Raw genomic sequence first — 72,089 nt, 5'->3', positions numbered from 1 at the left:
TGCCTCTGCCCTTGGAGATAAATTGGATTACTTCCCAATTGTCTCCAGGACAGAAGACATTGTGAAAAACTGTGTATTCTCATGTCTGTGATAAGTACATTAACCCATTGTGTAAGGTAATTGTATCACAGGCAGAGGGGAGGATTTTGTGTGGGAGTGTCTGAGTGTATTGTACAGGGTTACTGGTTGTTTTACAAAACCCTGTGGGTGGTACTAATGTGTAAGAATGTGTATATAAGAACAATAAACACAAAGCTCTGGCTGACCACTGACCACTGCTTGACCCTCAACACAGAGCATAGTCTCGTTCTTGGGGGGATTCACTGTATGCTGTTAGAGACTGATTGCTAGGAGTGTATGCCGCTTGGGTGCATTTCCTATTCGTCTGCTAGCAGCTATTCGTGAGGTTCCATTCGGGAGTTTGGAGTGCTATGCTGTATTCCGTTCGGGAGTTTGGGGCATTCCCTTGTATGCCGTTCGGGAGTTTGGTGTTCTGTAAGTAGCTGTGCCTATAGCTCTGGAAGGGGAAGATCTCATAAAACGGTTTTAACCCCTTTTATGCCCGGGGTGCCGTTACACATAGGCATTAATATGTAGTTGCCAGCCCAACTTTTGCAGCTAAAACAGCTTCCACTCTTCTAGGAAGGCTTTCTACAGGAGTTTGGAGAGTGTCTGTGGGAGGTCAGACACTGAAGTTGGATGAGAGTACCTGGCTCATTATGTCCATTCTGATTCATCCCAAAAGTGTTTGATGGGTTTGAGGTCACGGCTCTGTGTGGGACAGTCAAGTTCTTTCACACCAGACTCGCCCAACCATGCCTTTATGGACCTGGCTTTGTGCAGATGGGGCACAGTAATGCTGGAACAGAAAAGTGCCTTCTCCATAATGTTCCCATAAAATGGGAAACATATAATTGTCCAAAAAGCCTTGGCATGTTGAAAAATTTAAATTTTCCTATGCTGGAAATAAGGGGCCTAGGACAATCCCTGAAAAATAACCCCATAGCATTATCCCTCCTCCACCACCTGGATCAACTTGCAGGATAACAGGCTGAACTGGATGGACAGAGGTCTTTTTTTCAGCCTTATAAACTAGGTTACTATGTATAGTACAATATAGTCAGGCAGATAACGTTCTCCTGGCATTCACCAAGCCCAGACTCATCCATCAGAGAGAAGTGTGAATTCTCACTCCACAGAACAAGATTTCACTGCTCCAGAGTCGAATGGTGCTATGCTTTACACCACTCCATCTGACGCTTGGCATTGTGCCTGGTGACGTAAGGCTTGCACACAGCTGCTTGGCCATGGAAACCCATGCCATGAAGGTTTCAGTTTTTTCTGATGTTAATGCTAAAGGAGATTTGGAACTCTGCAGTTATTGAGGCAGCAGAGCATTGGTGCTCTTCTGCACTCTGTAACCCTGCTCTTTATCTTTACGTGGTCTCCACTTTGTCGCTGCAGGTGCTGTGGTTCCTAAACGCTTCTACTTTACAATAATACTACTCACAGTTGATGGTGGAATATATGAGGGAAGAAATTTCGTGAACTGACAATAATGGCATCCTATTACAGTACTACTCTGGAATTCAGTGAGCTCTTTAGAGCAATTCTTTCACAAATATTTATAAAGGCAGACTGCATGGCTAGGGGCTGGATTTTATACACCTGTGGCAATGGGACTGAATTAAACATACAAAATCAATTATTAAGATGTGTGTCTCAATACTTTTCTCCACATAGTGTATATTCAGGAGGATTTCTGTGTGTAGCGCTTTTTATAATGTATGGTTTGCACTTTGAGCTGAACAATAAACAGCACTGTCCTCAATAGGAAGGACATTAGCGTGATTCATGTGACACAGTGGAAACTCAGTTGACAGTAAATGGAGCAGCCTTGAAATAAACTAGTGCACCTCCTACTCCAGTTGTCAGCAAACAGACGTAACGTAAATGCCATGGTTTCCTTTAGCTTTATGAGGTTTCTTTGCGAGAGAAGATGGCTAAATCTATAGCTAATTAGCCAGAATCCCTCTGAGCTCATTATGTCTACTCCAGAGAATCTGGTTTGCACTGACATTTTAAAGCCTCCCTCCCAGTGTGTAAGTGTATAACTTTGACCCACATGACTATGCCCTCCCCATCCTAATAGTGCTGGCACAGAGACTGAAAATAGAAGCTCCATTTTTCTAGTGACACCTAGTGATAGATATCCGCTCCAGAGCAGGGGAAGCGGGACACAAGTCACATTGTGTAGAGCATTAGAGGTGACAGGCTGTGTGTCATTGGAGACAGGAATAAATTGCATCGCTCCACGTGTATGTGTTACAAAGGGTTTCAATGCTTCCAGGGCCTGCATTCCTCTTGAGCTCTGAATAAAAGTCAATACAATGGTGTTTTTTTCCCTCTAAATAAAATAAGCCCTAAAAATCAATGATTTATCTGCTTTGGTCAGTGAATGCACATGACATGAAGTAGAACACAGGTCTTCAGCTCCTTGTTATGTCAGAGAAACTTTCTCATCTCTGTCATACACATTCATTATATATCCCCGGTACTCAACCGCAGCACAGCCACATCACAACCACGAAATCATGCCATCAAGAGTTCAGTGATTAGCCCCAACTCCCCACTTTGTGCATGTTACTTCAATAGGTCACATATCTCCTGGGAAAACAATAAAAGGTAATGGTAAAATCCAACCTGTCCAATCTAGGTTCCCTTCATTGCAACAAATGTCCCAGAACGTTGCATCACATCACCTAAACATTATTTACTACATTTTAATTTTTCAGGACAATATGAACAATCATCCATGGTACTCCAGGGTAATTCACTTTCATATGCTATATATTATCATGCTTAACGTGGCCTCGTTTGGATGCCCTATTTAACTTGCAGACAGTTTAAAACCTCATTACCACCAAGTACACCCCCTTATCTTCTGCTGTTGAAATTTCACTCATATTTCAAGGTGGATGCAGTTACATTTCCATTTGCTTGGATCAAGATAAGCGACTGAAGGATAAAACTGACAGCTCATCTTAATCATTTTCTAATATCTGAGCAAATACTGTCAGACGTATGGTGCTTTAGATAAATGCCTTAATACAGCTAAGTGTTGGCTTTATTTTCAAGTCAATATATTGTATTTTATGTATCTATACGGTATTTGTCAGTGTTACAAAGTAGCGACAATATCAGATGATGCATTGACCAAGCCTAAATGAGCCTGTACTACATTAGTCCAGCATAAACATATGGAGTCCAGTATCCTTGAGTAAGTCTGTATCAGAGTTCAAGTGACAGCAATTATATTCTTATATAAAATCCATTCATTTCACTACTCATGCTACAGACTTGAAATATACAGTTGCAAGAAAAAGTATGTGAACCCTTTGGAATGATATGGATTTCTGCACAAATTTGTCATAAAATGTGATCTGATCTTCATCTAAGTCACAACAATAGACAATCATAGTCTGCTTAAACGAACACACAAAGAATTAAATGTTACCACGTTTTTATTGAACACACCATGTAAACATTCACAGTGCAGGTGGAAAAAGTATGTGAACCCCTAGACTAAGGACATCTCCAAGACCAAATTGGAGTGAGGTGTCAGCCAACTGGAGTCCAATCAATGAGATGAGATTGGAGGTGTTTGTTACAGCTGCCCTGCCCTATAAAAAAAAAAACCACAAACCAGTTCTGGGTTTGCTTTTCACAAGAAGCATTGCCTGATGTGAATGATGCCTCGCACCAAAGAGCTCTCAGAAGACCTACGATTAAGAATTGTTGACTTGCATAAAGCTGGAAAGGGTTATAAAAGTATCTCCAAAAGCCTTGCTGTTCATCAGTCCATGGTAAGACAAATTGTCTATAAATGGAGAAAGTTCAGCACTGCTGCTACTCTCCCTAGGAGTGGCCATCCTGTAAAGATGACTGCAAGAGCACAGCGCAGACTGCTCAATGAGGTGAAGAAGAATCCTAGTGTCAGCTAAAGACTTACAAAAGTCTCTGGCATATGCTAACATCCCTCTTAGCGAATCTACGATACGTAAAACACTAAACAAGAATTGATTTCATGGGAAGATACCACAGAGGAAGCCACCGCTGTCCAAAAAAAACATTGCTGCACGTTTACAGTTTGAACAAGAGCACCTGGATGTTCCACAGCAGTACTGGCAAAATATTCTGTGGACAGATGAAACCAAAGTTGAGTTGTTTGGAAGAAACACACAACACTATGTGTGGAGAAAAAGAGGAACAGCACACCAACATCAAAACCTCATCCCAACTGTGAAGTATGGTGGTGGGCATCGTGGTTTGGGGCTGCTTTGCTGCCTCAGGGCCTGGACAGATTGCTATCATCGAAGGAAAAATTAATTCCCAACTTTATTAAGACAACTTAAGGCCATCTGTCCACCAGCTGAAGCTCAACAGAAGATGGGTGTTGCAACAGGACAACGACCCAAAGCATAGAAGTAAATCAACAGAATGGCTTAAACGGAAGAAAATACGCCTTCTGGAGGGGCCCAGTCAGAGTCCTGACCTCAACACGATTGAGATGCTGTGGCATGACCTCAAGAAAGCGATTCACACCAGACATCCCAAGAATATTGCTGAACGGAAACAGTTCTGTAAAGAGGAATGGTTAAGAGTTACTCCTGACCGTTGTGCATGTCTGACCTGCAACTACAGGAAACGTTTGGTTGAAGTTATTGCTGCCAAAGGAGGTTCAACCAGTTATTAAATCCAAGGGTTCACATACTTTTTTCCCCCTGCACTGTAAATGTTTACATGGTGTGTTCAATAAAAACATGGTAACATTTAATTCTTTGTGTGTTATTAGTTTAAGCAGACTGTGATCGTCTATTGTTGTGACTTAGATGAAGATCAGATCATATTTTATGACCAATTTGTGCAGAAATCCATATCATTCCAAAGGGTTCACATACTTTTTCTTGCAACTGTAACTTGTACTTGGAGGCTATTTTAATGTGGTCAGTGATTTCCTTCAGTGATTGTGAGCCAAAACCAGGATTGGAGCCTCCACAGACATAAGATAAGAGAAAGATCAGCTCCTGTTCTGTGTTTAGATCACACCTGGTTTTAGCTCGAAATCACTGACTGTGAATAAGGCCTCTGCACATGACCGTGTGCCGACCATGCAAATTGTGGTCTGCAATGCACGGGCACCGACCGTGTGCCCTAGTCTGTGGACGCGGACCAATTTACTTGAATGGGGTCCATGATCTGCACCAGACGCTCCACAAAGCAAAAATTTAGTGCATGCACTACCTTTTTGCGATGTGATTGACATGCGATTTGCTCTGATTGACATGCCTCCAGCTTGGCCATGCGTGAGATTTCAAATGTGCAAACAATGACATGGCCAAGCTGGAGGCATGTCAATCAAAGCTTGATGGGCAGGTTTACAACAGCAGTTCCATGACTCTGTTAGTGCTCATCTGATGACAGGTTCCCTTAAAACATGGGTTTAAAGGGAGCTTGTCACCATGAAAATGAAATGAAAGGAGCGGCATTGATGGAAAAATTTAGACTGTCAGGAACCCCTTTTTTTCTATTGGATGCGTCTAAATCAAAATCCATATCCACCTGAGTTTCGGTATTAGATCTGGATGTAGAGGGTTTTTGCGGAATTAAAGCCATCTTTGCATCAATAGCAGAGCTTACTACCTCTTATGATGGATTTCAGACTCTCAACCAAAGATGGAGCTTCATCTGACATGACTGACTATACATTTTTGACAAAGAGGCTTTTTAATATGGGCGGCTAACTGCTTGCAAATAGCACATTTCTTTAGTGAACGTTCCCTACTTTTACTAGCATCTCTGCCCTGAAATGTAAAAAACAATCCCTTAGAAGGGAGCTTTTATTTAAACATGGGAACCTCCACCGTAAACAAAGCTGAAAATACAGAACATCCCCACACAAAAAAGGTGCTATATAAGGAATTTCACCCAGGAGGCGGCTTAACAGGCTGAGGGCCTTGGGAGGATCGGCAGACTTATCTGCTGGAAGGGACATGACCCCTTTCCTGGACAGGCTGTGCTCCGACTGAGGAACGCCATACTGCCGTACATGCCGGCCTTTTACAGCCCGAACTTCGAGGTCACGTGGTACACAGCCGCACACCGACGCGTGTCATCCAGTTCCCCAGCCGCGCCCATGTGACGACCTCTCGCGAGACTCCGGCCCTCCTGGAGAATCGCAACTGCTGGCCGCCGTTCTCCCACCGCTGACATTCTTTAATCTCTGCCCGATTTCTTCACATAAAATGTATTCACTGCACCGTGACAGTACACCATTACACAACACAACAACATCTCATTAGGGTCCCTATCACTCCCATTCTCTGCACTGGCTCCTCGGGGGCTCACTGCACATATAGACAAAATTGATCGACCCGCAAAAAATACTTGATCGACCCGCAAAAAATTAGCTCCCACACAGCTCCTTAGATATAAATATAATGTCTAATATATAGTCTATAACGAAAAAAAAAAAAAAAAAAAAATATATATATATATACTAATATTTATGGGGGTAAGAATATAGTGATGGAGAAAAAGTATTAAAACACGAGAAACTACAAATGTGGTATTACTGTAATTGTACTGACCCAGAGAATTAAGGTAACAGGTCAGTTTTATCACATAGGGAATGCCATAAAAATAAAACTCATAAAACCGTGGCGGAATTGTGTTTATCCCTGCAGCTCCGATAAAATGTTCAACGTGACCGATTCCCTTTATACAGGTTTTAGCTTTAGTCGTTTAAAGGTAACGTGTATTTAATTTTTGTTTAAAATTCAATATCTAGATTTAAGTAAGCATTACAGAAATAATGGGTTTGCCATTTTTGAAATTTAGCCTTTTTTAATTTTAACAAATTCCCTGGGGCAGTCCTGTTTGAACATCCTTTTGTATTGTCTGCAATAACACCGCAGCGAGGTGTCCTTTATTGCAGCTGAAATATGTATGTCTCTAGTAGTTTTATAGAGCTGTCTTTAGCTCCCCTAATGATTAGTTGACTCTCTGAATGCTTTTGTTTACTAAAACTGAAATGCATGTATTTTTGGCTAAAAATCATTTTTGGCACTGGTTTATTAAACATTTTGCTTCATTTGTCTACGACAATCTACCTGTATTCTCATACATTGCAGGCTGCTCAGTCCTATTCAGTGTGAAATCTGTCAGATGAGATGATGGCTCAGTCAGTAGCCCATCTCTGCTCTTCTGAACCTCATTAAGATGAGATCCCTTTTCAGTTCAGTTTATTCAGCTGTAAATCTGTCAGCTTAAGATAAGTGTTTGTAATGGGACAATCAATTAGAGCAGCCATGATCCTTTACAAACAGCTTGTAATTTCTAATGGAATCAATAGAAGTGGGAAGAATGTTAGGCCTCGTTCACATTTGAGTCCGCTTGACTTCTGTGGAAAATCAGTTCGCGTTTCGTTTGTGAAGAATCTGTGTTTGGTCCGTGTGTCTGTTTTTTGCCTATTGTGTGCCATATGTATTCCAGACACCACCTCACTGAAAATTAGTTTCAAGACTATCTCCTACCATTGGTCCATGAAGCACTGACAGAACATGGATGCCATCTAGACCCATAGTCTTCAATGGGCATGTTTGCTCCGCATCAAAGTAGTACATGTCTGATTTTTCCACTGACCCAGTGTCATAGGAAAACCACTGATGTGTGAACAAACATTAAAATCATTGGGTCTGTGGAAAATGCTGACCGCACACGTCCGTTAAAAATGTGAACAAGGTCTAAAATAGGACATTATCTAGACTAAAAAAAAATTGGTACCTTCATAAATTATATAAGAGTGAGGAATTGTAGTTCTCCACTTAAAAAGACTTTTCTAAAATTCTAAAAACCATCAAAGGGATGTGTAAGCATGTAGTAATTTAGGCTTGTTTCTCCTTGACTTCAACCTCTTCAGAAGGGTGGGCAGATGTCTACGTTCTCTACATACAAAGTAGTCAATAACCATAGGTTGGCTCAATCAAACAGCCTTTTGTAGGCTGTGGTCTATGCCTGCAAAGACAAGCGGAAAACGAACTGGCTTTCCACATCCATGTGTGAAACCATGTCTGAGCAGCATGTTCCCCCAGTCTTTACGTGTACCAACATTTGTCTTTAATAAACACATGCAAATGAGCTGCTAAACCAAAGTCCCCCACTGTGCATGAAAGAAATGCTCTACAGTAAAGGGCACGCAACACAAAGACCACAGGAGAAGTCACTTCCTACAAACATTACATGCATTCATGTCATTAAAATCTGTTGCCAACCAAAATAAAAAGCACAGAGGGTGATGTTAAATATAGTAAAACCATTGAATTGCCTCCACTGTGGACCTCTGCCTTGTTTTCTAAAAGGGGCCTCAAAAACGAAGAACCTGAAAGAAAAGGTTGGGTGGAATTACCCTTCAATTTTAAAGCCCGGGAAAACTACCCATTTATTTTCACTGCAGAGGCCCGGGTGGTATTAGCAATTGGCATATATCACAAGCATGTGCCAAACAGTAAATACATACTTTTAGGTGGACACATGCTGAGATGTTGAGTTCAGTTTTAACCACCTCAGCCCCCAGTGCTTAAACACCCTGAAAGACCAGGCCACTTTTTACACTTCTGACCTACACTACTTTCACCGTTTATTGCTCGGTCATGCAACTTACCACCCAAATGAATTTTACCTCCTTTTCTTCTCACTAATAGAGCTTTCATTTGGTGGTATTTCATTGCTGCTGACATTTTTACTTTTTTTGTTATTAATCGAAATTTAACGATTTTTTTGCAAAAAAATTAAATTTTTCACTTTCAGTTGTAAAATTTTGCAACAAAAACGACATCCATATATAAATTTTGCTCTAAATTTATTGTTCTACATGTCTTTGATAAAAAAAAAATGTTTGGGTAAAAAAAAAAATGGTTTGGGTAAAAGTTATAGCGTTTACAAACTATGGTACAAAAATGTGAATTTCCGCTTTTTGAAGCAGCTCTGACTTTCTGAGCACCTGTCATGTTTCCTGAGGTTCTACAATGCCCAGACAGTACAAACACCCCACAAATGACCCCATTTCTGAAAGTAGACACCCTAAGGTATTCGCTGATGGGCATAGTGAGTTCATAGAACTTTTTATTTTTTGTCACAAGTTAGCGGAAAATTATGATTTTATATATTTTTTATATATTTATTTTTTTAGTCTCATATTCCACTAACTTGTGACAAAAAATAAAAAACATCCATGAACTCACTATGCCCATCAGCGAATACCTTGGGGTGTCTTCTTTCCAAAATGGGGTCACTTGTGGGGTAGTTATACTGCCCTGGCATTCTAGGGGCCCAAATGTGTGGTAAGGAGTTTGAAATCAAATTCTGTAAAAAATGACGAGTGAAATCCGAAAGGTGCTCTTTGGAATATGGGCCCCTTTGCCCACCTAGGCTGCAAAAAAGTGTCACACATGTGGTATCTCCGTATTCAGGAGAAGTTGGGGAATGTGTTTTGGGGTGTCATTTTACATATACCCATGCTGGGTGAGATAAATATCTTGGTCAAATGCCAACTTTGTATAAAAAAATGGGAAAAGTTGTCTTTTGCCAAGATATTTCTCTCACCCAGCATGGGTATATGTAAAATGACACCCCAAAACACATTCCCCAACTTCTCCTGAATACGGCGATACCACATGTGTGACACTTTTTTGCAGCCTAGGTGGGCAAAGGTGCCCAAATTCCTTTTAGGAGGGCATTTTTAGACATTTGGATACCAGACTTCTCACGCTTTGGGGCCCCTAAAATGCCAGGGCAGTATAAATACCCCACATGTGACCCCATTTTGGAAAGAAGACACCCCAAGGTATTCAATGAGGGGCATGGCGAGTTCATAGAAAAAAAAAAATTTGGCACAAGTTAGCGGAAATTGATTTTTTTGATTTTTTTCTCACAAAGTCTCCCTTTCCGCTAACTTGGGACAAAAATTTCAATCTTTCATGGACTCAATATGCCCCTTAGCGAATACCTTGGGGTGTCTTCTTTCCAAAATGGTGTTATTTGTGGGGTGTTTGTACTGCCCTGGCATTTGAGGGTCTCCGCAATCATTACATGTATGCCCAGCATTAGGAGTTTCTGCTATTCTCCTTATATTGAGCATACGGATAATGAGATTTTTTTTTTCCGTTCAGCCTCTGGGCTGAAAGAAAAAAATGAACGGCACAGATTTCTTCATTCGCATTGATCAATGTGGATGAAAAAATCTCTGCCAAAAAAAGAAAAAGGAGGGGAAAGGCGTCTGCCAGGACATAGGAGCTCCGCCCAACATCCATACCCACTTAGCTCTTATGCCCTGGCAAACCAGATTTCTCCATTCACATCAATCGATGTGGATGAATAAATCATTGCCGGGATTTTTTTTTTTATATATACAAAGTGTTTGCCAAAGTATATGAACACCGCCACCTCCTCAGCTCATATGCCTCGGCAAACGTATCTTTTACTGCAGAGGAGAAATCTCGTCTTGCAGCGCCGCATACACCGACTTTTGTGTAATCTGACAGCAGCGCAATGCTTCTGTCAGAATGCACATCAGTGCTGCAGCTAGTCGATCGGTTGGTCCACCTGGAAGGTAAAAAAAAAAAAAAAACAATAAACCAGGCCGCAACGCAATAAATTTATTAACTTTTGAACAGAACATATAAACTTTTTTTAACTGAACGTTAACTTTTTTACTTACCGGTATTTTTTTTTTTGTTTCGTTTTTTTTACCTTTATAGAACAAACCTCTCCTTCCCCATGGGACAATGTGCAAAGCGCAAATCGCCCAAAGATGTGGCGAAGTACGTTATGCACTTTATCCCAGGTGAAAGGAGAGGTTTGCAGCAGCTGTGAGTAAAAGGGCCCTAATAGCCCTGTGTGCCTGTCCTGGTGAGATGCGATCCCTATGCTAGGTGTACCTGTGTGTGGTACTTCCGGAAACACTCTCCATAGCATAGGGCAGGGTGGTCAGGACAGTCAGGACAGAAATAGCGGGTGTCACGCCTTATTCCACTCCTGCTACAGACACGACATCTTTTTCGGGGTGACGGTTGGGTTGAGGTACCAGGAACGACACTGGGGAAATGTCGCTCGTGTAGACGGCTAACTACACTGGTGGATGGGGCCACGGAACCTCCTGGATAAAGGAGGTTCTCGATGATCTCTTCCTGGAATTTGAGGAAGGATCGTGTTCTCCCAGCCTTACTGTGGAGAACAAAACTATTATACAGCGCCAATTAAATTAAATATACAGACACCTTCTTATACCAGCGTCTGGTTCTGCGGGAAACTAAATACGGAGACAACATCTGGTCATTGAAGTCCACCCCTCCCATGAGCGCATTATAGTTGTGGACACAGAGGGGCTTTTCAATGACACGGGTTGCTCGCTCAATTTGTATTGTCGTGTCTGCGTGAATGGAGGAGAGCATGTAAACGTCACGCTTGTCTCTCCATTTCACCGCGAGCAGTTCTTCGTTACACAAGGCAGCCCTCTGCCCCCTTGCAAGACGGGTGGTTACAAGCCGTTGGGGGAAGCCCACGCGACTAGTTCGCGCGGTGCCACAGGCGCAAATCCGTTCTAGAAACAAATGCCTAAAGAGGGCCACACTTGTGTAGAAATTGTCCACATAAAGATGGTACCCCTTGACGAATAAGGGTGACACCAAGTCCCAGACTGTCTTCCCACTGCTCCCCAGGTAGTCAGGGCAACCGACCGGCTCCAGGGTCTGATCTTTTCCCTCATAGATCCGAAATTTGTGGGTATAGCCTGTGGCCCTTTCACAGAGCTTATACAATTTGACCCCATACCGGGCACGCTTGCTTGGGATGTATTGTTTGAAGCCAAGGCGCCCGGTAAAATGTATTAGGGACTCGTCTACGCAGATGTTTTGCTCGGGGGTATACAAATCTGCAAATTTCTGGTTGAAGTGGTCTATGAGGGGCCGAATTTTGTGGAGCCGGTCAAAAGCTGGGTGGCCTCTGGGACGGGAGGTGGTGTTGTCGCTAAAATGCAGGAAACGGAGGATGGCCTCAAATCGTGCCCTGGACATAGCAGCAGAGAACATGGGCATGTGATGAATCGGGTTCGTGGACCAATATGACCGCAATTCATGCTTTTTAGTTAGACCCATGTTGAGGAGAAGGCCCAAAAAAAAAATTAATTTCGGAAACTTGGACTGGTTTCCACCGGAAAGGCTGGGCATAAAAGCTTCCCGGGTTGGCGGATATAAATTGTGTGGCATACCGGTTTGTCTCTGCCACGACTAAGTCCAAGAGCTCCGCAGTCAAGAACAGCTCAAAAAATCCCAGGGCCGAGCCGATTTGAGCCGTCTCAACCCGAACTCCAGACTGGGCGGTGAAAGGGGGAACTAATGGTGCGGCTGAAGTTGGTGACTGCCAATCAGGGTTTGCCAGCACCTCAGGGATTCTAGGGGCTCTACGGTGGCTGCGACGGGGTAACTACTGCACGTGCCACCGTACCAGCTTCAACTGCCCTTCTGGTGCTCGCCACGTCACCATGTTGTACGGCAGTGCTGGTACTAGGTCCAGGGAGGGCTGCACTGCTGGTGTATGCCTCACCACGTGATCCGGCAGCGACAGCCCCACTCTGCTGCTCTTGAAGCGGATCCTGCACAACCTGTGGTCTAGCGACACGGGGCCGGGTACGCCTGGTGCTGTCAGGGACCTCCACCTCCTCGTCCGAACTTTGGGTCAGAGAGCCACTGCTTTCTACAGGTTCATATTCTGACCCGCTAGATTCGTCAGATGAGGGTTCCCATTCCTCATCCGACTGGGTCAGAATCCTGTAGGCCTCTTCAGAAGAATACCCCCTGTTTGACATTTTGGACTACTAAATTTAGGGGTATTCCCTGAGACTACCCAAGAAAAAAAGCAAGCCTGTCTTACAAAGGGGAGGCTAGCGAAGTACCGGAGGCCGCTGCGGTTGATAAAAAATATCAAAACTGATTTTTTTTATCGCCGCAGTGCGTGTAAAATGAATGTGCAGTGATCAAAAAAATATATATTTTTTGTCACTGCGGTGGGGCGGGCGTGAGTGAACGCACGTGTGGGCGACCGATCAGGCCTGACCGGGCAAACACTGCGTTTTGGGTGGAGGGCGAGCTAAGGTGACACTAATACAATTATAGATCTGACCGTGATCAGTTTTGATCACTTACAGATACTATAAAAGTACAAATGCTGATTAGCGATACGCTAAACAGCGAATAAGTGACTGCGGTGCGGTGGGCTGGGCGCTAACTCACGCTAAACTACCTAACCAAGGGGCCTAAACTATCCCTAAAACCTAACAGTCAATACCAGTGAAAAAAAAAAAGTGACAGTTTACACTGATCACTTTTTTTCCTTTCACTAGTAATTGACAGGGGCGATCAAAGGGGTGATCAAAGGATTAATTGGGGTGCAGGGGGGTGATCTGGGGCTACAGTGAAGTGTTTGGTGCTACTCACAGTTCAGTCTGCTCCTCTGCTGGATCCAACCGACGAAAAGGACCAGCAGAGGAGCAGAGAAGCCATATAACAGATCATATTTACTAATATGATCTGTTATATGACTTGTGATTGGATTTTTTGAAAATCGCCAGCCTGCCAGCCAATGATCGTTGCTGGCAGGCTGGTGACGAACTTCTTCTTTAACTTTTGCCAGCCCGCGATGCGCATGCGCGGGCCGGCGTTGAGCGAAATATCGCGTCTCGCGAGATGACGCGTATATGCGTGACTGTGCGCAGCGCTGCCACCTCCGGAACGCGAATCTGCGTTAGGCGGTCCGGAGGTGGTTAAAAATGGAAAATTGTCACAAAATCATGAACTGTGCTTTTGTTTTTAAATAAAGAGCTTTAGGTCCTACAAAACGTGTTTGTGGTTTGTTTTTGTCATTTTTCTCATCAAAGTCCACTTATACAGTCCGCTTGTTCCCCTCCATGTGTCATCTGTATTCCACTGCTAGGCTGCAAACGGTTTTCCAGAAAACTTACCAATGGTCCGTGAAAACCAGCGACTGAACATGGATGGCATCCATGGTTTGTCAGTGGTTTTCACATATCCATAAGTCTTGCATTGGCGTGTTTGGTCACATGATGGACCAAAGTAGTGGATGGTTCAGTTTTTCTTTTTCAACTGAAAAAACAGGTGTGGATAAAACACACTAAAGAAAAGGATATAGTGCATTTGGAAGGTCATCAGACCCCTTCACTTTTTCACATTTTGTTATGTTACACCTTGTGCCAAAATAAAGGTTTTTCCTCATCATTCTGTACTCAATACACCATAAGGACACAAGAAAAACAATGTTCAACATCTTTGCTAATTTAACCTCACTGGCGGTATGATTATGTCAGGAATTTTGTACCAAAAGTGGTAATTCTTTTTTGCATAAATGACAGTAAAATGGCAGGCAAGGGGCACTGTACAGTCATCAAATGTCAGATCTGAGGTTATACAGTGTAATCCTCTCAGATTACAATGTATAACCTCTTATGTGTTTGTCACTTTTTATGTTTATATTTATTAGAATTTCCCACCCAGTTCCGCTCCCATGCGCAGCTGCTGCTCGCAGGGAACGGAACCAGGAAGTCAAATGCCGGCCGGTGTTCTGCCAGATCTCTATACCTTGCGAAAAGTCTATACTGGAAGTGACACTGCCGCACAGGAATCAGCTGGAGGAGGATGTGCGCGGTGCTGCGCAAGCGCACATCCACTGGCTTAGGAAAGAATCGTTGCAGCGCCGCGATAGAAGTACTTTGTGCACCGCGCGTGCGCAACTTAGGGGTATAGAGATTTTGCAGTGCAAAATGTTGCATCAGATCTCTCTACCCCTGGTGCGCACACGCGCACAAATCAGATAAATCAGGATGAACTGCAACTGATGATTTGTGCACGCATGCGTACTCCGAGGTAGGGAGATCTGATGCAACATTGTGCACTGCAAAATCTCTATACCCCTAAGTGCGCACGTGCGGTGCACAAAGTGCTTCTATCTCGGCGCTGCAACGATTCTTTCCTAAGCCAGTGGATGTGCGCTTGAGCAGCTCCACGCACACCCTCCTCCAGCTGATTCCTGTGCGGCCGCGTCACTTCCGGTATAGACTTTTCGCAAGGTATAGAGATCTGGCAGAACACAAGCGGAGGACATCGTCTGATCGCTAGCAGAAGGTGAAGGGACACTGCAATGTTACCCCGAGCGTGACTCGGGGTTACCGCTCCTGGCAGCGAAAATTAACACTGAGTCACGCTCGGGAATAACGTCAGGGAGGTTAATAAAAAAGAAAAACTAAAATATTGCACATAAGTATTCAGACCCTTTACTCAGTACTTCGTTGAAGCACCTTTGGCAGCGACTACAGCATCCATTCTTCTTGGATATGTCAAAGGTTTGCACACCTGGATTTGGGGATGTTCTGCTATTCTTCTCTGATGATCCTCCCAAGCTCGGTCAGGTTGGAAGGGGACCATCGGTGAACAAATATTTTCTGTAGTGTTGAGTGAAGCATCCGAAGCAGGATTCGGTCTGAAGTTTAGGAAAACTAGAAAGTGAAAGTAAGAGTAGAGGAGACAAGCCAGGGAACACGAGATCACACATAATGCCGTGCAGCCAGCCAATCTGCTGGTAGTCATCCCCTGTCATCTCACAGCTAGGCAGAGCCTATAAAACCCTGATCCCATGTGGTCACAGCCATTTTCCTGTGAGCTGAGCATAAGGAGAGATGCGACAAGACACTCATGCACGTGTTGCTGCAAACTCTTAGGCCCCTTTCACACGGGCGAGTATTCCGCGCGGATGCGATGCGTGAGTTGAACGCATTGCACCCGCACTGAATACCGACCCATTCATTTCTATGGGGCTGTGCACATGAGTGGTGATTTTCACGCATCACTTGTGCGTTGTGTGAAAATCGCAGCATGCTCTATATTCTGCGTTTTTCACGCAACGCAGGCCCCATAGAAGTGAATGGGGTTGCGTGAAAATCGCAAGCAAGTGCGGATGCGGTGCGATTTTCACGCACGGTTGCTAGGAGCCGATCGGGATGGAGACCCGATCATTATTATTTTCCCTTATAACATGGTTATAAGGGAAAATAATAGCATTCTGAATACAGAATGCATAGTAAAACAGCGCTGGAGGGGTTAAAAAAAAAAATAATACAAACCGGATTCCAAAAAAGTTGGGACACTAAACAAATTGTGAATAAAAACTGAATGCAATGATGTGGAGATGGCAAATGTCAATATTTTATTTGTAATAGAACGTAGATGACAGATCAAAGGTTTAATCCGAGTAAATGTATCATTTTAAAGGAAAAATACGTTTATTCCAATTTTCACAGTGTCAACAAATCCCCAAAAAGTTGGGACAAGTAGCAATAAGAGGCTGGAAAAAGTAAATTTGAGCATAACGAAGAGCTGGAAGACCAATTAACACTAATTAGGTCAATTGGCAACATGATTGGGTATAAAAAGAGCTTCTCAGAGTGGCAGTGTCTCTCAGAAGCAAAGATGGGTAGAGGATCACCAATTCCCACAATGTTGCGCAGAAAGATAGTGGAGCAATATCAGAAAGGTGTTACCCAGCGAAAAATTGCAAAGACTTTGCATCTATCATCATCAACTGTGCATAACATCATGCGAAGATTCAGAGAATCTGGAACAATTTCTGTGCGTAAGGGTCAAGGCCGTAAAACCATACTGGATGCCCGTGATCTCCGGGCCCCTTAAACAACACTGCACCACAAACAGGAATGCTACTGTAAAGGAAATCACAGAATGGGCTCAGGAATACTTCCAGAAACCATTGTCAGTGAACACAATCCACCGTGCCATCCGCCGTTGCCAGCTGAAACTCTACAGTGCAAAGAAGAAGCCATTTCTAAGCAAGATCCACAAGCTCAGGCGTTTTTACTGGGCCAGGGATCATTTAAAATGGAGTGTGGCAAAATGGAAGACTGTTCTGTGGTCAGACGAGTCACGATTCGAAGTTCTTTTTGGAAATCTGGGACGCCATGTCATCCGGACCAAAGAGGACAAGGACAACCCAAGTTGTTATCAACGCTCAGTTCAGAAGCCTGCATCTCTGATGGTATGGGGTTGCATGAGTGCGTATGGTATGGGGTTGCATGAGTGCGTATGGCATGGGCAGCTTGCATGTCTGGAAAGGCACCATCAATGCAGAAAAATATATTCAGGTTCTAGAACAACATATGCTCCCATCCAGACGTCATCTCTTTCAGGGAAGACCCTGCATTTTTCAACAAGATAATGCCAGACCACATTCTGCATCAATCACAACATCATGGCTGCGTAGGAGAAGGATCCGGGTACTGAAATCGCCAGTCTGCAGTCCAGATCTTTCACCTATAGAGAACATTTGGTGCATCATAAAGAGGAAGGTGCAACAAAGAAGGCCCAAGATGATTGAACAGTTAGAGGCCTGTATTAGACAAGAATGGGAAAGCATTCCTATTTCTAAACTTGAGAAACTGGTCTCCTCGGTCCCCAGACGTCTGTTGAGTGTTTTAAGAAGGGGAGATGCCACACAGTGGTGAAAATGGCCTTGTCCCAACTTTTTGGGGATTTGTTGACACCATGAAATTCTGATTCAACATATTTTTCCCTTAAAATGGTACATTTTCTCAGTTTAAACTTTTGTTCCGTGATTTATGTTCTATTCTAAATAAAATATTAGAAGTTGGCACCTTCACATCATTGCATTCAGTTTTTATTCACAATTTGTATAGTGTCCCAACTTTTTTGGAATCCGGTTTGTAATTTAACTCACCTTAGTCCACTTGATCGCGTAGCTCGGCATCTCCTTCTGTCTCCTTTGTTGAATAGGACCTGTGGTGAGCAATAATTACAGGAACAGGACCTTTGATGACATCAATCCGGTCATCACATGGTACGTCACATGATCTTTTACTATGGTGATGGATCGGAGTGACGTCATCAAAGGTCCTGTTCCTGTAATTAATGCTCACCACAGGTCCTGTTCAACAAATGAGACAGAAGGAGATGCCGGGCTACGCGATCAAGTGGACTAAGGAGAGTTAAATTATTTTTTTTTAACCTCTCCAGCGCTGTTTTACTATGTTTACTATTATTTACCATGTTTTACTATGCATTCTGTATTCAGAATGCTATTTATTTTCAATTATAACCATGTTATAAGGGAAAATAATACAATCTACAGAACACCGATCCCAAGCCCGAACTTCTGTGAAGAAGTTCGGGTACCAAACATGTGCGATTTTTCTCACGCGAGTGCAAAACGCATTACAATGTTTTGCACTCGCGCTGAAAAATCGCGGGTGTTCCTGCAACGCACCCGCACATTTTCCCGCAACGCCCGTGTGAAAGAGGCCTTAGAGTGTAGAACAATATTTGAGAGGGAGAGTGTAGGAGACTGCTGAACTAGACTCTGCTACAACTTATTTCCGTGTACATAATTGTGCAGTGCACCAAGAGTCATATCTAAGCCATTCTGTTAGGTGTAGAGTTAGTGCCGTCAGTATTACAGGCAGATCTAATTTATCGCTGTGTACACAAGTGTGCAGTGCACCAATGTGCATAACTAATCCGTTCTTATAGCTATAGAGTTACTGTTCCTCAGTATTACAGGTCACTGCTACCGGCAAGCCTAATTTAATCGCCATGTACATAACTGTGCAGTGCACAAATATTCATAGCTAATCTGTTCTTTTAGCGATACAGCTGTTATTCACTATGGCCACTAGACAGTTGCATACACCCTCCAAAGGAACAGGCAGTGGCAAAAATTATGCTGTTGCTGGCACAAGTAGCATTGTAAATCCACCTTTAAGGTAAGGCCTCATTCATGCATCAATGTTTGACTCAAAAAAAAAATTTAAAAAAAAAAAAAATCACAGAACTGATCCAAGATTATATCTTCTCTATGTAGGCTCCACTCCTGGCTCACAATCACCGACGTGAATTAGGCATATGATGCGACCAGAACCTTCCCTTCTGGACCAGTCTGCATATTTACTAGATGCTGAACCTTAAAAAGTTTATGCATGAGATGCTGTCTGCTCCTGGGGACCAAAAGGTACAGTGCTCGTGTTAGGTGCAGCAGCGCTGTTTTGCCAACTATTGGTGCTGTGCCAACATTTGGATTCTGAGAGTGATGCACCAGTGCCTCATGGGGCAGGAGGAGCAGCTGCATAAAAAAAGCCAGATAGTGTGAACGACAACGTTGTGACATGCGCCACTGCACCCCAGTGGGGGAGTGGATGCAAGTCAGGCCCATTGCTGAGGTCACTAGGTAGGGATTAGTGGTGGCTACTGAGGCTGTGCTAGCCTGGAGATGGCAGCTGCATACACTGGAAGAAGCCAATAGTTTGGAATCCAGGGGATTTTTATTTTTCATTATACATTCAGAAGCTTTAATGCTTCTGACTAGAGCAGCATCTTAACATGTTTAAACATGAATTTAGTGGATTAACACCAGTTCCCTTTGAGGAAAGGCATGCTTCACCTAAACTGAACACCGTGGAATGACAGCCAGTACTGGGAGTTGGAGAGAAACCGCAGCACAGCAAGTATCGTATTTTTATTTGACAAGTTTATTAATACTAAATCCAGAAAATGCCTAACAAGGTATGGTTCATGAGATGGCAAACAGCACAGAATATCAACAAAGGTTATGGGCACCTGCCATATAATCATCTTACATACACTTCGGTCACAAGTAGTCATAAAGTGGCCAACCCATTTAATAAATGTGGGCCACTGTGATCTCTCTGGAATTATGGCATTAGAATCAGGCTCCTATGGTCATTGGATCCCGGAGGGAAACCTCTGGGAGAGATCCCTCCGTTACACAATAAAAGGCCACAAGTGTTGAAGCACAGCTTAAAAATACTCCATCCTGTGGTCCACAGGAAGCTTCATGGATTGCGCTTTCCATGGCAAAAGCAGGATTGAGAAGTACATTGCAAACTCCCATCAGACAATTTCAAAGGAGTCTTTTCCCTTCAGTGTCTGATGGGAGTTAAACTATATTTCTCAATCCTACTTTTGCCATTGGTTTGTGTGTAGCTGCGAGTGGAGGACTTTTTCCTATTCAGAGAAACACTTCATGCTTAACCCCTTAGGGACTTAGGACGTACCGGTACGCCACGTTTGCAGAGTCCTTAAGGACTCAGGACGTACCGGTACGTCCTAAGTTCAAAAGTAGATTGCGGCGCGGCCGGGGTTAATAGGAACAGGATGCCTACTGAAATCATTCAGCGGGCATCCTGCCACAACGCCGGGGGGGGGGGGGGGGGGGGGGGCGGTGCCATCGGGTCCCCATGGGGCGGTGGGGAGACCCGATGGCATGGAAGGCAGCGCGATGTCTAAGGAAGGCATCGCGCTGCCTTCCGGTGATGAGCCTGTGAGATCCAGCGCCCTGGATCTCACAGGCCGGAAGCTGTATGAGTAATACACACAGTATTACGCATACAGCCAATGCATTCCAATACAGAAGTATTGGAATGCATTGTAAAGGATTAGACCCCCAAAAGTTCAAGTCCCAAAGTGGGCCAAAAAATAAAGTGAAAAAAAAAAGTTGAAAAAATTACGTTTTCCCCCCAAAAAAATTACGTTTCAAGTAAAAACAAACAAAAACGTAATTTTTCCCAAATAAAAGTAAAAAAAAAAAATTGGGAATAAAATAGGAAAAAATAAATAAAAGTATACCATATTAGGTATCGCTGCGTCTGTATCGACCGGCTCTATAAACATATCACATAACCTAACCCCTCAGATGAACACCGTAAAATAACTAAAAACTGTGCTAAATAAACCAAGCAAGCGATCAAAAAGGCGTTTGCCCACCAAAATAGTACCAGTCACCTCATCCCGCAAAAAATTAGCCCCTACCTGAGACAATCACCCAAAAAATAAAAATATGCCTCAGAATATGGAGACACTAAAACATTTGTTTTAAAAAAAGCTGTTAGTGTAAAACTTACATAAATAAATTATACATATTTGGTATCGCCGCGTTCGTATCGACCGGCTCTATAAAAATTTCACATGACCTAACCCCTCAGATGAACACCGTAAAAAATAAAAACTGTGCTAAATAAACAATTTTTTGTCACCTTACATCACAAAAAGTGTAATAGCAAGCGATCAAAAAGTCATATGCACCCCAAAATAGTGCCAGTCATCTCATCCCGCAAAAAATGTCCCTACCTAAGATAATCACCCAAAAACTGAAAAAACTATGGCTCTCAGAATATGTAGACACTAAAACCTGATTTTTTTTGTTTCAAAAAAGAAATCATTGTGTAAAACTTACATAAATAATTTTTTTTATACATATTAGGTATTGCCGCATCTGTGACAAATTGGTCTATAAAAATATCACATGATCTAACCTGTCAGATGAATGTTGTAAATAACAAAATAAAAAAACTGTGCCAAAACAGCTATTTCTTGTTATCTTGCCTCACAAAAAGTGTAATAGAGAAACCAAAAATCATATGTACCCTAAACTAGTACCAACAATACTGCCACCCTATCCCGTAGTTTCTAAAATGGGGCCACTTTTTTGGAGTTTCTACTCTAGGGGTGCATCAGGGGGGCTTCAAATGGGACATGGTGTCAAAAAAAAAACAAAAAAAAAAAACAAAAAAAAAAAACAGTCCAGCAAAATCTGCCTTCCAAAAACCGTATGGCATTCCTTTCCTTCTGCGCCCTGCCGTGTGGCCGTACAGTAGTTTACGACCACATATGGGATGTTTCTGTAAACTACAGAATCAGGGCCATAAATATTGAGTTTGGTTTGGCTGTTAACCCTTGCTTTGTAACTGGAAAAAAATGTAAATTGAAAATCTGCCAAAAAAGTGAAATTTTGAAATTGTATCTCTATTTTCCATTAATTCTTGTGGAACACCTAAAGGGTTAACAAAGTTTGTAAAATCAGTTTTGAATACATTGAAGGGGGTAGTTTATAGAATGGGGTCATTTTTGGGTGGTTTCTATTATGTAAGCCTCGCAAAGTGACTTCAGACCTGAACTGGTCCCTAAAAATTGGGTTTTTGCTTCTAAACTTCTAAGCCTTGTTAGGCTACTTTCACACTAGCGTTCGGAGCGGATCCGTCTGATGTTTCATAATGCAGACGTTCGCATCCGTTCAGAACGGATGCGTCTGCATTAAAACCTTTTTTCTAAGTGTGAAAGTTGTCTGAGCGGATCCGTTCAGACTTTACATTGTAAGGCAATGGGGAACGGATCCGCTTGAAGATTGAGCCATATGGTGTCATCTTCAAGCGGATCCGCCCCCATTGACTTACATTGTAAGTCTGGACGGATCCGCTCGCCTCCGCACGGCCAGGCGGACACCCGAACGCTGCAAGCAGCGTTCAGGTGTCCGCTCACTGAGCGGAGCGGAGGCTGAGCGCTGGCAGGCGGATGCATTCTCAGTGGATCCGCCTCCACTGAGAATGTTTGGGGCCAGACGGATGCGTTCGGGACCGCTCGTGAGCCCCTTCAAACGGAGCGCACGAGCGGACACCCGAACGCTAGTGTGAAAGTAGCCTAACATCCCCAAAAAATAAAATATCATTCCCAAATTGATCCAAACATGAAGTAGACATATGGGGAATGTAAAGTAATAACTATTTTTGGAGGTATTACTATTATAGAAGTAGAGAAATTGAAACTTGGAAATTTGCAATTTACTAATTTTTGGTAAATTTGGTATGTTTTTTATAAATAAAAATGAATTTTTTTTTTACTTCATTTTACCAGTGTCATGAAGTACAATATGTGACGAAAAAACTATCTCAGAATGGCCTGGATAAGTCAAAGCATTTAAAGTTATCAGCACTTAAAGTGACACTGGTCAGATTAGCAAAAAATGGCCAAGTCCGTAAGGTGAAATAGGGCCGAGTCCTTAAGGGGTTAAATAAATATGAAGGAATGACTGGGCACACCTAAGATATTGGGAGCTGATATTTATTGTAATAAAATAATAACACAAGTCCAATGAACGTATAATTCTTTATAGTCTAAAACTTAGAAGTGCTGCCTGGATTGGGCAGTAATCGATATAAATTGATCCACGTACTAATGGTTGGAATGGAGCTAAGTCGGTTCCTCATAGGAGGTATTGAGGCCCGACAGCCTCACTCCGAACACATCACACGCGGACACCTGAAGCTAGTGAAATGTGGCCACAAGCAATGGAATAATATAAAAGCAATAAATATACAGTATTAATAGCGCTAATATAACTAATATATAACATATAAAATCAGGTAACAGTAAGATCAAATATAAACATATGAATGGGTGGATAAATATATCATTGCATGAATCCGTTGCCCTAAAAATGTCCAAATGTAGCAAATGGAGTCCCACAGTTGGTAGATTTTGGTTTGGAATAACGGAATGATAGTTATGTGCAGTGATTTGTCCCGTCACTGACTTAGCGGCGTCCCGCTTGCAGTCAGGAATGGATCCAAGAAAGGAGCAATAGTTATAGTTAGTACAGGAACACTCTTACCAGTGTTGGAGGGTTCTCAAATGGAAGAGACACCTCTGCCGTCTATCGGAACTTAATCCCGGGTATTTCGTAGCGGTCTGGTGAATCCCGTATTACGTGGTGTGGATCACCTGTTTGCAGTAAGATTCCTGCACGAGGTCCCGCTCGATTAAATCAGCTGTGCTGGATCGGCTTTTCGGGTAGAGGTTTCAGACCGGCTGTTCTTCGTGAGTGGGTTCAGAGTTGTTCCTTAAAAAATATTAATGCGGTGCACTCGCATAAGATGTATACTTGGGGGGTCAGACCAGACGCGTTTCAGGGTTAGAGTGTCCCCTTCCTCAGTGGCTTATCCGACCTCCCCAAACGACCGTTCTTTTATGCTCATACAAAGAGCCTTGCAAAACCTGGATCGGATTCTGGTTCCAGAAGTCCTAAATGAAGTCATTAACCCAATGAGGGAATATTTCCTTATTTACTATAGTATAGCGACTTTATTTGTTCTATTTGTTTAAACCATTGTTAGTATAAAACCGCTTCTATGAAGAAGTAATGTATTGTCGGCTTATTTTGCAAAATATATAATTGCTTTATACTATCGGTGCGGTTCATTTGTGTTTTTTGCGGTCACGGCAAAAGATTGCATATTAATAAATGATACAGCATACATAAGGAACATTTTAAGGTTTATTATCAGCATATATATGTGTATTCCACCGATACATTCACAAATTATTGTTTTTGTTATCCCAAATTTTTTTTTATACAAAAAACTTTTTTTGTAGGATCAGGAATAGAAAGTAGGAGATTAAAAAATTAAGAAGTGGAAGGTATTAAAAAGGTAAAAAGGTTTAAAAACGGAGGGAGAGAACTTCCCAATCAGCTAAATATTGAGCAAACTTGCATAGTTCAGTGTTTATAATATATATCTATTCTAATCCACTGGTTATAATACATAGATAAATAAATATATATCCGTAGCCATATATCCCATAAATTTCCATATTTGTATAAATAGGTAAATAAATAAAGCCACTGATATATATTCACATGTTGATCCATGTATCATTTTTTCAAGGTTCCAGAGAACATTGTGTGTCTAAGTGGTCTATACATTCAACAGTGTTCCAAAATATATAAGATTTGAATTGCACATAGACATGTTATGTTGAATGTTAAATAAATATGCCAGATGTTTAGTATAATCAGCTGGACCCAAGCTTAAAAAGGGATGTGTCCTCTAATTTTGGCTAGTTAAAACCAGATAATGATGATTACACTTACCGGTAATCTGATTTTCCTGACCCCACGACAGCACCTTAGAGAGATGGCTCCGCCCCCAGGACAGGAAACCTGCAGCATAAAAAGGTGTAGCCACTCTCCCACCTCAGTGAGTTTCCAGAGCTTGAGAGGGACTCCCCTTTATGTTAGTTTAGTTCTTACACATACATTTATTTTTTTTGCGACACCCGTGAACACACAGCCCTACACCAAGAGGGAGGGAATAAAGAGGAGCTGTCGTGGGGTCAGGAAAATCCGATTACCGGTAAGTGTAATCATCATTTTTCCCCTCCCCCACGACAGCACCTTAGAGAGATTTCAGAGATCATCCTCAGGGTGGGTGACAGTACTCAAGACCTTTGTGCCAAAGAGGTGGTCAGAAATAGAGTCAAGCTGAAGCCTATAGTGCTTATAGAAAGTGGACGGAGAAGACCAGGTGGCAGCCCGACAAAACTGTTCAATGGATACACTGGCCCTCTCTGCCCAAGAAGTAGACACCGCCCTTGTGGAGTGAGCCCTCACAGAAACAGGAGGAGAAACACCAGACACTGAATACGCCAGGGATATAGCTTCTCTGATCCAGCGGGCAATAGATGCCTTAGAGGCTGTATTACCTGTCCTAGCCCCACCGAATAGTACAAATAAGGCGGAAGATTTTCTCCAATCTTTAGTTACTTCCAGATACTGCAAAATACACCTCTTGACATCAAGGGAATGCAGCTCCTGTGTCATCTTTTGGTTCTGAAAAGAAAGCTGGAAGAACTACCTCTTGAGCTCTATTTGACCTAGAAGGGACCTTTGGCATAAAACCGGGATCTGGTCTGAGAACTACCCTGTCCTCTCTGATGGACATAAAAGGGGGTTAATGGAGAGGGCCTGAATCTCCCCAACCATCCTGGCCGACGTTAATGCTACCAACAAAACTAGCTTAAGGGTAAGCAATTTAACTGAGCAAGAATCTAGTGGCTCAAAAGGATGTTTGGTTAAGGCATTTAACGCTAAGTTAAGATCCCAGGGAGGAAATCTAGAGCCTTTCACTGGCGTAATTCTGTCAACTGCCTTAAAAAACCTAACGACCCAAGGGTCCAAGGCTAAACTTCTCCCTAAGACTGATAAAGCTGACACCTGTACTTTCAATGTACTTTTTGCCAACCCGAGGGACAACCCTCTCTGTAAAAAAAATCTAACACCTGAACCACCGAAAACTAACGGCCAAGAAACCCTTTCTACGCCTAAAAAGGACAGGAACCTTTTCCAGACTCGCACATAGATAACGTTCGTCACCTCTTTCCTACTTTTCATTAGAGTGGAAATTACCTCCTCTGAGAATCCCTGACTGGCTAAAAATGACCTTTCAATTCCACGCCGAAAGATGTAGAGACTCTACTTCCGGGTGGAACACTGGACCCTGTGACAACAGGTCCGGAATCCCTGGCAGGATCCATGGGTCCGAAACTGACATGGCTCTCAAGAGGGAAAACCATGCCCTCTTCGGCCAGAAGGGAGCTATCAGGATCACTTTTGCTCCCTCGTACATGATCTTCCTTATCACAACGGAATCAACTGTAGAGGGGGAAAGGCATAACCTAGAGGGAAGTCCCATCTCTGGAGCAAGGCGTCCACCCCAGATGGGCACCACTCTGGACTGAGGGAAAAGAATTTCTCTACCTGTTTTCCCTTGTGGCGAACATGTCTACTGATGGCAGACCCCATAATGACCTGGTTCCTCCCTGACGATTGAGATATGAGAAGACTGCCCGATTGTCGGACATTACGCTCATATGCTTGTTCAGGATCATTGGAAGAGCTGCTCTCAGGGCCAGTAAAACAGCTCGCAGTTCTTTCCGAATTGAAGAAAACAGTCTCTGACCCTGGGACCATTTTCCCTGGAAATTCTGATCCTCCACGTGAGCCCCCCATCCCCAGGGGCTGGAGTCTGTAGTTACCACTACTGGTTCCGGAAAGGACCAGGGAACTCCGAGTCAAATTCTCTACTTCCTTCCACCAGTTCAGGGAAGAAAGCGTTAAGTCTGATAATTTTATGATAGACTCCAGGGACGTCCCTGCCCGTTTCATGGCAGCCAGGATTTCCCCTTGTAGTTGTCGAGAGTGTCGTTGAGCCCACTGGACTGCTGGCATGCAGGATGTCAGAACTCTTAACAGGGACATAGCTTTCCTTATGGATAAGGCTTCTCCTGACTGAACCCTCTGAACTACTTCCTGAACCCCAGCCACTTTATCCTCGGTGAGGAAGGTTTTCTCCTGCCTGGAGTTCAAGACCAGACCCAAGAAAACCTGGCTTGTTGATGGCTGCATCCTGGACGTTTAAATAGCCACCCTAGGGACTGAAGGACCTCCATCACCCGATTCAGCGCCTTGACACACGCCTCCCGAGACTGGGCCACCACCAGAAAGTTGTCCAGGTAAGGCATAAATGTGATGTTCGCCTTCCTGATGAAGGAAGCCATCTCCGTCACTACCTTGGTAAAGATCTGAGGCGCCATAGAAAGGCCAAAAGGAAGCACCTGGAACTGAAAGTGAAGAACACCGGACTCTGTTCTTACAGCCACCCGGAGGAATCTCTGGTGATCTGGATGTATCGGAATATGATGGTATGCATCTTATAAATCCAGAACCGCCATATGGCAGCCCGGAGATAAAAAGATATATTGCTGACCTGATAGTTTCCATTTTGAATTTTCTGACCGTCAGAAATTTGTTCAGAAATGTGAGATTTATTATAGTCCGGTATGACCCATCTGGTTTCTTCACCAGGAACAGGGTAGAATAAAAACCTTTCCCTATCTCAGACTCTGGGACAGGAATTAACACCTTGTTTGTTAATTTTTTTATTTCTTGCAGAATTACGAGAGAAGACCTTGAAATCACAAATCTTTCTGCGGGATCTCTCAAGAATTCCAATCTTAGACCCTCCCTCAGAAGACCTATCAGCCATTTTCCTGCCATCTTCTCCCAAGCAGGAGGGAGGAATTTTATTCTTCCTCCTACTGGGATCATGGCGTCATTGCTTTCCCTGTTTTTCTGCACGGGCTGAGGCCGATCTAAAAAAATACTTTATTCCCAGATGTAAGCCTTGCTCCCTGGTCTCTATTTCCCGTCTGCTTTTTATTCTGAAATCTTGAGGGGTTCCGAAAGGGCCGTTTATACTGCTTGAACTGAGTGAAGGACTCCTGGGGAAATTTTTTCTTTCTATCTGCAGCTTTTTCAAGTAAAGAGTCCAGTTCAGACCCGAAAAGAAACTGGCCATCACAGGGAATACTACATAGCCTCAGCTTGGACGGCATATCCCCCCCTTTCCAATTTTTAAGCCACAAAGCCCGGCGTGCAGAATTGGAAAGGGAAGCGGCTCTCGCTTCCAGTCTCACCGCATCCCCTGAGGCATCCGCAATAAAGTCCGCAGCTTTATGGAAAGTGGGTAAGGATGCCAATAACTGATCTCTAGGGCACTTGTCCCTAATCTGCCCCTCTAGTGTATCTAACCATAGTGACAGACCTCGCAACTACCGTGGCAGCTATACTGGGCTTGAACACAGCCGCAGAAGATTGCCAAGAATTTTTAAGAGAAGATTATCCTCTTATCTAAAGGGTCCCTTAAAAAACCCATATCCTCAAAAGGCAAGGAGGATCTCTTAGAAATTTTTGAAATGGCTACATCCAGTCTTGGAGCCTTATCCCAGGATGTAGAAGCATCTTCATCAAAGGGGTACTTCCGTTTAAAAGTTTTAGAAATGAACGGCTTCTTATCCGGCTTATTCCATTCTTTCTCTATCACTGCTGAAATAGATCTATGAACAGGAAAACACCTACGCTTCCTTTCCCCAAGCCCCTCAAACACGGCATCTTCCACCAATCTGTCCTCCCTGGTATCCTCTAACTCCAGGGTAGATCGGATTACTTTTAATAATTTGTCCGTATCTTCTGCTGGAAATAGGAACTTCCTATCCTTCATATCATCCTCAGAAGAGGAGGAATCATTAGAGCCCTCATCCACGGAGTGAGATTCACTATTTTCTGATTCCACATCCGACTCCTGCCTCGCCGCTCTTCTTTTCCTACTGGCTTTCAGGGACACTAACTTCAGACATAAGAGATTTTAAATCTTTCAGAAGACCCGGAGTCTCTTCAGCCACCATCTTCTCAATGCACTGCTGACAGAGCTTCTTCGTGTATGAAGAAGCCAGTAAGCATTTGCAAATAGGGCATTCTTTGTTCTTTTTCTTGGCCCCCACCTTCTTAGGCACAGTCTAAGAAAAAAGAACATACCCATATTTAAGGAAACAGCCTTAACCCTTTAAGGACCAACATCAAAACTCACAATACCGGCGGCAGGATCTCAATATCTGGATTTTCAGACCTCCTTTCTTCATCCATGATAGTAGGTAATCCTGCATGTGATTAAACATTGCAACAGTTACCCTCTGCCACCAAGTGCCCCTCTCACCTGAGAGATACATAGCCTCCTGCAGACCCACCACGCCACGGACACCACTGGGACAGTAGTACTTGTTCAAAATCTTCCTTCTGATGCCCCAAATTCAGCAACAGGGGGTCCGAACAAACCGGGACGCTGTCATGCGTGCAAAAGCTTTTAACCATGCCGGGATGCCAGGCTATGAGCTGTGCGCTGCGATTGGCCAGCGCTGCAGCAAGGGACACGGCTCATACAAAACAAAAAAAAATAAAAAAATCAGTCAAAGGGAGCGCAGACACCGGAGCCTATACCGGGCGGACGGAGCGGCGCCCAGACATACTAGTAAGTGCAGGGGGACCCCTGGGCGCTGCTCTACCCACTGATTGATTTACAAACCTCTCCTAGCAACCAGTGAAAAACACATTGCATCCAGATGCAATGCGTTTTTCACTGAAGCCCCATTCATTTTTATGGGGATAGGCCAATATCTCTAGCTGCTACCAATTCTGAGATATGAGCAGCCAGAGCTGTCTTCAGACAGAACTATTCAGTGGTTAATTTTTGATTGTAGGTTTTTTGTGAAAATTATGGGAGTAGCCATTTTACATGAGCTGTTTAGAGATGCTTTATGGCAGTCACATGGATTATAGTCAAAATAGTCTAGGGGAGACTTATTTCCATGGGAGAGTCTTCTAGACACTGACCTGTATAGAGGTCATTGTACACAAAAAAAAAAAAAACATAAGCTTTGATAATCAACTACTCTGAATGGTGGATCTTGTGATATCCATTATAGAGGCAATATCTGCTGCTGAAAAGTGGTCGGTCCGATTAGGCTTAGTGCAAAAATTGCAGCATTTAAAGCTTTTTTTTTTTTTTTTAGTCAGTGACATAGAAAATTAAACACATTACTAAAAATTTGTTTAACATAAAAACTTGATTTAACCAAGCAATTTTCTGTTTTCTACACCCTGCCTACCCAAAGCCACAACTATTTTTCTATTCACATACCCAGGGCTCGTTTTCTGCAGGACAAGCCGTACTTTAATAGCAAAAAAAAAAAGTTCGGCCATAGTTTTATGGGTTTCGTTTTAACGGTGTTCCCCATTTGATAAAACTGACCTTTTACCTTCATCCTCAGTATGATCACAGCTATACCAAATTTAGTTTTTCTTGTTTTAATATTGAAAAATAAACTTTGAAACCATATACTTCCAACCAAAACTTTGATATTTACATCTACAGAGCCGTGTCAGGTCTAATTTTTTTTTCCAGTCAATCCGTAGTTTTTTCATTTTTTATGCCATTCTGCAGTATGATCAATTGCTTTTCATAGATTTTTTTTTTTTGCAGAGGTGAAGCAATGAAACTATGGATCAGCAATGTTTTTTCCACTACAGTGTTCAACATACCAGAAAGATATGTTTATATTAATAGTACATGCGCTTTGGAATGTGGCAATGCCCGATTGTTTTGCAAATTTTTAAATATGGGAAAAGGGAGCGATTAGAATTTTTTAAAATATCACACGTCCGCAAAACGATTGCGGACCGCATACAGCCGGCACTTTGATAGAAATGCCTTTTCTTGTCTGTGGCTGCGGACAATAGGACAGGTTATATTTTTTGTGGAACGGATGCGGACCCATTTTGTGGACCTGTAAATGGACCCTTAATGTGATTGTCTGATCCCTTCTCCCATAGACTGCAATGACTTAACATTGCAGCATATGGGAGATTCACTGTTCCTATAGCAACAGATGGCTCCCTCAGTGTGTAGGAGCTGTGCTCCCAGGGAATAACTGTTTAGATGCAGTGGTCGCAAATGACAATGGAATATGACGGTTTAAAGGGAGTCTGTCACCTCCATATGGCCATATACAGTGCTTACGGTTCTGTAGCACACCTATACAGGATTGTAATGGTACCTTTCTTTAGACTTGCACCAGCAGGAAAAACAAAGTTTAATTCATATGCAAATGAGCACTCGCAAGGCCCAGGGGAGGCATTCAGTGTAGGTGCCCAGGCTGCTCTGCCTTCTTTTCACTTTACTCCTCCCCAGCCTCTTTCTTTGCCCGCCCTCCAAGTCCAGACCTATCAATGAGGCAAGAGACTTGGAGAGCGGGCAAAGGAAGAGGCTGGGGAGGAGTAAAGTGAAAAGGCAGAGCAGCCTGGGCACCTACACACTGAAAGCCGCCCCTGGGCACTTACAGTTGCTTATTTGCATATGAATTAAACTTCGTTTTTCCTGCTGGTGTAAGTCTAAAGACAAAAAGGTGAAGGTAGAAGACGGCTCTGCCTCCTGGTTTGGGATGGCCAGGTGCACCTATCTGATGTCGCACTCAAGGCACCAGGGTTATGAATCAAAAGAAAAGATGGGCACTCTAATATCTGGAACCAACAGGTAATATAATCACACTATTTATTCAAAGTAAAATGGCATATAGTAGCATCAAACAATAAATCCAATATCTAAAATACAGGCCTGTAGACACTAAAAAGACAAAAAGGTACCATTGCAATCCTGTATAGGTGTGCTACAGAGCCATGTAAGCACTGTATATGGCCATATGGAGGTGACAGACTCCCTTTAAGAGACCATGATCTGTGTTACTGCCAATTACAGACAATGCCTTTGGGAGTCTGTGGCGCCCACCCAGCTTCTGAGCAGGGACTATGTCCAAAGGGCAGACTCCCACCATGCCACCATACATTTACTCTGGCTGTCCTTAACCCCTTAAGGACCTAGGACGTACCGGTACGCCCTATTTCCCGAGTCCTTAAGGACCCAGGACGTACCGGTACGTCCTGACTTAAAATCTGTATTCCGGCGCCCCAGGGGTTAATTGGAACGGGATTTCGGCTGAAATCCTTCAGCCGGCATCCTGTGACAACGCCAGGGGGGGTCATTTGACCCCCCCGTATCGGCGATCGCAGCAAACCGCAGGTCAATTCAGACCTGCGGTTTGCTGCGCTTTTTGCAGTTTCTGATCGCCGCGGTCCCTGACCGCGGCGATCAGAAACTTTAGCGTGGCTAAAATAAATATTTTTCACCCCCCCCTGCACCCCTGCACGATTTTATGCCGGAGGGTGGTGCGGGGGGGGTGTCGCATGCGGTGGGGGCGGTGCGGGAGGCGGGCGGTGCGGCAGGCGGGATCGCGATCCCCCGCCCGCCTCCCCATGAACGATCGTTGGCTTCTAGTGGTTGTACCAGGGTGCCAGCACATTGCTGGCACCCTGGTATAAACGGCTGACATGTGTGAAGATGTCAGCCGTTTAACCCTTTCCATACCGCGGTCCGTACGGACCGCTGTATGGAAAAAGTTAACTGTCATCGGTCAGGGAGCTCCCTCCCTCTCCATCGGGGGGCTGCTGTGCCTTTGCAGCCCCCCGATGGAGAGGGAGAGAGCCCCCAGAGAGCCCCCCTCAGCCCTGTGCTTACCCTTCCCCGTCTGCGAAGTTCTGAGCAGACGGGGAGGGTTCCCATGGCAACAGGACGCCTGCTCAGGCGTCCTGCTGTCCATGGTGCTGAACAGATCTGTGCTGAAAGCACAGATCTGTTCAGTGTAAGTAAAATACAGTACAGAACAATATATATTGTTCTGTACTGTATTATACAGACACCAGACCCACTGGATCTTCCAGAACCAAGTGGGTCTGGGTCAAAAAAATGTAAAAAAAAGTGAAAAAAGTTAAGATAAAAAAAAAACATTTATCACTGAATAAAAATAAAAAAAATAAAATAAACTACACATATTAGGTATCGCCGCGTCCGTAACGACCTGATCTATAAAATGGTCATGTTACTTTCCCCGCACGGTGAACGCCATAAAAATAAAAAAATAAAAACTATGAGAAAATTGAAATTTTGCCCACCTTACTTTCCAAAAAAGGTAATAAAAGTGATCAAAAAAGTCGCATGTACGCCAAAATAGTACCAATCAAACCGTCATCTCATCCCGCAAAAAATGAGACCCTACTCAAGATAATCGCCGAAAAGCTGAAAAAACTATGGCTCTTAGACTATGGAGACACTAAAACATGATTTTTTTTTTTTCAAAAATGAACTCATTCTGTAAAACTTACATAAATAAAAAAAAAGTATACATATTAGGTATCGCCGCGTCCGTATCGACCGGCTCTATAAAAATATCACATGACCTAACCCCTCAGATGACCACCGTAAAAAAATAAAAATAAAAACAGTCTAAAAAAAGCCATTTTTTGCCATCTTACGTCACAAAAAGTGTAATAGCAAGCGATCAAAAAGTCATATGCACCCCAAAATAGTGCCAATCAAACCGTCATCTCATCCCGCAAAAAATGAGACCCTACTCAAGATAATCACCCAAAAACTGAAAAAACTATGGCTCTTAGAATATGGAGACACTAAAACATTTTTTTGGTTTTAAAAATGAAGTTATTGTATAAAACTTACATAAATAAAAAATAATGTATACATATTAGGTATCGCCGCGTCCGTGACAACCTGCTCTATAAAATTACCCCATGATCTAACCTGTCAGATGAATGTTGTAAATAACAAAAAAAAAAAACGTGCCAAAAAAGCTATTTCTTGTTACCTTGCTGCACAAAAAGTGTAATATAGAGCAACCAAAAATCATATGTACCCTAAACTAGTACCAAGAATACTGCCACCCTATCCCGTAGTTTCTAAAATGGAGTCACTTTTTTGGAGTTTCTACTCTAGGGGTGCATCAGGGGGGCTTCAAATGGGACATGGTGTCAAAAAAAACAGTCCAGCAAAATCTGCCTTCCAGAAACCGTATGGCATTCCTTTCCTTCTGCACCCTGCCGTGTGCCCGTACAGCGGTTTACGACCACATATGGGGTGTTTCTGTAAACTACAGAATAAGGGCCATAAATATTGAGTTTTGTTTGGCTGTTAACCCTTGCTTTGTAACTGGAAAAAAAAATTAAAATGGAAAATCTGCCAAAAATGTGAAATTTTGAAATTGTGTCTCTATTTTCCATTAAATCTTGTGCAACACCTAAAGGGTTAACAAAGTTTGTAAAATCAGTTTTGAATACCTTGAGGGGTGTAGTTTCTTAGATGGGGTCACTTTTATGGAGTTTCTACTCTAGGGGTGCATCAGGGGGGCTTCAAATGGGACATGGTGTCAAAAAACCAGTCCAGCAAAATCTGGCTTCCAAAAACCAAACGGCGCACCTTTCACTCTACGCCCCGCTGTGTGGCCGTACAGTAGTTTACGGCCACATATGGGGTGTTTCTGTAAATGGCAGAGTCAGGGCAATAAAGATACAATCTTGTTTGGCTGTTAACCCTTGCTTTGTTAGTGGAAAAAATGGGTTAAAATTGAAAATTAGGCAAAAAAATGAAATTCTCAAATTTCATCCCCATTTGCCAATAACTCTTGTGCAACACCTAAAGGGTTAACGACGTATGTAAAATCAGTTTTGAATACCTTGAGGGGTGTAGTTTCTTAGATGGGGTCACTTTTAGGGAGTTTCTCCTCTAGGGGTGCATCAGGGGGCTTCAAATGGGACATGGTGTCAAAAAACCAGTTTATAAAAATCAGCCTTCCAAAAACCATACGGTGCACCTTTCCCTCTACGCCCCGCTGTGTGGCCGTACAGTAGTTTATGGCCACATATTGGGTGTTTCTGTAAACGGCAGAGTCAGGGCAATAAAGATACAATCTTGTTTGGCTGTTAACCCTTGCTTTGTTAGTGGAAAAAATGGGTTAAAATGAAAAATTTGACAAAAATATGAAATTCTCAAATTTCCTCCCCATTTGCCAATAACTCTTGTGCAACACCTAAAGGGTTAACAATGTATGAAAAATCAGTTTTGAATACCTTGAGGGGTGTAGTTTCTTAGATGGGGTCATTTTTGGGTGGTTTCTATTATGTAAGCCTCGCAAAGTGACTTCAGACCTGAACTGGTCGCTAAAAATTGAGTTTTTGTAAATTTCTGAAAAATTTCAAGATTTGCTTCTAAACTTCTAAGCCTTATAACATCCCCAAAAAATAAAATATCATTCCCAAAACAATTCAAACATGAAGTAGACATATGGGGAATGTAAAGTCATCACAATTTTTTGGGGTATTACTATGTATTACAGAAGTAGAGAAACTGAAACTTTGAAATTTGCTAATTTTTTTCAAATTTTTGGTAAATTAGGTATTTTTTTGTGCAAAAAAAAAAAATTTTTTGACTTCATTTTACCAGTGTCATGAAGTACAATATGTGACGAAAAAACAATCTCAGAATGGCCTGGATAAGTCAAAGCGTTTTAAAGTTATGAGCACTTAAAGTGACACTGGTCAGATTTGCAAAAAATGGCCTGGTCCTTAAGGTGAAAATGAGCCCGGTCCTTAAGGGGTTAAGGGGTTAAACAAGTGGTCAATTTCTGATAAAACATCCCTTTTAATACTATGGCATCCTAGAGTAAAGTTATACCCTAGGGCTTAATTTAGTAGATCTCCAGAAAACTACTTACAGTGGAGATGATAAACTATAGTGCAAGGCAAGCCTAATAGAAAGGTGCCCTCTCCTTTGAGAAATTAATAGTAAAATTAAGATTCAAGAGGAGAGCAAAATAAAAGGTGGGAAGTTTTTATTGATGTGATTTCTCTTCAGACACAAATTTACAATCCAGTGTCAAACTTTCAAAAAAACAAAAAAAAACATACATCAGGTTGTGGACCATGGGCTAAAAAGTTCTGCTTTATCCCTCCCCGTGTACATGAAAAATAAAAAGCATTACAGTCCTGTCTTGCACAAACATTGCATGCCCTCAACAGGCTACAACACAAAAAAAAAAAAAAAAAGTTTATAAAGGCTGATCCTACTAAATCTTAAATACCCAGAGCCAATAAGAATCATATTTGGCAGCTGCTGCCCAGCTACAACAAGCAGCCATCTGCAGAACTGAACCCACATGTACATCTGGCAAAGGACATGGTTTCTGTATCAAGCATAAAAACTGTCTTACATGATAGAAAATAAAAAAGATTAGGATTGGTTGTTGCCGTGTAGAATATCAAGGGGACAGGGAATTCAACTGCGTGCGTAACACCAGAGCTTATTCAATAATGCGATCTTCAATTCATCTGTTCATCTGCAAGAAAAACAGAGCATCATGAATGTAAACTTGGTCATTGACACTTATATTGGCTGCCCTCAAAACCACAACAGGGATGCGGGTGATCAAAAAAAAATATAAAAAAAATGTCTATTGCATAAGTTACATTGGAGGGGATATACCGCAAAACGTTTGTCACTCTGCGATATACCGCAATAAAAGCACCTTCAATTGCAAATAAAAAAAAAAAAAAAAAAAAAAAAAGTGTCCCGTTGACTTTTACACTATCCCCAATAGGTCATCAATATCCGATCAGTGTGCGCCCCCCATTGATCAGCTGTGGAGCTCAGTGATGTCACTTCCATAGGTCACATGGCATATGTGCAGGTTACTCCACATTCAATACCAAGCACAGCCACTATATAATGTATGTCACTGTGCTTGGTATCTTGTGATGTGGCTGCAAGGCTCTCATAAGCGATGGGGCCCTCTCAAACACCTCGCCAGGAGTGCAGAGAGTCGGACCTCCACCAATCTGATATTGATAACCTTCCCTGAGGATAGGCAGTCAATATTGCACTCCTTCATAGTGGTTGTCCAGGATTAGAACACTGCTGCTTACTTACAGAAACGTTGCCACCCCTGTGTCTGGTATTACAGCTCAACTTCATTCAAATAAAACAGGCTGAGCTAGAATACCACATACAATCTGGACATGTGTGGAGCAGTTTCTGGAACACAGCAGCAATGGTCTTCTAAGCCTGGACAACCATTTTAAAAAGAGGTTTTCCAGGAGTACAATATTGACTGCATATCCTCACGGAAGGTCATCAACTTAAAACCGGATGCAACTCTGTCAGAACTGAATCCTTCTCTTCCCAGCTTGTCTCAACTCCCCTTGTGGAGGTGGGGGGGGGGGGGGGGGGGGGCAGTTCAGGTGGAGTCCTTGGATAGTATTCCATGTTTGAGAACATGGAGGTTTAAAAAGGTTCTATGGGAGAGAGGAGAAGGTGCCCTAATTGACTGTGGCTCCAAGTGAGACCTGGACATGTTGGATATGCAAAGGGACAGTTATTGGATTTGGATGTCATTTTCATCTATTGATGTAATGCTATTCGGGATACCAGACTCCCTACTGTTTGTACAATTCAATAATGTTTATTAAAAACCATCAGATTTAAAAAAATAAAAACTGATGCAATAGGGCACAAATCAGGCAACATTTTCCTGGCAAGATCCCGAAAAGTTTAGTTTTTGGCAGGACGGATACAGATTCCCTTCTACAGACTCATTGGTTATCCTGAGGCAGAGTAGTAGTAAGTAGTAGTAGTACATGTACTGGAGTAGGGCAAAGTTCATAGAGAGCGTTTTCCCTCTGGTAATAGTAATTTATCTTACCCACAGCTCAGCTTGAATTTCTCTGCCGCACCGTCTCATGGTTTGCGCCAGCATTGCTTTTCCTAGAACGTAATAGTAGAGGCCATTATAAATGAAGAAAAACTATGGACTTTCTTCTGACAGGATGGTGAATTAAGTTCTAAATGTCACATTAGTAGAGCCAGCGAAATTGGAAACATCCATTGCAATGGTGAAAAAACATTTGCCACAACTACCTTAGGACTAAACCTCGTGAAGCATTACGATCATGCCATGTCTGTACAGTGCCCTACAGGTTAAATACTCTAACACCAGAGGAGTGGGAACTAAGAGATTATACTGTCACTCATAAGATTACTACTTCTTGCATATGGTGAAACTAGAATTTGGCTTCACAATATAAGTAGGTTGATCCGTAGACCTGAACTCGTGTCCCGTTTGAAATAAAGTTGATGGATTTTAGCCGAGTGCTGGAAATGGACTGTCCTACAGTTCTACTTGGACCAGTGCCCACACTGAAAAGACCAAGACGGGTAAGCCAAATCAAACTTAACACATTGTATTGCTAGTCAAACCAGCAGAGAACACGGGGTGTGTGCCTCTCTCCCCAGATATCTGGATATTTTCAGATTGCTGTCTCCTCTCTCCCCATTGAATACATACACGTCAGCTTAGACTGGGGAGCTGTCATTTGGCCGACAGCTATAGGTAGTGTGTGGCCATCCTTACTCTTTCTTCCTGACAGCATCTGTAGTAGTTCTGCATTTTTTCATTAATATATTAAATTTCAAGAAGAACTGACACTGGAGGAATGGCATTTTCATCAGGTTACATGGTTAGTTTCACATGAAAGGCCTACTTTATAAGCAGACACTTGTCATTTAAAACAAAAAAAATTACTTACAGAGGGGCAGAGCCGCCATCGTCATCTGTGGGGAATAAAAAAAATATATAAATAAAAATATAATATGTAGTAGATGTCTTAGTATAACTTGTCGCCATGCTAGCAACGTTCAATAGAGCAGGACAGAAACTAACCAAGTACTGCCTCACCGACCTATTTTCTGTATTGGGCTACATGGAAAAGCAAAGCAGAGCCTGAAATTACATGGACTCTTACCAAAAGAGGTTCCCCTTACTGTTGCTCAGAAATAGGAAGGGAGGGGGGGAAAAAAAAAAAAAAGCTATAAAGGGCACTGGATGCAATCACAGAACCTTCAAGTCTAGGGTGTTCAATCCTACTTACAAACTTGAGAACCCGTGGATGAAACGTGGTAAGGACCTACAAATCTGAATATCCACTCTAAAGAGGTTCTCCAGGATTTTGGTGTTGGACTATCCTCAGAATAGGCAATCGATATCCGATTGGCAGGGGTCTGATACCCCACACCCTCGCTGATCAGCTATTCTGCAGTAGCTCTGGCAGAGCTAGAACTACACAGCTTCAACCATTGTGCAGTAACCAGCTCCTTCCACTATGCAATGGACAGAATTGTATAGTTGAGTGCTGGCTTCCGATGCCGGAACTACTCTGAAACAGCTGATCAGGAGCTGAATGGGGTGTTAGACCCTTGCTGATCAGATACTGATTGAGGATAAGCCATCAACAAAATCCTGGAGACCCCTTTAAGTGACATATATATCACTAATGCAATTAAAATCCATTGCTTTGCAAATTAGCTCAGCTCTTGTCTTACCTTCAGGAGCCTCGTCAGGCTTTCTCCTCTTCTCGTAGATGAAGATAATTGTGACTAGAATTATAACCTCTGCTACAATACCAAGGAAAGGCCAGAGTGCAGCAAGACGGCTCCGTACACGAAGGGCAACAGTGGCTCCTGTGGTGCCCAGCATATTGGTCCCATTACAGATATAGTCACCCTGATCTTTCTCAATGTCTAGTTGGTGAATGCGAAGCTCGGTCTTATTTCCAGCAGATTTAATGAAATAGCGTTCATCTGTCCCATTCACTATGGCCTAGAGAGAAAAAAAAATAATAAAGTACTCCATAAATATAGAAACCACACATTCTAGCGATATGAAATTATACTTTAAAACAGGCCGTAAGACTCCAGGTTTGTCGGCATGACACCAACAGAATACATTTTCACAATACTGATTTAGTTTAAGACCTATGTTTTAGACTCTGGTCTTAATCTGTCCCCTGCCTGTGTCAGAGGCGTGCACCAGAACTGAAATCTACACCAAATTCCTGGAGTCTACTATTACATGTTCAGGGCTCGCTGTGCACTGCCACTTTTAGGAAAAGTCATCAGCTGGGCACAAAACCGCCAACAAGTCACAGAACTATGTGCAAATGGGGAGTGCACCAAACTGACTCCAGTTACCTAGCATACAAGGGTAAATAATGGAGATCAGTCCATGTCAAGATGCCTCCAAGTTCAAGAACAAAAAAAACAAAAAAAACACTGTTGCATGAAGCTTACTATATTCCTCCATTACACAAATTATTTTGCTGCGGGAGGCTTTATTATTGCCAGGAAAAAAAGAACAAAGCATGAGACCAGCTCCGTGCAGGGTAGGAGCTGGCCCCATGTCTTGTGAACTTTACTTTCAGAAAGAAGAACAAAAGGGTGGACCCACTTTGCTCAGTTCCATCCTGTCCATGGGGTTTCTAGGTGGGGAAATTGTCAAGCACAGCAGGAAAAGTTATTGGACTATGATCCACAGTTAAAACAATAAATTCCAAGGGGCCGCCAAGAAGCATGACAGAACAAACAGATTTCAGTTAAACGAAGGTACCAAAAACTTGTGGGGGGGGGCTGACAGCATGGAGTGAGCTGCATGCCAGTGCACTCCTGCCAGTATCCTGACTTACCAGGGGTAACTACGTAAAGGACTGACATTTACAGGGGAAGGGGGCAAAAATGTGGGGCACATTATCCACCTACTTGCGCTGAGGTACGATGCCAAAGGGGAGAACAGGATGTGCAGCTCCAACATGGCGCCAGTGAGGACAAGTAAAAGGGCCCACAAAATGTGGTGAGCCAGAGCACTGCAGCGCGGCTCAGTAAATATGCCCGTATACCAGAGGGGGTAAAGAACTGGTGCCAAGCACCTGGAAGTGGGGCGGCAGCTTTGTCCTCCTCTGAAGCAGAGGAGAGATCACATGAGGAGTGCCAGGGGAATAGAGCACGAAGGCACCGGCCTCACTCCTAGCCAAGCATGCTAGAACGGGCCACCATATCCCCCCACTCAAGAACCTACACTAAAAAAAGATATTATGGTGGCAGTGGCTAGCTGCAACACCACTCTTAAAGCACTCAATATCCAAATGGGGAGAGGATATAAACAAAATAGCGGAACGGACCACAAACGGCAAAAGACATTGCTGCCACAGAATACATAGAGAAATGGGTCTCAGAAGTTTCAGGATAAAGGCCTGTGCCCACTGTATGCTGTAGAACAGGCCCATAGAGTGCGCACCAGACCTCTACCGCCTGGCAGACCCCCCACGCCCACTACTTGATAAAATATTGTACTAAAAGGAAAGATACTATTTTGCGGCACTCCCGTGATCATCCAGATTTGACCATAAATGGAGTTAATGTATAATTTCTGGACTATATCAGAGATCCAGAAAAACAAAAAACAAAAAAAAAAAACACACACATTTCCAGGCTATTAAAAGGAGACCCCGGAATCTACAACTCCAATATTGCATGATGTTTCCAGCGAAACAGTAGCAGCCATGGGAACTACATATTTTTTTTGAAGACTCAGAGGCTGGACTGCCACAAGAATCAACTGGGGGAGCAAGACAATGTGACTTAAATTGCTGAAGCCCTGGAGGAAGAGCTCTCGTTTCCATTTCCTTTTCTGTCTTTAGTGCTCTTTTTCAACAGATTGTCCGTGATGACAGCCTGTCACTTGGAATGCTAACTCGAATGGACGGTCTGACTCTTACCTACAAAGTTACCTGACGCAGGAGCGCAGGTTACATGTGGGACTCTGCTATTGGACCCTCGACGTAAGGTTGGAGGTGAAGGGTCAAAATATCTTATGAAAAATGTTGGGCATTGTAGCAGACTATTATCCATCCAGATCAGATAGGTTTCATGCCTCAAAAGTCCACATCTATTAACATTCGCAGAGTTTACCAGCCTGCAGGTCTCAGCGGATAATGGTGGTGATATAGATGGCCACTAGACGCCGTTAAGGCTTTTGATAGTGTGGATATCTGAGGTGCACATTACGATTCATGGGCTTTGGACAGCGATTCATAAAATGGGTCCAGGTGTTATACTCCAACCCGAAAGCACATATCGATGAAAAAGGGAGGGGACTCTCCCATTAGCACTAAGGCTGTCCCCCCCTGCTGTTTGCGATAGCAATAGAGTCAGAGACGGTGCATAGTTCCCCTGAAATACGTGGTTTTCAATACAGACAGGTTCATAAAAATAGCCATGTATGCCAACTACACACTACTATTCCTAAGGGACACGTCAACCTCCCCGTCAGCAGCAATGTTTCTTATGGACAGGTTTGGTAGAATGTCAGGACTCGCTATCAATTGGTAAAAATCGCCACTGGTGTTCCTGGATGGCCAGGTCTGGTCCGCAACAGCAATAGCTGACAGGAAACCTGGAGATAAAATGGTTCACACCTCCACCACACCTCAGTGATTATAATACATACACGAGCTCTAACAAGCTCTGCCTCTAATGCCACCAGATGTAAGGCAGCTATCCTATAAGTCAAAAAGCTCTTAAAATAAGCCTTGAGACATGACTTGGATAATAAATAAACCAGCACCTCATGTCATGTATGGCCTACAAGTCACCTCACACTGATTAAGGTGCTCTCTCCCTAAGGAGAGATACACACACACACACACACACACACTTTAAAATATATTAGGGAGGGCATCTTTGAGGTGCCATCATGGTTTAAAACCAATTACCAGTAATTATTGTTTTCCCCTCACGAAAGACTAAAACTAAGGCCTCATGCACACGGCTGTGTTCCGCGGCCGAGAGCGGTCCGTGGTAACCCAGCCGGGATTCCTGCTGACAGCAGGAGCGCACGGCGTCATTGGTTGCTATGACGCCGTGCGCTTCATGCCACCGCTGCTGTACAGTAATACACTGGTATGATCTATACGAGTGTATTACTGTACAGCAGCGGCTGCATGAAGCGCACGGCGTCATAGCAACCAATGACGCCGTGCGCTCCTGCTATCAGCAGGAATCCCGGCCGGGTTACCACGGACCGCTCTCGGCCACGGAACACGGCCGTGTGCATGAGGCCCAAGACAAAGAAAATTTAGGAGGGGGGGGGGGGGGGGGAGAGAACAGCTTGTAGCACTTTCCTCAAAAAGGCCGCATCTGAATCAAGATTCAGTATGTAATGTAAAATAAAAATAAAAAGGGATGGGGAGAGCTCTAAATAGCAGCTCTTCAAATCTGGGCCAAAAAAGGCATCTGCCCCCCTCTGCCCAAGAAGTCACAAAGGCCCTGGTAGAATGAGCCCCAAACACCAGTGGAGGAGGCAGGCCAAGGGAAATAGCATTCTTTACCCGTCTAGCAATAACACTAGTGGAAATTTTGCTGCCCCTACACTTTCCTTGAATCTGGATAAGGAGATTTTCATCTATCCTCCAAGGTGACGTGGAATCTAGGTAAAACACTAGACACCACCTGACATCTAGGCAATTACATTTTTCTAACGTATTGGCGGGATTTGGACAAAGCAGTATCACATCCCGACTTCTGTGAAAATCTGAGACCACCTTGGGCTGGAAAGATTGAATTGGTCTAATGATCACTTTATCCTCCAAAATCATGGTATAGGGAGGGAAGGCAGAGAAAGCTTGAATCTCAGATACCCTTCTAGCTGAGGTTATTGCAAGAAGGAAGGCCATTTTAAAAGAAAGCATATTGATAGAGATTTCAATTAATGGTTCAAACGGCTTCTGGGATGGGGCTGAAAGAACAGTATTTAAATCCTAGGGAGGAGACAATTGTCTTAAGGAAGGATTTAACCTGGAGGCTGCTGACAAGAATCTTTTAATCCATGGATGATCAGCTAACCTATAAATCAAAGAATTAACTTCGAGCAGCTACCTGAACCTTTAGTGTGGAAGCCTTAAGCTTCCTATCTAGCCCTGCTCCTTCCTCAGTGGAGTCCTGTTAACTCCGAAACGAGTCTGATGTACACAAGTCTCTAAAGAAAGAAAACCGCAGCATACCATCTGCGCATCTCCTTTGAATTTGCAAGAACACCTGAACATTCTCCGCAAAGAAACAAAAGTCCTGCCTTGTCTTGCACAAAAGACACCAAGTCACGCCAGATTTAAAAGCGGGTCCAACTACCCATCGACCCCGATGTCTAAGCGGACTGTTTCCCTGCTTGCAAGTTCATCTCACTCTAAAGCTGACCGGAGGTAAGACCATCTGTGCTGAAAACACGTGGGACGCCACGCTAAGCACAGGAATCCGAACACTCCACCGCTTCTAAAAAGTGACGCTTCTAAAAAGTGAGTAACTTGTTACAATTTATCACAGTGCAACAGCAAAGCTACAGCTGTGAAACAAAGTTAAGCTGTGAAAGACTATGCAGCAAAACTAAAAGGACATCATATCCATTCAGTAATCACTAAATATAGTGAAAACATCCTATATTGAATAAATCGCAGATATACTGCGGACTATTACAGAGACTGCACTTATTAATATATTGGCTGAGACTCAAACTTCAAAGTAGACCCTGAATTTAAAACCGAGATCCCAGATTCAAGTACACATTAACCCTTAGATTGGTTATATTTAAACTTATGTATTTTATGTTATTTTAGTGTGATAAAATAGGTACCTTATCTGTTATATATTATATAAATATTTTAGTAATATATTGGCTAGTGTCCTGTGTGAATTCAGATGTAGGTGTGCCCCTCTTATCTATTTGTATACTTGTTTTTCCCTCAAAGGTTTGGGGTAACCTTTTTAGGGGGAGCACCCACTCCTTGCAACTTGGAGGGTGAGCCATCCCAATACATTCTACTTTTTTTTTTTTTTTTTTTTTAGAGGTAACCGCCTTCCTACTTTTTAGCAATGTGGAAACCACATTGTCTGACAATCCCCTTCCCGACCAGACTTCCCTTTAAAAATCCATGCTGAAAGATGAAGGACTTCTGGGCTGGGAGGAACTAGCGGACCCTGGTAAAGAAGATCCTCTCAATGGTAGGAACCATGGAGGTTGTACTGCCAATCTCAGAAGATTCGAATATCAGGACCTCTTGGGCCACTTTGGAGCTATCAGAATAACAGGCTTCCTGAGGAAGAGGAAGAGGAGGAGGAGGACTGCCAGGGGAACCTCAGTGCAGTGGCGTAACTACCGGGGACGCAAGGGAAGCAGCTGCTTCGGGGCACGGGCTGCCAAGGGGCCCGGCGCCCCGGCAGCGTGTGTGACAGTTTATTTTCAAGTTAGCAAAATATGATCGATTCTTGTCTTAATGTTCAGGGCCCCTTCACAACAGCAGCGGACCAAGCCCCCCTCGCTAATGTGTTCTTAATCTTACCTGTCTCCTGATGTGTCTGGGATTCGAACCCACAACCTTCATGTATCAGAGGCAAAGCATTTACCCAGACAGCCATAAGGGCTGCATTGCCACTGAAAATATGAGACTTCTACTGTTGTAGCTGGCTAAGTGTACACCTAATACACATGACAGCTGCACCAGCACACTCAGCTTTGCTATATCTACTGTATAGCAATACTTAGAGATATATCGATGCAGCAGAGCTGGGTGTGCTGGGGCAGCTATCATATATAGAGATATAGCAGTGCTGGGTGTGTTGGGGCAGCTGTCATGTGTATAGATGTACACTTAGCCAGCTATAACAGTAGAAGTCTCATATTTTCAGTGGCAATGCAGCCCTTATGGCTGTCTGGGCAAATGCTTTGCCTCTGATACATGAAGGTTGTGGCACCTAATACTGGCACGTGGGAGGGGGGGGGGGGGGGACACTTGATACTGGCACGTGGGAGGGGGGGGGGGGGGACACTTGATACTGGCACGTGGGAGGGGGGGGGACAGGGGACACTTGATACTGGCACGTGGGAGGGGGGGGACACTTGATACTGGCACGTGGGAGGGGGGGGACACTTGATACTGGCACGTGGGAGGGGGGGGGACACTTGATACTGGCACGTGGGAGGGGGGGGGACACTTGATACTGGCACGTGGGAGGGGGGGGGACACTTGATACTGGCACGTGGGAGGGGGGGGACACTTGATACTGGCACGTGGGAGGGGGGGACACTTGATACTGGCACGTGGGAGGGGGGGGACACTTGATACTGGCACGTGGGAGGGGGGGGACACTTGATACTGGCACGTGGGAGGGGGGGACACTTGATACTGGCACGTGGGAGGGGGGGACACTTGATACTGGCACGTGGGAGGGGGGGGGGGGACACTTGATACTGGCACTTTTTTTGGGGGGGGGGGGGGAGAGATGGCACTATGATACTGGCACATGGGGGTGGGAAGGAGAGAGGCACTTAATACTGGCACATGATAAGGGGGCATCTATGGGAACACTTACTGGCACATAATTGGGGGGCATCATGGGGGACACTCACTAGGCCGGCAGCCTATCAGAGGCCGGACACTGAGGGGCATCTACTGGGGCATTTTATACTGGTACATTATGGGGGGCACTAGCAGGAAGGGGGGAGAGGGGCACTATGGGGGAATTATATAGGGGTATTTTATACTGGGACATTATGGGGGCACTATGGGGACATTAGCAGGAGGTATTTTGTATTTTCACATTATAAGGAGAATTATTTCTACTGGGGGGCATTACGGTGGGCTTTATTACTCCCCCATGGTATGACCCCCTAGTAACAGCACCAGCCTCTCCCTCTTCTCCAAATCCTTATTATGAAATCTCTCTCATTAGGATAAAGCACAACATCAGCTCCACCAAGCCCCCGGCCAAGTGTTGAAGTGGTGCCCGAGATCCCCAAGGGCCAAGCAACTAAGTTTTCATATGAAATATGTTTATGTTATACACATAGCATACACTGTGCCCCACAATATACAGTATACCGCCACACTGTGCCAAAGGAGTGGGGTTTACACAGGAGGAGGGAGGTGCGAAGCGCGCTGGGGGGACCTTACAAATATTTGCTGTGGGGCCCAGTCACTTCTAGTTACGCCCCTGCCTCAGTGCAGGGTTCCTCCACAACTGGGATGTCAGAGGGCCAGGATAGTCTGGACTGGCGACTTGGTCGAAAGCTACGGGGAAGCAGGCACTACCAGCGGCCATAGCAGCTGTAACGCGCAGTGGGAGTGCTGGGGCCCCTCAGGGGTCTGATGGCTTTCCCCCTTCCGACCAAGTGGCTGCAAAGTCAGATGGAGGCCAGGAGACAGGTCTTGGGGACGTGGCAGTCTCATCTATTCTGGCCACGTCCAGTCAGGAGTTTCAGGCAGCGTTAGTGGCTGACACAAGCCTGACCGCTCTCAAGGAGAAATCAGCACAGTTCCCACAGACTCAGACCTCGAGTGGATGGTCTGGAACCAAGGACGGCTATACCGGGTCACGTTCCAGCAGGGCTCATCGAAGGCGTGGCTTAGGGACCGACAGCTAGTGGTACCCTATCAGTTCAGGATGGAGTTGTTGCAGGTTGCGCAAGGTTACGATGGCTGGACACTTAGGGGTCGCTAAGACAAAAGGCCAAATTAGCACAGCATTTCTACTGGCCAAAGATGAGGGCCGATGTGGTTGCCTATTGCTGTTCATGTGACACCTGCCCGTGGTGCCCTAAAGCCCCCCTCGTAATGCTGCCCATAATTGAAGAGCCCTTTCAGGAGGGTGGCTGTGGATCTGATTGGACCACTGTCCATTCCGAGCAGCTCCGGGAAACGCTTCATATTAACGGTAATAGACTACACCACCCAGTACCCGGAAGCGGTAGCCTTGTCCTCCATACGGGCCGACAAGGTGGCCACCTTGCTGGAGATTTCTCCAGAGTGGGCTTTCCCCAGGAAATGCTCACCAACCGGGGGACCCAGTTTATGTCGCAATTGATTGAGTCCCTCTGCAGGAAAACAGGTGCAACATCTGGTGACCAGCCCGTACTACCCACAGACCAACGGCCTGTGCGAACGGTTTAATGGCACCTTAAAGCAGATGCTTAAGATGTTGGTCGACTCCCACAGGCGTGACTGGGATCGGGACCTCCCACATCTGCTGTTTGCCTACCGAGAGGACCCACTAGTCTCCACGGGGTTCTCCCCCTTTGAGCTCCTGTACGGGCAACGTGTGTGGGGGCCCTTGGCTCTGGTAAAAGAGGCCTGGGAGGGAGCTGTAGCCACCCTGGAGTGTCAGTTTTTCATGCGCTTCCAAAACAAGATGCAGGCCTCGTCGCAGCTGGTGCACGATAATATGGAGCGGGCCCAGGCCAACCAGAAGTGATGGTACGAACGCTTGTGAGGACCTACCAGGTGGGTCAAAAGGTATGGGTACTGGTCCCCGTACCTCAGGACAAGCTTCAGGTGGCCTGGGAACACCCGTCCCTAGTGCATCAGCACCTCAACACCATGACGTACCTGGTCACCCTGGACCACGCCCAGGGAAAGCGGAAGGCCTTCCATGTGAACATGATTAAGGAACATCAGGAGAGGGAGGCATGTGCCCTCCCTGTCTGCAACCTTCCAGAAGAGGGGGAGGAAACCCTCCTGGACATGCTTGCTCAGGTGAAGGCGGGTGGGTCCATCGAGGATGTGGAGGTGGGCCAACCGCTCTTGAGTGACCAACAGTCCCAGCTATGGGCCACCCTTCACCCCTTTCCGGGAGTTCAGCAACACGCCCGGAAGGACAGAGTTGGCCATCCATCACATGGAACCCCAATCTGGTGTTCAGCATATCAGGTTTCCTTGGAGACGCAGCAGCACATACACCAAGAGATGCTGAAGCTGGGGGTCATCCAGGCATCCAACAGCGCTTAGGCATTGCCTGTGGTTCTCGACCCAAAGAAGGACCGGACCACCTGGTTCTGTGTGGACTACAGGGGCGTCAATGCCGTCTGTCACCGATGCCACGCATCGATGACCTACTCAATCAGTTGGCCGGGGCCCAGTACCTGACCATTATGGATCTGAGCCGGTGGTATTGGAAGATTCCCCTGTCCCGTGAGGCGTGGGAACGCTCTGCCTTCATCACCCCCTTTGGATTGTACGAATCCACAGTGATGCCGTTCGGCATGAAGAATGCCCCTGTCACTTTTCAGCGGATGGTCAACACTGCTTAAGGGACCTTAAGAGTACGCGGCCGCGTATCTGGATGACATTGCCGTCTTCAGTCCCACATGGGAGGATCACCTGACGCAGGTGCTGGGGTGGATCCACCAGGCAGGCTTGACCAAGCCGGAAAAGTGTCAGCTGGGCATGAGCGAGGTCCACTACCTGGGGCACCGGGTAAGTACCCTGAAGGCAGAGCCTGGGAAGGTGGATGCTATCGCATCCTGGCCCACCCCCAGGACCAAGAAACAGGCGATTTCCTTCCTGGGCACCGCTGGGAACTATAGGAGGTTTGTCCCCCACTATAGTAGCCTGGCAAAGCCCTTGACTGAACTCACCAAGAAGCTGCCATCCGCAGTCGATTGGACAAACTACTGCGAGACGGCCTTTCCAGGCGCTGAAGGCTGCCCTCTCAAGCTTCCCTGTACTACAGGCAGCCGACTTCACGCGGCCGTTTATAGTACAGACTGACTCCAGCGATTTTGGCCTCAGTGCCATACTCAGCCAGGTCGACACTACGAGCCAGGAACACCCCGTTTTGTACCAGAGTCAGAAGCTCCTGCCAAGGCAGGTGGCATACTCCACAATTGAGAAGGAGTGCCTGGCCATTGTCTGTGCGCTGCAACCATACTTGTACGGGCGCCGTTCCACTGTGGAGACGGACCACAACCCCCTCAGCTGGTTAAACACTGTCTCAGGGACAAATGGAAGGCTGCTCCAGCAGTATCACTTAAACCATTCGCCACAAGAAAGGCCGTGACCATGGGAATGCCGATGGGTTATCTCGGCAAGGAGAGGGTGCGGATGAGGGGGAGGTATGAGAAATATGGAGTATGATCTCATTCCTGCCATTTTCTCCAGGAGTGGCAGAGGAAATCAAACGCCACACCTCCATTCAGACAGCACGGATCCTGCAGGAAAACATCCCTGCAGGGGGTCTAAGCCATTCCCCAGTTCAATGAAATCTAGCAGACAGCATGGAACCGGCGATTTATAAGGAATTATGAAATCACCCGGCCATCACAGGCGCAAACCGGATACATAATTGTGTCCGGGTGGCCACAATTAACATGCCCATGGTCTTAGTTTGGTGGTGGGATGCCAGGGAAGGGAGATATACATATCTCCCCACCGAAACCCAATAACGGTACCATGCTTGGACCCTACTGGAAGCCAGAACCCAGGCGGATCCGTTGGTCCCAGAACGATCTCCCTGTGACCTTCTGGCCTGGAGCTATGAACCCTAAAGGGTTTTTGTGGGTCATCTGCTGCCAGCCCAGCAGGGAGGGGGGGGGGGGGGGCAGACGTACCCCTCCCAAAGGCCAGGAGGGGAGGGATCGGCTACAGTTTAAAAGGCTTGTGCCCGCAAGCAGGCGTGTCTTCTCTGGAGGGTCACATTGTGCCATGTGTTTAGAGGGACCTGCAACCAGCTGACATCACTGCCCTCCATGTGAATACAGCAAAAGAAAAATTCATCTACCCGGTAACTGACTTGTGTTCTGTGTACTCCTGTTTGCACCATATTACCTGTATTTGTAACCTCAGACCACTGTATATATTCTTAGTGTATATTGTGTTATCTAGTGTGCCCTTAAGGCGATTAAATATATCATTTACTCTTGTGCTGTCTTGTATCTTGATCACGAATCCCCGCGTCCATGTTTCAGCCTAGTTATAAGCTACCGCGGATTTGTTTCTCACCCTATATAATCCCGTTAGCGGACCGGGCTTATATCAAACGAGAAGCTGGTGGCAGATTAACCAGGCTGTGGCCATGAAAAGGCTCTCAGCTTGTTGCCTCTCTGTGCCCGTGTGGACAGGAGGTGTCTGTATAAACTGTACCAAGCTGACCTTACATGCTCCTCTAGGAGGGCGTAACATTACGTCTTGGTAACCAGGGACAATACCGTGTCTCGTGAGCTCGATGTAGTTGACGTCAAGCGGGCACAAGGGGTGGTATCCATCACAATGAGATTCTAGTTGACCTAACCATAGCCTTAATGGCCTGGAGACCCAAGAGGCGGCAATGGCCGGCCTGAGACTTGTAGATGCACATTTCCAAGTACGTTTAAGATAAGTCTGCTCTTTTATCTAAAAGGATCTCTTAAACAGCCTAAATCCTCAAACGGAAGAGCTGATTTTTTTTGCCATTTTAGCTCCAGGGGCATCTACAGAAGGAGCTCCGTCCCATACGCCCACCACTGACTCTTCAAATGGATATTTTCTCTTAACAGAATTCGGTATAAAAAGAATTCTGTCAGGGGTTTTCCATTCTTAATCAGTGCTTCTATGTTCTTATGAACGGAGAAAACTATGGCATGGACTATGTTACAGATCCTTTATTCTTTAATTTCTGTACTTTGCATTATAATGCTTATCAATAAAAAGGAACAGATTAAAAAAAAATAAAAAATAAAAAGTCCTGGGAAATGGCAATACTAGAAAGTCTTGTCTGCGGTTTATATGAGCACCATGTAAAGCTCAGCTCCCCTCTGCAGTGTCACAAGCAGTCTGAGCTGTGTCTAGGGACATGTTCTCTGCTGAAGGTTCTACAGAAATTGGCAAACCCCTTAGAGTGAAGCTGGAGAAGTTTTATATATTTTGCTGAAGGATCAAGTACAAAATATCAAGCAAATACAGTTTCTGAAAAATACAGCTTCTACCACTATGTAATGAAATTGTATAAAGAAAGTAAAACATTTTCAAACCTGGACACTGCCATCTTCAGACACCCGGTACCACATCCATTGCTCTACAAGAGGATAAGCGTTGCTTTTACAAGTCATAACTCCTGTGTCTCCCTCATTGCCGTGCTCCGATTTCTTATACGCCATAACATGGGGTGGGACTAGGAGAACCAGACATGACAACCAGTAAGAGACGCTTCCAGGTATCACACAGTTCTACTAGGACGTAATATTTGCAATACAATTAGTGGCACGTACTGCTATGGACACCTTCAGGGCTTTTTTATATATCATTGAACAGACTTCCCCCTTCTAGAGTAACATTAACCCATATACATAATAGATTGCAGAAACCAATAGGAGTACATGTAGTTAAATAATAAATCACTTAGTCGTCACACTGTAAACATGATTAAAAAGCACAGTATATATTTGATAATACCAACCAAAGTGTGCAATCCCGTATCAGGTCAGACCACCACCACGCCCCGATGCGCATTTCACCATCAGATTGTGTGAGTGTGAGATATATACACTACTCATTTTGGGCTAAAAAAAATGCAATTGGTCTGATTTTTCAGCCATTTTTGAGTAAATGGGGTAAAAAATAAATAAAAAAAAGTCTGCAGAGTATCTAGTCTCAGTTCTGTCAGCTGACGACTCATGTGAAGCCTGATCTCCTGACCTTAAACACTTAAGCCATGTTATCCGTTTAAGTTTTGCTTTAAGTCAGAAGATCAGAGATAATGCTTCACATGAGCCGTCAGCTGATGGGATTGAAGTGATTTTTAAATCTCAACTCAAAAATGGCTGACAATTTTTAATAAAGCGTATTTGAAAAATTCAGCCCAAAATTAGTAAATGCATGCATAAAAAGATGCCTCAAAAGGTGTCTAACAGATTTCCTTACTGAACATTGCCATAAAGCAAAAAAATAAAAAATAAATCCATAACAGTAACTTTACCACAATAAAGAGGCATTCAGTTGTACTTCAATGTCATGATTCACCATTTAAGCCACCCAAACACATGGAAGAACTCTTTAGAAAAGGGAAAACTTTTAGAAACCAGCCGCTTCCTAGGATGCCAGAATTTGTAGCTGCTCCATTTAAGCCTTCCGTGAGCACAGAAAAAAAACATGTATATTAACATACTATATGTATAGTAATGTACCTGTGACATTAATCACTCCACTAAGGTCAGGAACAGTCAAGAACTTGCATGTATATTGTCCAGAGCTCTCTACATTCACTTTGGTAATGCTGAAAAGAAAATGCCATCATTTAAGATCGTGCGAGGGGACAGAAGACAATCAGACTGTTTTACACTCTTCATGCAGGACAGACAGGAATTCAGGTCACAGAAAGGAATTCTAATGCTGTTAATCCCTCAAGAGGACATGGATAGTTCAATAGTACATCTGCTTGCGAGAGAGCAAAATGCCACCACCTCAATGTGACAGTGATGCTAATACAGTCAGTCGCTGACTGCACAGATACAAAGACACCAATGTCCTCCTTGTACTTAGTCTCAATTAAGTACACCAGCACAAACAAGCTTCAAGACCCCTTCAGGATAAATGCAAGAAGTGCAGCAAAGTTCTGAGTGCTAAAGAACATCTTTCCCTAGAATGTCCACCGAGAACTTTTAATAGCCAATTGTCGACATGACCCACTGTCTGGGTCCTTAGAATAAGACTATGCCACAGTTCACGGGGAGGCTTAGTAATAAGTAACAGGTTTTTTTTTCTGTTTGAGGAGTCAAAAAACTACCAGGGCACCTTCCATGTTATCCATGGTTTGAGTTTATTGGTGAACTGCATGCATATCCATTTATACTACATATCATGTGAAGGTCTCTCATAGGGCAGTAACCTCCTCCCATTCTGTCAAAAGCCTCCCAATGAGGGCTAAAACTCTCGAAAGTTTAGTGGCAGTTCTCGTCGAGGTGGAAAGACAACCACCTACATTACACTGTCAGCAAAAGAGACGCAGAAAGCCATCAAATGCTTCCTGGGCACTGGCATGTACACTTCTTACAGATGGCAAGGGGTGCACTTCTTTCAAACATACGTACATATCAGATTTTGGCTTAAAAAAAAAAAATTAAAAAAATAAAAAGTTCAGCCCCCACACAAGAAAACTTACTTATACGTTGTTATCAGAGAGCCATCTTTGTCTTCATGGACAAGCTTATCCCCCTTATACCACTCGTGGCCAGATATTTGAAAAGAAAGGTCTGTCAAATTGCACATTAGAATCTCTTCACCGGGTGCTTCTGGGGAGCTTGTTAAGATGCGTGGATCTGTAGGGGAGGGGGGGAGGGGGGAAGAATAATAAAAAAAAAATTAGAAATGTTTCAAACTTATATGAAACTAATCTACACGGTTCCACGTCCAATATTTTTTTTCCTGAGGTTTGTCCACCGTATACTGCTAATGTTGATATTTGGTAGGAAGCGTTTCAGGCTAGGGCCACAATTCGTATGGCCAAGGACTGCAGCATAGCTCAAGAAAGTGAATGGGCCAATGTTGCAGACAGCTGGATTCCTTGTGACTGTTGTGGTCATGACAACTTTGAGGGTCACACCACAATCCAGCTAGAGCTACAATGGTCTCTTTGGTTGACCAAAGTTACCACATAGCCCTAGCCTAACTGCAAAATAGCTCCTACAAAATATCAATAGAAGACAACCATCCATCAGAGTATAAAAATTAAGGATGAACTTGCTGTTACATGTACAGTTAAATGCAGGTTGACTACAAGCACTTTCCTCCAAAACACCACTTGGAGCTGGGAAGAACATCAGGAGGCAGGATAAAAATGTTTTATGAAGCCGGAACAAATTAGGAGCACAACGTTCTGGAAGAGGGATAAGCAACATTGACCATTCTTCTATCTACTGCAGGAGGGAAAAGGGCTGGCAGCATTGAAGGTGAGGTACAACACTATGACCTGGTGTGGTTTCAACACGGGATAGCAGCTAGGATGGTCCACAAAAAGGATATTCATAAAATAGATGTAGCTTTTATCCAAAGACTGGGAAGATTGCAGTGCTTTCAAACCTAAGCTTTTTATAGTCACATTGCTTTTAACGTACTTAATGGTCTAGAACAGCGTTTCAGCAAATAACACGTTATCTGGGAACATCAAACAAAGCAGGTGCAAAGGGAAGGAAGTAAGGTCCAGCAAGGGAATTCCATTATGTGCGAGTGGTGCCTTGGAGCCGAGAATCAAAGCCAACATAAGGGAAACCAAGCATACTCAAGGAGTCAGCTAAATCTGGACTACAACACTAAGTGGAGGGAGTGGGTCTTCAGGACATCACAGGGATCCTTCGAAATTAAGGTTTCTCACTCACGGTCTAAGACAATAACATTGGCCTGTGAACGAATCCACTTGATGCGAGGACTCTTTGTCAGGTGGTTACGATCTGGATCATTACTGGCACGGCACTCATAGGTCCCAGAATCTTCTGGGTTGAGGTTGAAGAGATAGAGTATACTGGCAGCATGGAAGACATATGTCAAGTTCATCTGTACACGGTCTTCTCGGGCTCCGTCCCACAGCTGAGAGAAGCTTTCATTGCTATAGTCTGCCTCAAACCACCACTGTATCTCTGGCATTGGACGGCCAATGGCCTCACAGTGTAATGCCACCGATTCTCCTGTCAGTCTGACCTCTGAGAGTGGAGACTTAATAAACCCAGCTGTAGGTATGAGTGAAAGGGTTAACCAGAAGAACAATACATCATATACTCTAGATCTAGAAGAGGCTCCAGACTGCCTGAATTATAGAGGACCCGTCACCTCTCCTCACGTGTCCGCTTTTCGAAATTACTTGCATTCTCCATGTGATAATTATTGAGAATCTATTCTCTTAACTACCATATTTTTTTGCCATATAAGACACTCTTCCCCCAAAGTGGGGAGTAAATGTCAGTGCATATTATGGGGCAAATACTAATGAGCGCTTCCATTATGGAAGTGCTCAATAGTACAGGAAGACTGGGAAGCAGTGAATGCAGCACTGTGCTGTAGGGCTGAAACGATTACTCGAATTAATCGATTAACTCGACACAAAGTCCTTGAATCATTCGTTTGTGCCATGTGACCACATTGTGAGTGAAGAGCTTGCTATTACTCACGCTCCATGGTCACCCGCCTGCTCGCACAATGCTGCTTTGGATCTGACACACACAGTCAGGACATTTTAGTTCACTGGCGCTGCGCCTGGGCACTGAGGGGGGGGGGGGGGGGGGGGGGGGGGGGCAGTGGAGCTGAAGGCACTGGGGGGAACTGATGCACTTAGGCTGATTGCACGGGGGGGGGGGGGGGGGAACAAAGGGTGTTGGGGACTGATGGCAGGGTGGTCTGATGAGTTTTTATAAAGGAAAACAGCCCATTAATTATTTTTTTCTTATTAGATTACTAGATTAATCGTAAAAATAATCGGTAGAATACTTGATTCCTAAAATAATCGTTTACTGCAGCCCTACTGTGCAGGCTCTGTACTCACCACCACCTGGTCTTTAGTCACTTGCTGGGCTGTGACTGCATGTTGAGTCACAGCACAGTGCTAGTCAGGCTGAACTAGAGTAGTGTGGATGTGCGGAGCAGGAGAGGCAAGTTAATTGTCTTAATGTTTGCCCTGAGCCTGGAGATTTGATCTGAGGTCTGCTTGGGTTGGGGAGGTGGGCGATTCACATTGAGGGGTCTCATGAAGATAATGGGTCTGAGCTGAGATCTGATAAAAAAAATATTTCTTAAATTTCCCTACTCTAAAACCTATGTGCGTCTTATAGGGCGAAAAATACGGTACCGGTATGTTGTCCCATTCCTTTATTATTTCTGCTAGAAGTTCTAAATGAATTACTAGCAGTTTGTAATAAAGGTCCAGATGGGTGTTACCAGTGTTGGGTGGTATTCCTGCACCGTCTGCCACTGGGAGAAAGGGCAGGAACACAACACCCCATTCCCCAGTAATACCCATGTGGACCATCATTACAAACTGCTAGTAATTACTACATGGGGATGCGAGTAGTTCCTAAAACAGACGCGTCAGGAGAGGTTACACCCTCTGTAGGATCAGAATAATAGACACAACGCCCAATATTAGCACATCTAGAGCATTCACATAGGTAAATGAGGGAAGAAGTTCTTTCCTGACCTTTTCAGAGCAGGCAGTTAATAAGCATGTTCTCTCCATTAGCTAATTAGGCCACACACTGCCAAACAAGTCATAATTAACAGATCATAATCAGACCAAACAGGAGATGGCAGAGATATGCCCCGGCGAGGCTGCTGACTGTTCAGTCCATGTTCAATTTAGCATTTATTAATTATAGAAGACGTGCACATGTAAGCAGACCCAGTATGGGTGCAGATGTGTTCTGAGGAGGTGTATACTGGCCCTTCCAGTATACTGATCAGATCCACAGACGTCCTGTGTGAGGTGCCACATGCAATCTGCTTACTCACCATGACTCAGGATTTCCAGAAAAACTTAGGCAATACTTCCCACTAACACAACACCAAGGAGGCCCCAGTTACTGCTCCCAATTAACGGCAGATTATTCTACAGAAAGTCTGCTTCCAACATGGGCAGGCTCATCAGGAACAAGCGCCTGAACGGACACACTGCGCCCTGTAAACGCATCTTCTATCACCAAACAAGAGAGCAGAACGACAGGAGATCCATTGCTGCTGCACATAAAATAGTTTGTGGGCAGCAATGGGTAAGAGGGAAGTAGTGCCAACAGTGTTTGGGGGATGAATGATCACAGTGGCCATCATACATTCCCACAATGGCAGTGATCAGGGAGGAATGGTTGGTTCCTAATAGTTTCCCTAAGCCCCTTGCAGACAAGCAAGTATTCCCCGTGGGTGCAATGCGTGATGCGAACGCATTGCGCCTGCACTGAATCCAGACCTATTCATTTCAATGGGTCTGTGTACATAAGCCTTGTTTTTCACGCATCACTTGTGCGTTGCGTGAAAAATCACAGCATGCTCTATATTCTGCGTTTTTCACACAACGCTGGCCCTATAGAAGTGAATGAGGGTGCGTGAAAATCACATCCGCAAACAAGTGCATATGCGATGTGTTTTTCACTGAAGGTTTGTAAACCTTCCGTTTTTTGTCACGCGCAAAACGCATTAAATCACATTGCACCTGAACGAGATCACACACTAAACTGAACAAACTCTTTTGTGAATTTTTACTGAACGCATCCAGACCTATTCCGCTCACGCTCGTCTGCAAGGGGCCTAAGGCTTCCACACCACGTTTCCTTTGGCCTCCGTAACATATGGATTAGATTATTATTTTTTTTAAACTGTGAAAGCACAGCAGACTGCATTATTACACAGAGGCACCCAACAACAGAAACCGCACACTGTACAGCATCTGTTCTTTTTAACATAGGAACTTTGTGGCAACTAACACGAGTCAAAGGTTTCAGTTGGGAAACTGTCCCAGAAGGAACTCCCGGATTGTACTTTTTAGCACTCTCCACAGACACCAATAGGTGTTTTTAAGCACTTATCTGCCCACGGGAACACAGATTTGATAGAGATAAGACATACGCTGTTGTGAAAGAGGGTGCTTCGGCTAGGTTTCATGGACATAACTGCTGGAAACGCAAGCTGCATCAATTCAGTCTTCTGTCCTGTGGATGGCGCTACCCGGACAACACTGATTACTTCAAGGATGGGGTAAACAAAGTGAATATTCATAGTGCGGGCTCCAGACGGCTCAGCATGAACCCCACCCTATTGTAACTTACATTACACAATGATACCCTCTATCACACAGATATTTAGAAAGTGCAAATGCAGGACAAACCTGTTCACAGTGCGAGCAGAAAACAAGCAGTTTGGTGTGGGACTAAATATACAGTGTGACAGATGCCACAGGGTTGGGTGTCACCAGGGTCTGGCTGACATTTTGATGTGATGTACATGTAGTCAGCTGCTGACCTTTGTCGGGTTTACTAAACAGATTATACACCTGACCCCACATGAGGGCTAAACCTAGTCACTAATACATGAAGGCGATCCTTTTTAACCCTTTAGGGTACAGCCAGACATGGCATAAAGCCTGCGGAGTCTCCTGTCGCAGAATTGTGTGGTAAACTTGCGACATTTTACAGTAGCAGCAACGTGGATGAGATCCAAACCAATGTCACCCTCAGGCTGCCGGAGCTTAAAATCCACAGTGGATCTCAGATCCATATGTCAGTTGGATTTTATCCTATGCATTGCATAGGAAGCCAAAGCCCTGAAAATCCCAGTGCCCGTTCTACAGACAAGAGTGGGTTCCGGAGATGTACATGCATCTGTCCTTGCCGTGATACAGGCTGCCATGGTAGGGGGTCATACAGATGTTGGATAGCCTCTAACGCAGCCATCAATGGATAACAATAGCGTTCAATGATGCAAGCAGGTCCTGCCTTGGTACCAATTATGGCCACATCAAACTGAGTTATTCAATAAAACCTGTATTGCGCCACCTGCTGTTTGCTTGTTCACCTTACCAAGGTGGACGCACATGCTCAGTTCCATAACTCAACTACCACAAGTAGACCATATACTATTAGAATGGTACAGAATATGGCAATGCACACAAAAATAAACTAATGGACACGGAAAGAAAATTGATTTGTGTGCGTGAGCCCTAGAACCGTGGATGAATAGCATTTTTTCCCAGTTCCACCCAATTTGTCTTTTTTGCAGCTTCCCACTAGATTGTGTGCAATATTAAAAGGAGTCATCAGAAGGTGCAGCTTGTCCAGCAAAAAACAAGCCCTATGTGACTGTTAAAATAAGCTATGGCTTCTGGAAGCTAGAGAGTAAAATAGGGAAATGCAAAAATGGAAAACTGCAAGGGCCTGAAGGGGTTAACAGTGATAGATTATGCTGCCCCACAAAAATATATATATATATATATATATATATATATATATCTATCCAATTTGTAAGCCAAGGTTTTCTCCAGCAATTACAAGGTTAAGTGCAGAGCCAATAGCCGTTCTGGAGCAGGGACTAATTGCAGCCTGCACCTTTTACACAGAACAGTGCTGGTAGCTGCCCCCTCCAATCACAGCGGAGAGCCCGAGTCACATGACTCAGTGTCACCATCTCAAAGTCACCTTCAGCCTGCAATGTGTATCACGTCCAGGGAGCAGGACATCGCTGCTCAATCTACGAACGCCCCTTATGTCAATGATAAACTGCCTCTGAAGGTCAGAAGGGGGACAGGGAGGGCAGCTACAGAAAATTAGGCAAAAAGCTTACATCACGTGTCGAGGGTAAAAGGCTGGTGCCAGCTGGATATGCTTGTGCCATAATAGGACTGACGTCACCATGTGTGTACGTGCTCAGCCATTCATTTTCATTACAAGTGACCCCCGAACAGCCGCATAGGGCATGGTCAATCCCATCGGTACGACTAAACCCCCCGCCTCCAAATAACAAAACTACCACAACTAAGACCATTTAGGCATGTCTATACAACCTCTGCTCTACATGGGGTTCATGAGGCAAGCCACACTGTACCCCTACAATAAAGCCCACCCTCAGTGCAGAGTATAAATCTCAGGCTGCAGTCATAGTCCCTTTACTCTTGTAATTGGTCACCAGACATTTTGATGACCAAACTTTAAAGGGAACCTGTCACCTGGATTTTGTGTATAGAGCTGAGGACATGGGTTGCTAGATGGCCGCTAGCACATCCGCAATACCCAGTCCCCATAGCTCTGTGTACTTTTATTGTGTAAAAAAACGGATTTGATACATATGCAAATTACCCTGAGAGGAGTCCTGTATGTGAGATGAGTCAGGGACAGGTTAATTTGCATATGTATCAAATAGTTTTTTTTACACAAAAAAAGCACACAGAGCTATGGGGACTGGGTATTGCGGATGTGCTAGCGGCCATCTAGCAGCCCATGTCCTCAGCTCTATACCCAAAATCCCGGTGACAGGTTCCCTTTAACTGAAATAAGCAACACGACAAGCAGTCTCCTGTTTCTAATATCAGTCTGTTCATACCACGTGAAACATCTTATTAGGGTACTTTCACACTTGGAACTGCCTGCCGGAATACTCTGCTGCATCGCTGTAACTGCCGGAAGTGGATGCATTTGTCAGACAGATACTGGATCAGTCTTACTGGTTGTCATCCAGAAAAACTGATCCGGTATTTATCTTTTTCCCCCATTTTTAAAGGTCTGCGCATGCGCAGACCGCAAAACCAGATCCGTTTTTCTGGAACAATTGGGGCCTTATTCAATGGAAATTAAGGCCAAATACGGCATTCCGGCAAGTGTTAAAACTGCAGCATGCTGCAGTTTCATCTCCAGCCAAAAACGTAAGTGTACTTTCAAACTAGCGTTATTTTTTTCCAGCATAGAGTTCCGTCTTAGGGGCTCAATACCGGAAAAGAACTGATCAGTTTTATCCTAATGCATTCTGAATGGAGAGTAATCCGTTCAGGATGCATCAGGATGTCTTCAGTTCAGTCATTTTGACTTTTCAGGACGGAGATAATACAGCAGCATGCTGCGGTTTTATCTCCGGCCAAAATTACGGAACACTTGCCGGAATGCCGGCATTTTTTCCCATTCAAATACATTAATGCCTGATCTGGCCACGAGTGTTCCAGCAAAACGGATCTGGCATTGCGGTCTGCGCATGCTCAGACCACAAAGAAGGTAAAAAAATAAAAATAAATGCCAGTTACGTTTTTTCCGGATGACACCGGAGAGAGGATCCGGCATTTCAATGCATTTGTCATACGGCTCAGGACCCTGAGCCGTCTGACAAATGCCATCAGTTTGCATACGTTTTCACAGATCCGGAAGGCAGTTCCAGATTGCTCTCCATTCAGAATGCATTAGGATAAAACTGATCAGTTCTTTTCCGGTATTGAGCCCCTAGGACAGAACTCAACGCCGGAAAAGAATAACACTAGTGTGAAAGTGCCCTTATCCAGACTGGCTGACTGCATAGATCATTTATGACTGAAACGCGTTCATCAATTTGATTTCAGCACGCAATACAAGCCCAAGTGATGGTCCTGTGAAGACCGCGCATTGGTAAAAAGATATTATAGGAGGAGTATACCCAACTACGTTTTCTTTATGGCTTTTCTTTTACACAGCCATCACATTTTGTATAAGGGTATACATACACAGAGCATATTAGGGCATGTTCACACCTGTGTTGGAGGCCCTGTTTAGCACTGCAGTCAGAGTGCGTTAAAAATATCGGAGAGGAGAGTCTTGCATTTCTTTGCCAAAACTGAAGCCGAATGGAACCCCTTGTGGTCCGTTATGTGCCAAATTTGGCACTTCCGTTATTTATAGGAGCAGAAGGATGGAAAGAGCACTGATGTGAACACATCCTTACTGGCTCACTCTCGGTGCAGAAAAAGTGTAATATGGTATTAGCCAAGAGGAGAAGATTTTAAAAATCTCATACATTATGCGGAAAGTGACCTGTGGTGTGGATGTCCATACCACACCAATTGTTTCAGGCCTGACAGCGAGATCTGGGCAAATCCGCCAGTAACAAGTGGATTTTGGTGCAAAAACTGCATGGAAAGTCCAAAAACGACACTGCTGGATCCATGTAGCCTACGAGCACTGAGCCATGGAGCATGAGGTGTCATGATTCTATAATGCGATCGGACCAGACACTTCGCTACATACAACACCTTCCCAGCTCCCCCATATACATCCATGCACTGCTCGGCTGGGTATACACGTTTTCAATGGGGAAGGAAATCAGCTGCTGCTAGACGCCTATAGCATCAGCTTATCATTGGGCATGCTGAAATCCAACAATCTGTGTGTATGAGAGCCAGAGTTCAATGCAGATGATGTGAGCCAAGCTCTACATACAAGCATAAAAAGCAATTAGCTGCCTGTTGGGCCTCATGCACACAACTGTCAGTATTGTGGTCTGCAAACTACGCAGAGCTTTCGTGTGCACCGCCTTTTTCTCACTCCCACCACTGGAAACGACTATTCTTGTGTGCAATACAAAATGTTGTAAAATTTGCAGAACACATCCGCGTGTTTTCCCAGACCCATAGAAATGAACGGGTCCGTCTACGATCCGCAGAACTTGCAGATCGGACACTGATACAGAACACGGTTGTGGGAGTGAGGCTCAGAAACCGATCAATAACATGCGCTGTAATGTATTTTTAGGGTCTGATAAGGTTCCAGCCAGGATTACTGCAGATCTCCAGGTGAACAGCCGGTTGTGCAGGCGTCACCACAATGTAACGCTAAATACTACTCATGGCCTTCATGCTGAGAGTAGCCGAGGTGTGCTGCTGCTCAACTCTCAATAGACCTTTCCATTAACATGACTGCAAAAACTGCATCAACGCATCCTGTGAACAGGGCCATAAAGCACAATAAACGCTGATAAGGTGAATTCTTATGTATTACAGGTTTGTCCTTATGGACCTCTATTTGTCACTATAAGGGTGTATCCAGAAATGATGGTTGATATGTGGTTAATGTCAACTTTATGGCAGTTTTTACAGGTAAAAACATTATACTGACATCTCAAGTGTAAAAACCATAACCGCAGCAACCACATCTTTAAGGGGTTGTCTCAGTTCAGAGCTGAACCCGGACATGTCCTCCTTACCCCAGTCAGCCCCTCAGAGATGAGCATCGGAGCAGGTTGGCTGTATAGTGCAGGGCTTTTTCATTACATCCATTGACGTACCGGGGTCTCTGCGAGGGAGAGGCTTCCGCCCAGCCGTGAGCCTGGCGACATCACCGGCACTGATGGCTGGGCTTTAGCGTTGCCCTAGCCTGTAAAACAGCTAAGGCAGCACTGACGCCCGCCCATTAGTGCCAGTGACATCACAGCTAGATTGAAGCCTCTGCCTTAGTAGCGTAAAAATAAACAAAATAAAACGATCCAGCCCATGGCAAAGGAGAGCATCAGAGCATGAAATGCTCATCTCAGAGGAGCTGGAGGGGTGAAGATTGGGATATGTCCGGGTTTCACTCTGAACCTGGACAACCCCTTTAAGGCTATGTCCACATATGACCGAAATGCTGTGCAGTTGCCAACAGGAGCTTTGTGCATCAAATCTGCAGAATTGTATAGTACCAGCAAAGCCACTGAGTTATTAGCAATTCTCATTGACAGGCTGTGGAAAGCCACAGCAGAATGTGACCTGTGGTGTGGATGTTAAATTAGTCACAGTCCGTGTATGGAACGGAGGCAGTGTAGTGTCCACAGCTCAGCTCCATTCGCCTGCAGTACCCCAGCACGGCCACTACACGGTGTATGGAGCAGTTATCCTCCTGCACTGTACACACTATAGTTTCTGAAGCCATGGCAGCTTGAGAGCACCGATTGGTGGGAGTATAACCTGAATGAGGTGTCCTCCTGAGAAACACAGGAGACCTGCCTCCAATAAAGGAGAGACCATTACTGCCTGGCAGATCCCACCCTGGCTGAGATCACATTACACCACATGCCCGCTGAAGCAAATCACTGGCACACCCAAAACCTTTAGCTTGTTTTATGGATAGAAATTGTAGCCAGAAAAGGTCTATTGAATCCACTACGTAGTCACTGAAGCCAAGCTACAAGGCACTATCCAAAAGGCAAATGTTGGTGCAGCCAAGACCTAACTAATTAAAAACCCATCATTCACGTCACATTCGCATGACGGCAGTAACCAACTGTGGTTAATGACGCACATATGCTCCATCCAGGGCGCAAACCCAGTCACTCCAAGCTCTCAGAGTGGAGAAGACAGAAAACCAACATTTTACTGATTAACGGTCAAAAGTCAAAGCAAGATTTCACAGACCAGTAAACATGCATCATGAAGAAAAGCTCTTCTGACCTTAAGCGCATTTCTACTGGCATCAGTGCCCAGTTAATACTTCACCAGAATGGCCATTACCTGGAGTGTAGACAAGACTGGAACCCGATTTCCCTTGGTTGTCACTGCTAGTTAACTGGATTCTGTCACCTCGTTTTCGGTTATAGAGCTGCGGACATGCACGGCTAGAACGCCGCTACCATGTCCGCAATATACCGGTCCTATAGGGCTGTGTCCTTTTATTGTGTTTAAAAAATTATTTTAGAGATATGTAAATGAGCCTGGTAAGGTGCCCAAGGGGCCATACGAACCTTCCTGGTGCCCAGCCACCCCCCCTGTGAAGGAGCCCAGCACTGCCTGCGTCCTCCGAATCTCCTCCTTTCGTCAGAGTTAGATTGCCGTAACCTCGCGATGCGAGAGCTCGCGCATACGCAATTACTTTCCTGAGGCTGACGCCAGCACAGGGAAGGAACACTATACAGGCACTGTGCATGCACGAGCTCACGCATCGCGAGATTACAGCAATCTAACTGAAGAAAGGAGGAGATTCGGAGGACGCAGGCGGTGCTGGGCTCCTTCATAGGGGGGGCGTGGCTGGGCACCAGGAAGGTTCGTACGGCCCCTTGGGCACCTTACCAGGCTCATTTACATATCTCTAAAATCATTTTTTAAACCAATAAAAGGACACAGCTCTATAGGACCGGTATATTGCTGACATGCCAGCGGCGACCTAGCCGTGCATGTCCGCATCTCTAACCTAAAACGAGGCGACAGAATCCCTTTAACCAGCAGGTAAACTAGTTGGCGATACCCTGTTCATCTACCATGCATAAAGAACGTTCTTCCATCACCAGGAGCTTGGGCACTAAACAGGCAGACAGTTTCCACTCCACATGTACATCAGGACACCCATCTTTCCACAAGGAGCTGACCCTCAATGATGGTATTTAAGAGGGGTTATCCTGCAAACAATGATGATGATCTAGCCTCTGGATAGGTCATCAATATCAGATCTGTGGGGGTCTGACTCGCAGGACCACCACCGATCAGCAGCAGCCTCCGAGTCATTGTATATCAGTCACATGGCCTAGTTGCACCTCAGCCCCATTCTTGTCAATGGGGCTGCAATACGAAGCACTGCCACTATAGAATGTGCGGCGCTGTGCTTGGTAAGCTGCTGGGGACTCTGCAGCGCTTACCAGAGCTCTGATGAGGGTGGCGGCTCCCTGAAGTAGCTGATCAGTGGGTTGTCCCAGGACTCGGACGCCTGCCAATGTGATAATGAGAACAGGTTATCAGTCATTTCCTGGTTAACCCCTTTAACACAAAATCCATAGAAAACTTAAAGTAGTCTTCAAACCAAGGACATTTAGTATTTTTGGCCCATTATAGTCTTTTTGGTTGCACATCTGTTAATCACCATGGCACCACATGACCAGTTACTATCTGCCAGCATGCCAAAGAAGCATTGCGGCTATGGTCCATAACATCTGATCTCAAAATACAGGTGCCTTTACTATTGACAATTACTTCTGGCACCCGCCAAGACTATCCACCACTTATGGAGCAATAGGAAGCTTATAAAGCCAACGCTGTGGTTGTAAAGTAGAAGAAACGCGTGCAAGAACTAGGACGTGCCTAGAAAGCAGGAACACCTGAAAGGCGGCCATAAAGTAGCTGTTGGCTGAAAGATAGCCATCTCACCCAACTCCCTGATACACATACAACTTCGGTTGAGATACCGCCGATGGTGTCTTATCTCCTTGGAGAACGAAAAGAGGGGTGAAACCATTTACTTCACCCAATGCTTCTCTTCCTAGACACCTGCTGGGAGTCGAGTCAGGAGCGCCCCTTACACTGTCGCCCAAATCCACCATTCTTGCCAGGTTCGGCAGATCCCCTTTAGGCCCGTGTTGAACCCTTATTATGACACCACTGTAGTGGGCAGATGCTTCTTACTCAATAGAACCCCCCTCATCATGGCTGCTATAGTTGTATTTTGATAGGGAGAAGGTATGACGTTTGCCTCCAGTTTTAGAACTGTGGAAGAGGTCCCAGACAACCAGTGCCCACGTGATGAGTGCAGGACACACGATGAACATTTTTTTCTGCTGCTGCCATAGAGGCGACGGGGCAGCTTACCAGCACGATACGGTCTGGGTCATTTAGCGGCAGGGGTGGGCAGGCTGCAGAAGAATGCAGGCTATTGAGGAGACTGAGCTGGAATCACATGCCGTGTCCCAGGGCGGCCAAACATTTTAAAGAGGATTATTAACAGGCCAATAGGCTTACTGTACACCAAACTTCATAAGTGTACAAGTGAAATTCACATGTAATTAGATGTGCTGAGCTACAGACATACAGTCACTGAATAACAGGACTGCGCCGCACAACACAAGCCTCCTTACCCACGGATATAGCTAGAAAACCAGCCAAAGAGGTGTCATGCACATTGTATTCTATGAGAATCTGAAATTCTCGGACAATACAGATTTTTTTCTGTGCGGAGTTTAAGATCTGCAGCATGTCAATTTATTTTACTTTTCCGACTCGATTTTCTCCATTCACTTCAATGGGGAGAGTAAAAGCTGCATGGGGATTCTCCGCACAGAAATCCTGAATGTTTGCCTTTATCCTAAAACTGGTGACTGTCCCCTTTTAAAGGGCCAGATGGCTGATGTTCAGCCCCTATACAAGTACAGCTCTGTGCTCGGTAAGCTGCAGCTCACAAGAGGTTGATTAGCGAGGATGCAGAGTCAGACCGCCATCCAGAGGGCAAGGCCTCAATATTGTACTCCCAGAAAAACCCTTTTAAGACTCTGGATATCCCCTTTAAGCAAAGGATCCCATATGGTGACTAAAGAAATCACAAGTACAGCAGGCAGCTAGACAACAGAAGGGAAGCAGCGCTGCACCTCCTCGGTTTTCAATGGCTCAGCTCACCGCTCTGCAGACAAGCAGGCGGCTGTAAACCCCTTTCTGCCTATGGCCGCTTTCACACAGTCAGCGTTTGATCAGCGATTTTCATCGGCAGAGCCTATACCCGTGATGGCTAAACTCCGGCACTCCAGCTGTGGTAAAACTACAACTCCCAAGATGTACACTTTTGTTCTCAGAACTCCATGGACATGAATAGAGCATGCTGGGAGTTGGAGGTCAGCCATCACTGGCCTATACAGAACTAAGGTGTAATGGGAAGATGTGCTCACAATCACTGGTGAAAAAAATAATAATTTACTGATCAAACACTGACTGTGAAAGCGGCCTAACAGTCCAACAACGGCGGAATCTGAATGATCAGTGATCTCCTCCACTGTATACTTCTCATAAGTGGAGTTTGCTGTGTACGTGGCGGTCACTAGGAGCACATCAGCGCTACGATTCCAGGACATGAACAGCATACCACCGCCAGCGTTATGTAGAGATATTAAAGGGGTTGTCCGGGTTCAGAGCTGAACCCGGACATCCCTCCATTTTCACCCAGGCAGCCCCCCTGACTTGAGCATCGGAGCAGTCCATGCTCCGATGCTCTCCTTTGCCCTGTGCTGAATCACGCAGGGCAAAGGCATTGTCTGGAAATCCAGTGATGTACTGGGGCTCTCCATGGGGCTGCCAGGAAGCCTGGTGACGTCACCGGCACTGATGGGTGGGCTTTAGCGCTGCCCTAGCCAGGTAAACGGCTAGGGCAGCGCTAAAACCCGCTCATCAGAGCTGGTGACGTCATCGAACACACTGCCGGGCAGAAGCCTCCGCCCGGCAGTGTGTTATTGTAAACAAAAGAGCCCATGCCCTGCGCGATCTAGCGCATGGCAAGGGAGCGCATCAGATGCTCCGATGCCAACATCAGGAGGGCTGCCTGGGTGAAAATATGGGTATGTCTGTTCAGCTCTGAACCCGGGAAACCCCTTTAAGTCTTCATGCTGGCAGCCACAACGGAGGCTCCTGTGTCACAAAGGAGAACCTAGCCTTAAAGGGGATGTCCAGTATTCCAAGAACACAGCTGCTGTTTCCTATAAACAGACCACACCCGTCCATGGGCAGCAGGTCGTATTGTAGCTCAACCCAATTCACTAGAAGCGAGCTTAGCTGCAATACTAGACAACCCATTGAAAGGCGTGCTGGTTTTGGAAGAAAGCAGCCATGTTTTTTTTTAACCCCCTCAGAAGTCTTATTTTTCAACTGCAATAAAACCTTCAGGTTTATAGATCTCCATCGCTGAAAAGTTCTGCCAAGTCCTAATATACCTCTGGGGAGATTTAGCAAAACTGGTAAGACTGGTATAGTTGCCCATAGCAACCAGATTTCACCTTTCATTTCTCAGGCCCACATGCAGCCCTCAATACCATTCTGTGTGGCCCCCAAACATCCAGTAACAGACATCTATGTCTTGTGGCTGCTCATATGTATCCTTTAGAAGTGTAACTAAACATTTATGATACATACTGTATGTTCAATATGACAAAGATAGTATTTCAGTTGGTAACACCCCTTTAAGTTTTATTTTCTGCCCTTGGAATTGGTTCAGGCTGACAATGTGGCCCCCAACCAGAAAAGGTTGTGCACCCCTGATGTAGAGAACAGAAGCCAGAACACAGGGGCCAGTGGTGATGGCTAAGCACAGATTTGGAGGCCACAGTTATTTTTTTTTTAAGTTTCCATTCGCTGACAGCAAACAGGGCGAGGACTGTAGACATAGTTGCCTAATGTTTTATTACATAATAACAGAAGACAACTTGAGCTGTTTGTTAACCTTGGTCTCAGGCACCTGTAAGACACGACTAATATGGCTGATCTCTTTAAACCGTGACGTCATCAACACCTGACCACCTGAATGGGATACTAACAATAGGAGCCAGGACCCCCCGACCTCCGTCCTAACCCATAGCAGTAGCTAGGAGAACCCCTTTATGTATGCCCCTCTGTGCCAGCCAACCAGGTGACCGCCGAGTCTGATCCGGCATTAACCCCTATGCCCTCTAAAGTCAAACCGTTTACCTGAGCACTCGGCCCCTTTCCCGCTCAGTACGAGCAGTACGGCAGCGACTACGAGCTCAAAGCCTTTCATGTTGCAGTCTGCACCGGCCACGGACAGGTCACCGGCGTCTTCTCTCCTCACCGAACGGCAGCCAATTGAGACGAGCAGCAGCAAGTCAGCTGGTTCCTTATGTCAGTGGGCGGGGCGCTGAGGTACGCACTTCCGGCCTTCTCTAATCTCACGTCCTCTGTCTGCCGCGAGCTCACATCACGTGACCTCGTGCAGGGTTCATGGGCTAATAAGCACAGTGGAAGAGTCAGTTATTTCCCTGCCGTTAGATGGCGCTCTGTGCTCCCAAGGGGTTCTCGGGGCTGCTGGGTCTTTGTGGGGGTTGTTGTTCAAGATGCATACTTTCCAGTTGCGAGGAGGGATAATATTGGTGGTGCCTAGCGGCAAATCGTTTTTACACTAAGCTGTGCCTCTAGCTGTGCCAAATGCCTAGCTATATATGGCCAATCCCACCCAGGGCCTTTAGTGCCCCCACACAGTAGTTATGCCCCTTACATTAGTGCTACCGCCTTAGTGCCCTTTATATTAGTGCTACCCCCTTAGTCTCCATTACATTAGTGCTACCGCCTTAGTGCCCCTTACATTAGTGCTGCTCCCTTAGTGCCCTTTATATTAGTGCTACCCCCTTAGTCTCCATTACATTAGTGCTGCTCCCTTAGTGCCCTTTATATTAGTGCTATCCCCTTAGTCTCCATTACATTAGTGCTGCTCCCTTAGTGCCCCTTATATTAGTGCTATCCCCTTAGTCTCCATTACATTAGTGCTGCTCCCTTAGTGCCCCTTATATTAGTGCTACCCCCTTAGTCTCCCTTACATTAGTGCTGCTCCCTTAGTGCCCTCTTACATTAGGGCTGCTCCCTTTGTGCCCCCTTACATTAGTGCTACCCCCCTAGTGCCCCCTTACATAAGTGCTACCGCCTTAGTGCCCCTTTTGCCTCATTCATGCAGTCAGTATTCGGTCAGTGATTTCCATCAGTTATAATTAGCCAAAACCAAATTCCTCCTCAGCTAGTCAGGCCCATATCAAGCAGACTACAGACAGAGCAGAAGATAGATACCTGCCAGATCTACTAGGCATATGATAAGAAGCAGAATATATATTGATTCCTGCCACATATTGCCAATACCTGCTGGGACCCCAGACTATTGCTGTATTTTGTATGGATTCAAGCTGCATTAAGTAAAGACGAGTTGGATTATATTTCCTGTCTGGATTGCATTCATTCCTCAATTACTCCTACTGACCACACTCACTTTATTGCAAGTGAGCCAGGATCCAGGAGTCCAGCCATACCAAGTTAGGAGACACCGTTGACACAATACCTACTACACAGAGACATTATACCCCTCTGGCATTCCTCACCTGGTACGTGAGTTATAACATCTTAAAGGGCCCTGTTACAGTACCTGCGCAAGCTGCAATTGGCGTCACAAACTACCCATAGACTTATATGCACATATCCTGACCCACTGCATCATTGGCCACCGTACCACGGTCCTGCTCATTGCATAAACACAGAACAGGTGCAGATCTTTCCCTTATACCTTATGTCTGTGGAGGCTCCAATCTTGGTTTGGCTCACAATCACTGATGGATATCACTGATCAAAACACCAACGTTCGAATAAGCACCCCCTTAGTGCCCCCTTACATTAGTGTTACCCATGTAGTTCCCCTTATATTAGTGCCCCCTTATATTAGTTCAGTTCAAATAGCCTAAGGCTAGTAGATTCCCACTCCTGTGGCGTCTTCAGGGAAAATGGAGCTACTATCAACACGAGCGCCATTTGAATCAATGTTTATAACTACTGTAGGCGGGTCTTTTCCCATCTAATCTCCAATGGGTGACCAGCGCTCGTGACAGTGATGCAATCTGACCAATAACCTTCAGTCTAAGCTAGTTCGTCAGTCATATGTGTCACCAATACCTTTAAAGCATATGCGCCTGCGCATGATCTTTTAACTTTGTATCAACATATTAACAGCTTCTGCGTTTGTCCTGCAAGCCGGGTCTCTCCATCTACACTTACCTCCCGATTCATCTCCGAGAGTCTAAGTGGGAGCGCATGCGTTAGGCCTTAGAGGAAAACTCGTTCACGGAAGGAGTCCCACAGCGCATGCCCTCCGACAAGAGAGAGGTACCAGGGCTCATCACCCTGTGGAGATTGCTCCTTCTGTAAGTATATACGCCGCATAAAGAAGTTTATCAACCCTGGGGATAAAAAAGAATATGAAATTAGACAACTTATTACTTGCAGAACACAGGGAGTCATCTACATAGCCTCCTGTCCATGTCCCAAATTATATATAGGGAAAACCGTACAGGAATTGAGACGTCGTATCTCAGGCCATCTGAGTACAATTGAAACTGATAAAGATACCCCTATAGCTAGTCATATTAAATATATACATGATAATAAGAGCTCCGTTTTTTTACGATTCTGGGGCATTGAAAAAATATCCATGGGACCAAGA

General features: G+C 44.8%; 1 protein-coding gene across 1 annotated transcript; it reads right to left on the bottom strand.

Moving 5' to 3' along the window:
* Positions 1-35,883: 35,883 nt before the first annotated feature.
* On the bottom strand, positions 35,884-69,732 carry BSG (basigin (Ok blood group)). The gene is made up of 8 exons (XM_040417513.1): positions 69,566-69,732; positions 53,849-54,005; positions 52,875-52,963; positions 51,723-51,862; positions 39,443-39,719; positions 38,650-38,674; positions 37,767-37,828; positions 35,884-36,404 (listed from the first exon to the last, which is right to left on the bottom strand). Exons 1-7 carry the CDS (start codon positions 69,633-69,635, stop codon positions 37,774-37,776), a joined length of 813 nt encoding a protein of 270 aa, XP_040273447.1. The 5' UTR covers positions 69,636-69,732; the 3' UTR covers positions 35,884-36,404; positions 37,767-37,773.
* Positions 69,733-72,089: the final 2,357 nt, after the last annotated feature.

The sequence above is a fragment of the Bufo bufo genome, chromosome 2 (genome assembly GCF_905171765.1).
Source record: "Bufo bufo chromosome 2, aBufBuf1.1, whole genome shotgun sequence".
In the NCBI taxonomy this organism is placed as follows: domain Eukaryota; kingdom Metazoa; phylum Chordata; class Amphibia; order Anura; family Bufonidae; genus Bufo; species Bufo bufo.
Note: the sequence above shows the minus strand (reverse complement) of the source record. Positions and strands in the feature narration are given on the sequence as shown.

Excerpts from the sequence above, each read along its gene's own strand:
- BSG (XM_040417513.1), bottom strand. The coding sequence starts at position 69,635 with ATGAAAGGCTTTGAGCTCGTAGTCGCTGCCGTACTGCTCGTACTGAGC. Across the intron at positions 54,006-69,565 it reads GAAAGGGGCCGAGTGCTCAG|ATCCACGCATCTTAACAAGC; the intron begins GTAAACGGTTTG and ends CCTCCCCTACAG. Across the intron at positions 38,675-39,442 it reads GCCTGACGAGGCTCCTGAAG|ATGACGATGGCGGCTCTGCC; the intron begins GTAAGACAAGAG and ends TATTCCCCACAG.